Source organism: Delphinus delphis, chromosome 9 (assembly GCF_949987515.2).
Source record: "Delphinus delphis chromosome 9, mDelDel1.2, whole genome shotgun sequence".
Taxonomy (NCBI): Eukaryota; Metazoa; Chordata; class Mammalia; order Artiodactyla; family Delphinidae; genus Delphinus; species Delphinus delphis.
The window spans coordinates 80,432,745-80,504,833 of record NC_082691.1 but is presented as its reverse complement, the minus strand read 5'-3'; the positions used below and the strand labels follow the sequence as shown (position 1 = coordinate 80,504,833).

The 72,089-nt window shown below is 40.5% G+C and overlaps 2 protein-coding genes across 2 annotated transcripts; one reads left to right on the top strand and one right to left on the bottom strand.

Annotated features, from left to right (window-relative positions):
* The first annotated feature begins 1,725 nt into the window (after positions 1-1,725).
* TMEM229A (transmembrane protein 229A) lies at positions 1,726-4,077 on the top strand. Its single transcript, XM_060019976.1, has one exon. It carries the CDS (start codon positions 1,746-1,748, stop codon positions 2,856-2,858), a length of 1,113 nt encoding a protein of 370 aa, XP_059875959.1. The 5' UTR covers positions 1,726-1,745; the 3' UTR covers positions 2,859-4,077.
* Positions 4,078-57,442: 53,365 nt separating this feature from the next.
* SPAM1 (sperm adhesion molecule 1) lies at positions 57,443-64,228 on the bottom strand. Its single transcript, XM_060019975.1, has 3 exons — positions 63,272-64,228; positions 62,486-62,575; positions 57,443-58,060 (listed from the first exon to the last, which is right to left on the bottom strand). Exons 1-3 carry the CDS (start codon positions 64,226-64,228, stop codon positions 57,443-57,445), a joined length of 1,665 nt encoding a protein of 554 aa, XP_059875958.1.
* Between the last annotated feature and the right edge of the window lie 7,861 nt (positions 64,229-72,089).

The window sequence follows — 72,089 nt, the reverse complement described above, 5'->3', positions numbered from 1 at the left end:
ATGAAGGGGAGAGAGTAGAGAGAAAGTTACTTTAAAAATGGAGAACTGAGGCTTCCCTGGTGGCGCAGTGGTTGAGAGTCCCCCTGCCGATGCAGGGGACACGCGTTCGTGCCCCGGTCCGGGAAGATCCCACATGTCATGGAGCGGCTGGGCCCGTGAGCCATGGCCGCTGAGCCTGCGCGTCCGGGGCCTGTGCTCCGCAACGGGAGAGGCCACAAGATTGAGTGGCCCGCGTACCGAAAAAAACAAACAAAAAAAAAATGGAGGACTGCCTCAGAATATTTATTTTCCCGAGGAAAAAAAAATCCCCAGAAAGCTTTCCACCCAGGAAACATCTGAACTTACAAATTAGATCTGTTATCTAGTTTGTGCCTAGACATGATCTATGGGTTTTGGGGTTTTTTTTTTTTTGGTTTGTTTGTTTTGGCGGGGTGGGGGGAGCTGTCAGTATAATTTATCTCTAAGGTTGTCTCCAATTCTAAGCCTGATTCAAAATTGGAGAAAAACAGTGGAGCAAACACCAAAATTCTGGAGTCCCTCACCCTCTCCACCTAAAAAAAAAAAAAAAAAAAAAAAAAAAAAAAAAAATCCCCGCTCTCTTTTTCACTCTCCATTTTTGGGATGACCTAGTTCTTCTGCAAGGAGAAAAAGTGGCCACTGGGGTGTGCCAGTGTGAGCAAAGGTACTACTCTTGATTTAAGATAAAGCAATGCCCGACCCAGCTGGCCTCCAATCATTTCATAACTTCTGGCGGACTCTGAATCTCGGTCCCCGGCCCGGAGCAAACAAGCCGCCGCAAGCCGACTGGCCAGGCAGAAAGATTGACAAAGAGGACCAGGCCCCGCGGCAATACTTCCCAAGCAGGGAAACTCAGGGGCGCGCCGGCCTGCAGTCTCCGGTTTATTCTCTGTGACTGGGACACAGCTGGCTTTGAATAAGGACATTAAGTATACAGCACCATAGTTCGGTCTCAGGCCCAGCCTCTGGTCGGTGGCACTCGGCCATTCGTCTCCGCCAGCCAGGCCCTCGCCCTGGTTCCTCGATAAAAGGGATGCCCACCAGCTCGCAGTCACACCTGTTGGGTGTTTCTCCACTCGGAGCCTCCGCCCCAGCAAACGCCTCCGGCCCGGGCGGGGAGCGGGTGCGGAGCGTGGTACGCGGTCGGAGAGGCAGGGCCGGGCCTTCCCCAGCGGACCCCCGCGGGACTCAGCGCGGAGGGCTGGGGCGTGGAGGGGGGACTGCGAAGGCGGGAGAGGTCGACACGGGCTGAGAGGGGCATGGGGAGGGCCGGGGGAAGGGGCGTCGCTGCTCGCGTTACGCTTCTAGAGCCTGCAGCAGAGGCGGCGGGGCTGCGCCGCGGAGGAGATGGGGTTTGCACCAGCCTCTGCATTTCTCCCCTCGGCCCCGGCGCCACTGCACCTCGCCGGGCCTCGGCGCCCGATAGGCCGCGCAGGGTGAGCGCGGGCGCTGGCCGGCGGCACCTCGCCCGGGACTGGAGACGAGGGCGCGGCGGGGCCGCGGCGGGGGGACTCCGCGAGCCGGGCGGCCCGCGCATCCCCCAATCGCAGCAGCTCCGGCCGCCGCCCGGCTGCGGCCGGGACGGAGCTCCCCGCGCGCCCCCCGGGGGCCGGCAGCGTCCGGGAGGCGGCGCGGGGCTCGGCCTCTCGGCCCCGCAGCTCCGCGCACCCGGCAGCGGCGGCGGCAGCGGTGGCGCGGGCTCGGGCGCCCCGGCAGCCTCTGAGTCGATGGCCGGCAGGGACGCGGACGACGAGGGTCGCACGCGGAGGGGCGGCGCGGCGAGGCTTTCGGGGGCCCCCGGCGGACGGCCAGGCGAGGCAGCCGTCAGCCGCCCCGAGCCGCTGTCCACTGCTGAAGCGCCGGCCGAGGGCGCCGCGCTGCCCGCCTGGATGCGCCTCTACTTCTACGGGATGCACGGGATCACCCTGGACGTGCTCCTGTCTGCGGCGCGGCGCTTCGTTCGCAGCCCCGACCTCCGGATGCTGGGCTTCTCCTCGCCCTACCACTGCCTCCTGCACTCGCTCACCCACTTTGCCCTGGAGAAGGTCTACCTGCAGCAGCGGCGCTGCCCCAGCGCCTTCGTCTTCAATTTCCTCCTCTACCCCTCGGCCCACGTGGGGCTGCAGACCCTGGCGGGCGCGTTGCTCAACCAGGGCGGCGGGCCGGGGGGCGCAGCGGCGCCGGGGGCGCTGGACCTGGCGCTGCAGTACGTGCTGGCGCTCTACCACTGCCAAGTGTTCCTGAAGCGTTTCCTGCGCTTACGGTACCAGCCGCGGCAGCAGCAGCAGCAACAGCTGCTGCGGGGCGCGCCCCCCGCCCCTGCAGGCGCCCGGGTCCCTGCGGCAGCCGGCGGCCGGCGGCGGAGACCTCGCGGCCCCAGGGGCGCCGGGGGAGCCCCCAGCCAGGGGCTGCCGGACCTGCTCCGCTTTCTTTTCTTCGGAATGCACGGCTTTTTGGATGAGATTTTCTTCACATTCTTCTTTAACCTGCTGGGCCAGGGGGACGGGACAAGCAGCGGCCACACGTCTCTCTGGTCCTTCTTTATGTACGGCAGCTGCAGTTTCGTGGTGGAAAAGCTCTACTTCCACCTCCACTACAGTCGGGGCTGGGGCACCTGGAAGCGAGTGCCCTTCTACGTGATCTTCATCTACGCGTGGGAGTTGTCCTGGGGTCTGGGACTCCGCACTTGGGGCGCTTGTTCCTGGGACTATTCTCACTATCCGCTCAATTTCATGGGCCTTATCACCCTGATGTATTTACCTGGTTGGATATTCCTTAGTGTGTACCAGGACCTACTTTCCAACGTGTTGTGGCAGGTGCAGTACGTACCAACTAACTAAGACCAAAAAAAAAAAAAAAAAAACGATCACTGGATTTCCATGAATGAATGTGATTTATTTTTACACACTTAAAACGCGGTGAGGTTTTTTTGGTTTTGTTTTTGTTTTTTAGCCTTTTAATTTTTATACATTTTACTAAACTTTTTCAACCTGTTTTATTCGATATTTTAGTTTTTCTATTTGGAATTTCTGCATAATACTACAATACTTTGAAATATTGCTGGAAACATAACTCAAAGTACTTAACTCGTCAATATTTTAAAACCCTCACTAGCCCAAACAGCAAAACCATCATACCTTAACATCGAAAAGCTGTAGTATTCACTTATTTGGGTGGGGGGATAGCCACTGATTTTTCTTTTTTCTTTTTTTTTTTAAGTGAGGAAGTTCTTCAACTCAGAGACCAGTGATTTTTACAAGATTTGGTGAAATTTTCTGATTTAATGATTTGTTTACTTTCTTTTTAATCCAATGTCATTTTAATTCCTTGCCATATTTACCAATGACTGCTGAAAACCAGTCTTGTACTCCTGAGACTACAGTTAATAGCTCTTAAAGTGCCTCTGTCTAGCACACAAATGAAAAGAGACTGACAAATTTGAAAACATATGCTATGGATCAATCTTTAGATAAGAAATCTTTTCTAGCAACTCAGACAGGTAACACTGTGTTAAGATATTTGATCTCCATCCTGGGAATGATTGCTTTCCTATGTGGGTTAGCCTTAAACGCCAAGTGTGTTAACTTTAATCGGATCCTGTGTCATCTCTGGCTGTAAATTTTTGTCCCTGTGCAATAATGTAAAATGTTTACTTTACGTGTACAAGGGCCAAGCAAAATTATACCACCCCCAGTAGTGTTCTAACCATAAAGACTCTTTCCTACATGGGGCTTCAAGAGTGAAACAGTTCCATGGAATAAAATGAACCGGAATATTCACTTTAATTACATTAGCCCTAATTGTTTTTGGAGAATACAGATATGTGTTTTCAGCCTATTTCTGCCATGGCTCAGTTGTAAACATTTTTCTGTTTCCTTTGGGGCCCATACAGATTTCTTGGGCCAAGTCCGATGTAGTAATGTGCATTATAAATCAATGATAGCTTTTTGGTGACTCATTATTAATGTCTGGAAGCTTGGAAGAATGGAAGTTAAAAGAGATGATGTAAACCATTTTAAGAAATCATATCTAATCAATTAATAATGTACTTTAAATTTATTTGCTGTGTTTTCATTATATTTAGAAAAGTCAAGTAGAACTGAGTATGGCTCATCCAAGGATGACTAATACCTTCTCAGTTTTCATTACAAAGAAAATTAGGAAAACTTATGGTGTGCATAAATGAACATATATTCCTATTCAAATTATTAGTTTGCCTATGCTATAAAAAGGGACTTCTTTCTGTTTTCAAAAACATGTTTGCTATGACAGTAAAAATGAACATGCATTCAGATTTAAGTCAGGCATAGCTCTAAGAATGTTATATTATTTTAATCTACAGTCCGAGGTCGTGAGGTAAACTATAAGTAATGCTATAGGATAAACCCCACCTGTGAAATAAATCCTGTCACACTGATAGTGTTAGCCAGTCAAAGGTTGAGTAGAAAGCTAAAGTAAGCTAAATGTTTGCAGAGAGTAAAAGTATCACTTTGTGAAAAAGGTTTCTGAAAACCTGGGGAGAGAAAAAGTATAAGTATAGACACTAAAGTTAGCTGCTGGACAAAATACTTGTGATTCAAATGTGTCACATGTGCATGAATCAGAGTTGAGTGCGGCACCTCTCCACACCACACATTCCTGTGAAGCCTTAAGCAAATCCGTGGCTTCTGGAATACTTGCTAAATGTACGTATTCACACTGCTGTCATTCACATGCTCCTCCTCAACCCTGCTTAATCTGCTTACCAGCATTCTTGGGGTCAGAAATCCATCAGGAAGTAGGAAAGCCTGCTATTTTGTTTGTTTTGCTTTTCCTGTTAATCCTATTTAAAGGAAAGGTCAAGATTTTTCATTCATTCAAGAAATAGTTATTGTGAACCTGCTGTTTGTCAGGCACTTGCCTGGACCCTGTGGAGACAGCAGTGACTCAACATAGACAAAATCTCTGTCCTGATAGAGCTCACGGTCTAGTGTTTTGATTTATATGTGATTATACTTATTTGCAAGGCTACTGTTTCAGTAATAGGCAAGGAGGGAGGCAGATGTTGTAAGGGCTCTCATCAGGCCTCTCCCTCAATCCATCCTCTCTAAAACAAAAGCCCATTAACAGTCCCCCTGCTAGTTCTACAAAGAGCTCGTTCATCTGTATTCAGGAAGTGATTATCCTATTAACTCAGCACCTTGCTTTAGGGCTTCTCATTCTGTGTTTACTCAATCTCTTAAAAGTAACATTTTGCTGCAACTTTGAACCTTTAAAGAAAAAGCAGGGAAAGGAAAGAACCATCAGGTCAATCAACTTTGTTACTCATTAGTAGTTCAGATATAGAACTGATAAGGCAATAAAATAATAGTTAATAGTTAAGTAGTGCTTACCACCTGCCAAGAACTGTTCTATTATCGTATAATTGTAAGTGAATATATGTACATAGCCATGTATATCCTAAATGAATATATTATTTATATATCTATCTCAAGTATATATGTATTTAATTCTAAGTAATGTATATCTTATGGTTCATATATGATATATATTAAAGATACATACATATCATATATGTATATACCTTAAGTGTATATATATATATACACGTATATATGTATACAAACACACACACATATTTACTTAAACCTCTAACAACTTTCCTTTTACATGAGGACAAAGAAACTGAAGCCCAAAGAGGTTAAGTAACTATCCAAGTCATACAGCTATTTATCAATAGATAGAATCCAAGTACACTGGACTCCAGTGTCTTCTTAACAGCATGGCTGTCATGCCTCTATCTACTGACCACAGTGATTTTGAATCTTCTATGGATTTCACCTTACAATCTGTATTTCTCTTCTCTTGCGCTATGACAAATGCCAAGGGCAGCTGTATAAAAGCTAGATACTAGTAGCAAAGACTCTCTTTCATGTTGCCTTTTTATTCCGTGGAAAATAACAAGGGCACTAATACCAGGTTGCATAACTGACAATCAGCTTAGTTCTAATCCCCAGGTGGGTGATAGTCTATATTCAAGCGGTGCTCTGAAATAGAGTTCTTCATTTGAAGTCAGATGATCTTGAGTGTAAGAATAATATATTGAAATGCAAGATTCCTCATATCACGACCTAGGAAAATACATATAATTATTGCTATACATTTAATATAGCACTCAGATTTGGCTTCACTGTAAGAGCTAAACAGCCCAAAAATTCAAATTAAATTTTTGCAGATATTTGTTGAGTTCAATTAAACACCTCAGAGTCTAAGAAAGTTCTTAACAGAAAAACATGAGAAAAAAAGTAATAAATATGGTTTTCACTCCATGTTTAACTTACACAGTGCTGAAATTTCTTACTAGAAGTGCTTTAAATTTTAAATCGATTCTATTTGGGCTTTCAATCTAAAGAGAAATGTTAAGTTTTTCATGTTATCAATGAATATAGACATTCCTATGCTATACAAGGACTCCAACAAGGTTGATAATCCTTTCAATATTTCATACATTTCACTGTACTTAACTTTAATATTTTATTATAAATATTTGACATTTTGTGTCAAACACAGCTTAGAAAAAATATGACATTCTTTGTTGTTTAAGAAACATCTAATTGGTTAATCCTATCCCTTTAAAAAATAATAATTTCTACTGTTTTGAAATAGTCTCTGTTGGCATGATAGACCTGGTTCTATTCAAGAAGGATGGTGAGGAAGAATTTTGGTAGACTGCTTTGGTTCTCTCTCCACTTCCAAAATACACAGAATCAGTATACTTGGAAAGGAAGTTATACACATGATACAGACCTGGAGTGATAAATAAGTCATTGTATTGTAATATCTGAAGGCATTTTAATAAAATCAATGTTTGCTTATATTAAAAGGCATTAAAAACCCTTTACCTTTTAAATTAATTTTAAATATACTATCTCCAATATACTTTCCAACAGTGCTTAATGGAACTAATATCCTTTACTGAGCGAGAGTTTGAGGAAGCACACTTCCTTCCCTCTATCAAACACATGCCTCGGTTTATGCTGAAGGGAAAGATGGCAGTAAAAGATGGTTCTCTTCTGTTGCCAGTTGTTTTTTTTTTTTCCTTTCTATTCTTAGACTTGGTACGAGAGGAACCTACAGAAACAACATTTGTCTGTGTGGACCTCTATTCATTAGAACTGACCTCTTTTCTAATTTTTAACACAGAGACATGAAGCTATCACACAGGCAATGAATTCCAGTTGCTAGCAACCCAAATTGTAAATTAACCTGTGATGTGTATAGAGAAATTTTTCCTTAGAGATTTTTTTTCTTAATATAAAGAGAATGTAAAATACGGAGACTTTTTTCTTTAATTTTTAAATTCTTTTTTCAGAAATGGTCAAACAAATGACCAGACAACTCCTAGAGAGAGAGAGGGAGAGAGAGGGAGAGAGAGGGGGAGAGCGAGAGAGACAGAGAGGCTGGTCTTTGATATACAGAAAAGTTTGATGTTTATCTTAACCTCTTAAAAATTCTGTTAGAATCCACTGTTAGAATGCAAGTCACATGGATCAACTTTCCCATTTAGAAGAAAATATATCTTTACCATAATTAAGAAGAATTAAGGGTTGAAAGAAACCATGAAGATTAATAACACCCAACCTTCCATCCAAGGCTGGAATTTCTTACATCTCTGACAGATGGTTTCTCAACTCAAGACAGCATTAATTGTGTTTTTCATGCAAAGACTAAATGAGGGGAAAAGTGTTAAACCTGAGATGATAAACCCCACTGTCTATTTGTGAAGGAAGAAGGCTTCTCAAAGTTTCCAGGAGCTAATATATACTGGTCAGCCTGCTTGCGTATTGCAATGAAACACTTTTTAAGACACTCCTTTCTCTTTATTTAAAAGAAAAAAATCAGTATTTCATTCTTTTACCATGATACTTATGGTCTACTTATCATATCTTTTCAAATGATGCTCCATTCACTGAGTCTAAGCAATAGGACTTTGAGAGCTTTGAGTATAATTTAAATTACTTCAGAAAAACAAACAAACAAGTAAACCAACATTGGCTGCAGGCATAGGAGTAAAAGATTAAATAGTAGGAACCCTGTTTGCGTCATTGGAATCTCAACCTAGTTCAACCCAGGAAAAGCCTTTGGTGGTTGCTCAGGTCCACCTATGGAATATTAGCTGGGGGAGTTTCATGGTAGCTTCCCGGCCAGACCTAAACAGCTTCATCAGGAAAGGAAGTGAGAAGACACAGGTACGACAGAAGCAATTAGCTAACCAGAAACGATGAAGGATGCCATGGATCAACCCTCCCATTCAAAAAAAAATTATACTTACGATATTAAGGAGAGAACTAGACCAACTTTTGATGCGTTTCCAACAAATATTTATATTACATACAAGATATTTTATTAACATATTATTTATAATCCATGCATGATGAAAATAAAAGTAGTCTCAAAGGATCTCAGATTTGAAACTTTAAATATTTGAAAATAATATGGAGAGGAACATGCAGAAAGTTTATATAATTTTGATTACGCACTAACTTCTAGGAACAAAAACTAAATTAAATATACGCCCTTGTACATTTCTGAAGGGGAACTATTTCCGTCTTAACCTTTTATTAGAAACAATGAAGGGAAGGAAGAAAAAATAAATAGAAGAGTTCCCCGGAGTACATCAGAACAAGGATTCAGATTCCAAGTACTTAAAAGCAAGAGTTTAACAAAATTTATCATTGTACTTACTTGTAGTGATATTTTCAGCAAATAAAACAGAAACAAAAGAATAATAAAGGCAGAAATAAAAGATACATTGAAAGGGAGAGTGTTCAATAGCCTTAGAGAGACCTTGTGTTATTTTTCTTTGGCTAAAATAATTCACATTTATAAATATTATTCTAGGTCTTTATACCATGTAAGATTTGAATTACAAAGAAAACTTTATGTTCATGAAATACTGCACAGGCTAAGTTTGGTTGGGTACCAAAATGTACACTCTATTGTATCGATATTTATTTAATGAGATTTCTGAGTTTATTTTTTGTGAAATGATGTTATTGAACATGCTATAAAAGTTTTAATAATGTGTCATTGATGTGTCTACCCAATGCACGGGTAAACAGTCTACAACTTATTGAAATCTAAAATCATGGAACTTTAGAGCTTGAGGAGGTAACGAATGTCATGATTCAACTCCCAGCCAAAAGAATAAGTTCTTCTAGATTATCTTTGACAGGTGTCCGTCCATCCTTTCCTTGATCACTTCTGATAGAAATCTTTGTACTTATTCAGATCCCCAGGCCAACTCATTCCTTTGTTATATACCTTGATAGCTAGAAAAGACCCCCATCTGTAACTTTCACTCATTGTCCCAAGTTTTTCATCCATAGATAAACAGAAGACCAAAGGTTTGAAGAAAGTTTCCAAGTGTGTCTTAATTGACTTACTCCAGGCTAAATATCCAAGATCATTCAGCAATATATAATAAAATATACAGTGGTAAAACTATTGCCTACTTTGATCTAGATGCTTTATTTCTACAAATGTAGAACAAAAGTAAGCATTATGAGCTTTTTTAGCAGCTCTGTCACATCACTGTTTCAGTTGAATTTTCTACATCCCCTAAGTCTGTCTCCTATAGACTCCCATTAAGCCGGTGGTCCTCTTCATGGACCTGTACATTCTGATATAAGTAATTGGCCACGATCTGCTCTTCACATACTCATTACCGAGGCTGAAAGTGAATTAGAGGGAAATGAAGGCAAATAGAGTGAAGAACAGAAAAGTTGCCATTGAATTCACTCTTCACTTCTTTCGTTCCTACTATTTTCTAATTTCATCTGTTGGGAGCAGGCATATGTCATTCTCTGTGTCTTCTCAACACTTAGCAATGAACTTAGCACAGAGCAGATGCTCAAATAATTTTTTTTGGTGAACTCATCTGAATTCTCATGCCAGATATAATTCAATAGTGGAAGCAGGAATTAGGAACGCTGCCAGGTGACAACATGTGACTTCAACAGGACCTTTATTTATGGAACATAAATAAGACCCACCATGTATGTAGAAAAAAGGTAGGAATTGCTTAATCTTCTCATAGTCTTTCATTCTCTGCTGAGCAACTTCTTTTAACAGAACTCAGGTCGTTCTCTAAGAGAGTTTAGCCACATTATAGGTTTGATTTTTGTTTGAATTTGTAGGCTATTTAAACTTAACTACCCTTTAAAACATTATTTCTGAAATATGAATTTTTAAATATGAACTGGTTGGTAGTGCCTGTTTTACTGGGTGACACTCCTCTAAAGAAGGAGTTACTCAGTTTTCAGCTTACTGATGCGTCTTGATTTTCATTACTGTTTTTGCTGACCTTCCGGATTGGGGCAATTTTTGAACAGAGAAATGAAAATAAAATTCAAACTTGGTTAAATTTAGAAAACTGCTGCTCATGGCAGTTTTATTGTCCAGCAGTAAATATTTTTGTTTTATTATCTATGAATCTGATTCACTTCATGCTGTATTTCCAACCTCATATATTATTGGCAGATTGTGTTAGCATTCTCCTGAGAAACGGAACCAACAGGCTGTAGATAGATAGATAGACAGACAGACTTATTGTAAGAATTGGGCTCACACAATTATAGAAGCTGGCAAGTCCTAAGATCTTTAGGGTGGGTCTGCGAGCTGAAGACCCAGAGAGCCAATGATGTAGTTACAATCCAAAGACCAGTGGGCTCAAGACCCAGGAAGAGCCGACGTCTCAGTTCAAGTCTGAAGACAGGTAAAAACCAACATCCCAGCTCGAACAGGAGGAATTCCCTGTTATTCAGAGAAGGTCAGTCTTTTTATTCTATTCAGGCCTTCAATTGATTGGATGAGGCCTACACACACTAGGAAGAACACTCTGCATTATCTATTGATTTAAAGACTAAACTCATCCAAAAACACCCTCACCGAAGTACTAAGAATAATGATTGACCCGGTATCTGGGCATCCCGTGGCCCAGCCAAGTCGATGCATAAAATTAACCATCATACAGATGAAAGCATTAAAGGAGTAAAAATGAGCATAAGGAAAATTGAGAAGAGTTCATTCATTCATCCAGCCAACAACTATTTACATGTGTACTGTGTGTTAAAAAGTAAATAAGACATAAGCAATTCTTCTTTCATCAAGCAGAGGATGAGGAGTTTAAAACAAAAGTGTGTTACAGAAAGATGCCGCTGGAGGAGACCATGGGGCAGCCACCAAGACTGGAGAGCATATTGGGAAGGTTTTAGATGGGGGGCCCAATGTGCTCAAAGACCTGTCAAGAGTGAGTGTCAGAGCGCCGAGTAACTCAAAGCCTGTTGTGTCTGGTTGAGGACAGCAACGGAGGGATGAGTGAGACCTGAAGCCAGAGGGGTAGGCAAAAGGCAGGTCTTGAAGTTTATGGGCACATTAAAGTTTGGAGGACCATTTCCTAAGGGTGTTGACAAGTTAATTAGGGCTTTTAAGCAGACAAAGTACTAATCCAACTTGCATTTTTAAAAACAAAACTGAGGGCTTCTCTGGTGGTGCAGTGGTTGAGAATCCACCTGCCAGTGCAGGGGACATGGGTTCGAGCCCTGGTCTGGGAAGATCCCACGTGCCGCGGCGCAGCAAAGCCCATGCGTCACAACTACTGAGCCTGCGCTCTGGAGCCCGCGAGCCACAACTACTGAAGCCTGTGCGCCTAGAGCCCGTGCTCCACAACAAGAGAAGCCACCGCGATGAGAAGACTGCGCCCCACAACAAAGAGTAACCCCTGTTCACCACAAGTAGAGAAAGCCCGCACGCAGCAACAAAGACCCAACGCAGCCAAAAATAAACAAATAAATTAATTTAAAAAACAGAAAAACAAAACTGAGATCGGAGAGGACAAGATTAGATGTAGTGAAAGACCAGTTATGAGGCTGTTATACAAAAGGTGAAAGATGATGGAGAGCTGGACCAGGATTGTGACAGTGGAGATGGCCTGACATATAGATTTGAGAGATATTTAAGAGTCAGAATAGAGAGTGTGTAGTGATAGGATGGTTGTACAAGTTGAGAGAGAGAAGCAGATGCAACTGGCCAAGTGAATGTAGACTCAGAGCCTTGAGGACTTCCAAAAGAAAGTAGAAAGAGGAAGCCTGCAAGAGATATGGGAATAAATGGTCAGATAGGTGGGAGATCCTGAGAACGTGATAGCACCAACAACAGAAGAGAGGAAGGAGAGGGCGTGTTTGGTATCATCTGTAAAATTAACGAACAGAAACTACAATTAAATAGAGATGGGAACTTCCACACCCCGCAACGAGAGCAGAGCTCAGTGGGAAGAAGAAAGACTCCACTTCTTTCCGGGCAAGGACTCAGCCAATGAAAAGCCATGGACTCTTTGTTTACTCTGGCCTTCCCAACTTCCTTTTCCCCTCTATGAAATCTCCTCCTTCCCTTGCCTTGTGGGAACTTGCATGTGACTTGCCATGGTTGCAGACCCTGAATTGTGATTCTGTGCTGATCCTGAAAAAAATCCATCTTTGCTGGAGAAATATCTGGCAGTCTATTTGTTTTAGGTCAACACATCAAGTTCGTCCTAAAATTAAGGTAAATTTAAGAACAGAGTTAATGACCACTGTATTTCAAGATATTCAGGAAGGGGGAGTATAGGCACAGAAGGGAGGATGCTGTCAATAGATTAAGCTATTTGTTTTCTAAGCATGACAAGTGTCTGTTCATTTAATTCTCACAGCAACCTGATGAAGTAGGTTATTATTATCTCTGTTTTTACATATGCTATTACTGCCACCATCTTGCCCAAGGCTACAAGTGATAGAGCCAAGATTTGGACTCAGGCAGTCTGGATCCCAAGCTGCATTCTCTAAACACCTACACAGACAGGTGGAGGAAAAGGGAAAGTATAGAGAGGGAGAAATTCCTGGGATTGGCACTGTACTGGATTTTCATGCTGTCTAACATATGCAATCCAATAAAGAACTCAGAGAAAGTCTGAAGTCAGCTCTGCTCAAAGAGAATTTAAATTTGTATGTAATGACTAACTTTTAGTTTTTGATTCAATCATTTATTCATTCAGTAAAGATTTATTGAGTACCTACTAGATAATAGGCACTGAGAATGCTGTGGGATTAAATATCAGCAAGCCTGACATGGACCCTACCCTTGATATCCTACCTTATTGTATCAGTCAGCTCAGGCTGCCATACAAAATACCATAGACTGGGTGCCTGAAGCAACAGAAATTTACTCTCTCAGTTCTGGAGGCTAGAAGTCCGAGATCAAAGTTTGGCAGGATTCTCTTTTGGTGAGAGCTGTCTTCCCGGTTTGCGGATGGCTGCCTTCTCACTGTGTCCTCGAATGGTAGACAGAGAACAAGCTCTCCACTGTCTCTTCTTAAAAGGACACTAATTCTATCAGATTAGGGCCCTACCCTTATGACCTCATTTAACCTTAAGTAACTCTGTAAAGGCTGCATCTCCAAATACGTTGAGGGTTAGGGTTTCAACATATGAATCTGGTGGGGAAACACAATTCAGTTCATACCACTTCTTCTTTTTTAATTCCCACAATGACCCTGTATGGTATTATAGTTACTATTGTTATTATTATTATTTATAGCTTATAGATGAAGTCACTGAAATTTATCTGCCACACAGCTAAGAGACAGGAATGAGACTCCATTTCAGTATTCTTTTTTCTTTTTTTTTTTAAATTTTTTGGCCACGCGTGGCATGCAGGATCTTAGTGCCCCGACCAAGAATAGAACCCGCACCCCCTGCAGTGGAAGCATAGAGTCTTAACCACTGGACCACCAGGGAAGTCCCTCAGTATTCTTTTTAAGCAACATTATGTGTCTCTCAGAAAGTTCAGGGCTATATCATTAGACAGGCGAGAAGAATATCTGAAAAAAGAAAGAAGGAGCTTCCTCTTAGTTTTATCCTTCCAATGTTACATAATAAATTCATCATTGTTTTTTTTTTAATTCTCTCTAGGGACAAGTTCTATTTCATCCACCCCTAATTTTAACCTTTATTGGTATTTGTACACAGATTTTTTAAGTGAGCCCCTCCCCATTTTTATTTTTTTCTTCAAAGTCTATTTGTTACTTTGAAAATTAGCTCTCTGGAAACATCTGAACACAGACACTGTGTCTCCAAGACTTTCTGACAGCTGAGACAGAGGGCTTAAAGGGCAACTCTACTGAGAGCCAATTCACTTAATTTCATAGAATGTATTTTTAGATTAGCATTTAAAATACTTGACCAGGGTATTCAAGTGTACAAAATCAATTTTCAAGGTATTGTAACTATTATTACATAACCACATTTCCATTAATGTATAGGGTATTCATTTCAGAAACATAAATTCCTACTATTATTTCTAGATGATCTATAAATAACTCCAGATATGCTTATCTACGTGATGTTTTGCTTTTGGTGACATAAAATAGAAAACACAGATAACAAGGTATTGAGCTTTCTTTGCCTGCATTGGCAGGTGGATTCTTAACCACTGCGCCACCAGGGAAGTCCTGGAAGGCTCTTCTTAACACGACTGCACTTCTGATTCTCCTTATGAAATTAGGAGGAAATTGGAAAAATGGAGAATAAAGAAACATAAACTAACTGTACATCTTTGAAATTAAAGCAGAGTCCTCTGTATCAGTGTATAGCAAAGCTCTTAGGAGGACAAAACTTTGAAATTCAAACATAAGATTTTGTGTTATTTGAAGGAAATGAGTGTTAGTGCAAGTTTCACGTATCCGTGTGAATAAATATATGGGAATGAAGTGAAAGGGAAGGTTGTAAAGAAAGCCTGTCATTGTTCAGAAACAATAGGATGTGCCTTCCCAGCATCTGATGGTGCTTCTTAGAGCCCTTTAATCTCTTTCACCCCTTTCTTTTTAGAGACTTCAGACTTTCCTCTGGGTTGGCCTTCTGCTCTCTCTGCTCCCCCTTGGGGCTCTTTGCGGAATTCACTCACCTGGATACGGCCCCAAACCCTTGGGCCCCACCGTGATCAGTTACTCTTTGATTAATGGACGACCCGCTCCTGTGGGATCGGTCCCAGTTGGCATTTAAGATTTAAATTAATCTTATCCTTCTGTGTTCGGTCCTCCTTCGATTCTCCCTTTACTGACCAAATAAATGACATAAAATTTTCACATGAAGATTGAGTAGGTAAATATAAAGTTGAGTATGTAAATGTGTGAACTGACTCTTCACTTCCTGTTAAAAATTGGCTTCAAATTAGGGAGGAAGACTTAGCTATGAGTTTTCAGGGATGAAAAACTATTCCATAGCTAGCATTAGCCTTTGCTGTGTGTTTTCTCTATCGTGTATGAAACTGAACTTCCTCTCATAGGCCAGATCTAACTTCATGTAAGTACCAGGAGGCATTTCTCAATAGAAACTTTTAAGTACATTTTTACCTATGGGGGTTAGGTTTTTTAAAAAACCTTCATAAATAATACATTTATTTAACTCAAAATTCCAGACTTTCAAGATTTCTTTAAAAGTCTGATTGGAATTATGCTGTTTAGTGATGAGAGTGTGTATTACGTGCCCTTTTTCTGTAACCACAAGGGAATAGGTAACTGCATTTTTCACAAATTCTGTCCTTAATCAAGCATAAGGACAAAAACTTCACTGCGATGGTGATGGAGAGCAGAGGGTGTATTTCTGTTAGAGTCAGGGAGGAAGGGAGTCAAGGGAGGAGTGGCTGCCAGGTAAAACTGGAATAGGGATCAGGCGACGAGAGATGTGTATTCCATGCCAAGTTTGGGTTTATCCTGTGGATATTGGGTGTTAATTGAAACAGGAGAGCGAACTATCTGTAAGCAGATATGGGTTTTAGAAGGATTACTCTGATTAGCAGGGAGAGAATAGTGAATGACAGAGAAACCAGGAAGTCGATGTGATAATTTAGATAAGAAACGCTGAAGGTCTGAGTTAAGGCTGTAGCAGAGTGGATAGGAGAAAGTTATTTGGAAAGTAGGTTCCGGGAGAATTAATAGATACAGCAAAAGAGGGATAGGAGGGACTGTGATGGCAAGATTTTGGTCTTAAATATGTGAGAGTTGAAACACTGCATCATCCTCATCCTTTTCTTTCTTTTTTTCTTTATCTCTTCCTTCATGTATGTATTTTTTTATTGAGGTAAGATTAACATACAATATTATATTAGTTTCAGGTGTAAACATAATGATTCAATATTTATATATATTGCAAAGAGATCACCACAATAAGTCCAGTTAATATCTGTCCCCATAGATAGTTACAATTTTTTTTCTTGTGATAAGGACTTAAGATTTACTCTCTTAGTAATTTTAAAATATGCAATCCAGTGTTATTAACTATGATCAGCATGCTGTACATTACATCCCCAGGACTTTATATTTTTATCAAACATTTGTGGGGTTTTTTTTTTAATTTATTTTTGGCTATATTGGGCCATCGTTGCTGCACGCGGGCTTTCTCTAGTTGTGGCGAGCGGGGCTACTCTTCATTGCAGTGCGCGGGCTACTCATTGTGATGACTTCTCTTGTTGCAGAGCATGGGCTCTAGGCATGCGGGCTTCAGTAGTTGCAGCACTCGGGCTCAGTAGTTGTGGCTCGTGGGCTCTAGAGCTCAGGCTCAGTAGTGGTGGCACACGGGCTTAGTTGCTCTGCCGCATGTGAGATCTTCCTGGACCAGGGCTCGAGCCCATGTCCCCTGCATTGGCAGGCGGATTCTTAACCACTGAGCCACCAGGGAAGTCTCTAATATTTTTGTCTTAAAACATAGTCCTGTCAAGACTGACAGAATTGGCCACATGTAAAAACTTCCCATGACTTTGCTGTATTCTATGTAAAACAGATAGCTTGCATAATTTATTTGTCCTTTTTTTTATTTTAATAAACATTCACTTTGCCATTTTCTGGTTTGCTTCCTCTTTTAAAACGCTTTGTATATATCGTGTGATATTTAAAGATCAAAAGTGCCTAACAATCTTGTAAGGTAATGGTTCAGGGTGTGGTGTGGTTGAAAAAGCACCTCAAGGTACCTGTGAATGGAAACTGACTAACCTTGGGCCACCTGAGATCACAAACCTGCTCCCTGGAGGGGACACTAGGGTGCCCAGGGGCCTTTCCTTGGCCCACTCCCCAGAAAGTGCAGCTGTCAAAAGATATTCTAATTAGCGTGACAATCCGAATATTTTCACACCCATTGAGAGGCACAAGGCAAATACTGCCAATTGCAAATTAAGTGTTGTTAGGAGTAATCTCAACACCAGGCAGGTCTGAGCAAGTTCAATCTGTTCCCAGGAAGAAATAACAGAATTTGAAGATTGGTGCTGGCCAGTTCCAGGACCTGGGCTCAGCAAATAAGCAGATGCAGCACTTCCAAGCAAGGCACACAGACCGTTGGTTTCCCACCCTCTACTACCCTCCCTCAGGCTGCTACAAGCTGGGTTTCAGAATGTGTTTTTTTAGCAGCAGAGGTAAGACATCCCTTCTAATTGCAGCTTGCAGGGAAGCACTATGATCAGAACTATGTCAAGGACACTTCTCTAGGAGGGCACAGATGTGCTGGTTGAAATCCCAGCTCTAACGGCTGTGTGAATCCTCCAGTAAATCCCTATTTTTCTACTCCAGAGAGTTGGTATATGATCTGACTCTGAGCCTGTTGCAGACCAACCTGTGCTACAATTTTCTGACCTACCAGCCTAACTGGGGTGAGTCATGGTACCTGACCTATTTTCACATTGTCTAAAAAAGAGTAAAAAATGCACTTAGCCGCTGTAGGCTACAGAAGTGCAAATAAGAAAGAGGGAAGGATTTAGTAGTAGAATAGACTAGATTTACAGTTGTATATAAACACTTTATTTTTCTACTTGTCTATCTTATTATCTCTTATCTTAGGGTTAAAAGATATCCATATTAAAACAAAAACACTATCATAGAAAAATAACATTTTTGTACTATTACCTCTTAACTGATAAACATAAACATGACACATGTAAATATATATTAATAATTTTCTTGTATTAGTCTGAGGGTTCTTTTGATTACTTTGCATGGTATATTAAATGATTTATACAGCTGAACCCTTTTACAGTTTTTAACAGACAAGCATGTCTTAAGATAATTTGCTTAACATTTTCAAACAGAAATTTGCAAGTGACCTTGTTTTCTTCTAGAATTTATTTATTATTTAGTGGTCCCTAAGGAATGGTTACATTAGCATGTTATAGTAGCATATTTTTAAAATGTGCCTTTTATAAGTTTTAAATTATGGATATGGTTTAACTCTAGGAGTATTAATTAGGCATAAAATTGAATTGTGTTTTTCTTTTTTTTTTTTTTGCGGTACGCGGGCCTCTCACTGTTGTGGCCTCTCCCGTTGCGGAGCACAGGCTCCGGACGCGCAGGCTCAGTGGTCATGGCTCACGGGCCCAGCCGCTCCGCGGCATGTGGGATCTTCCCAGACCGGGGCACGAACCCGTGTCCCCTGTATCGGCAGGCGGACTCTCAACCACTGCGCCACCAGGGAAGCCCCAAATTGTGTATTTTTATCATTCAAATATTTAGTCTAAGAGCAAGATACTTTAATGTTCTGCTTTAAGGTTCAAATAAGTTAGTTAAATTTTATTTATTTACTTAAATTTTATTTATTTATTTATTTGGCTGCATTGGGTCTTTGTTGCTGCGTGCTGGCTTTCTCTAGTTGTGGCAAGCTGGGGCTACTCTTCATTGAGGTGCATGGGCTTCTCATTGCGGTGGCTTCTCTTGTTGCGGAGAACGGACTCTAGGCGCGAGGGCTTCAGTAGTTGCGTTCCGTGGGCTCAGTAGTTGTGGCACATGGGCTTAGTTGCTTCGTGGCATGTGGGATCTTCCCGGACCAGGAATCGAACCCGTGTTTCCTGCATTGGCAGGCGGATGCTTCTTTGGCAGAAGGATTATTTTAAGCTGGCTATTTTTTTTTAATTAATTAATTTATTTTTGGCTGCATTGGGTCTTCGTTGCTGCGTGTGGGCTTTCTTTTTAGTTGAGGTGAGTGGGGGCTACTCTTCATTGCGGTGCGCCGGCTTCTCATGGTGGTGGCTTCTCTTGCTGCGGAGTACAGGCTCTAGGCGCGCGGGCCTCAGTAGCTGTGGCTCGCGGGCTCTAGAGCGCAGGCTCGGTAGCTGTGGCGCATGGGCCTAGCTGCTGTGCAGCATGTGGGATCTTCCCGGACCAGGGCTCGAACCCGTGTCCCCAGCATCGGCAGGCGGATTCTTAACCACTGCGCTACCAGGGAAGCCCTACGCTGGTTATTTTTAAGAAACTGCAGGCACAGGAGAAGCTCTGAAAACCGAGTAGAAGCTACCCTTTTGTAAGAGACATTTACCTGTATAAGAGCTATCTATATGATGTCACTTATATGTGGAATCTAAAAAATAATACAAATGAATTTACTGACAAAACAGAAATGGACACACAGACATAGAAAACAAACTTATGGTTACCAAAGGGCAAGGGAGAAAGGGTTAAATTAGGAGTGTGTAATTAAAAGTTACACACCACTATATAAAAAATAAACAAGTATTTACTGTATAGAATGGGGAACTATATTCAATATCTTATAATAATCTATGATGGAAAAGAATCTAAAAAAAATACATATGTATAAGTGAATCACTTTGCTGTACACCTGAAACTAACACAATTTGTAAATCAACCATACTTCAATTAAAAAAAAGAGCGAAATCTCCCCTTGTAAGGGTGTCTCCTTCACTGTATCAGGAAGAGTGTGATAACTTCATCTCTAGAAACTCTTATCAATGCGGAAGGGAATGACTTAAATTTGCATAACAATCTTACCCTTATTTACTGTACTTTTCTCGGTAACCTCCCATAACTGACTCCCCCCTCTCCCATCTTCTTCTTTTTTTTTTTTTTTTTCCCATCTTCTTTTGTCTTTAGCTGAAGATGGTATTTAAGGTGGTGGCTTTGGTGATTTTGGTGAGCTACTCAGTTTTCCTGAGTCTCCCCAATGTATACAGGAGTTATACATGTTATTAAGCTTTCTTTTTCTCCTTTTAACCTGCTTTTGTCAATTTGATTATTAGACCAGCCAAGAAAGATAGAAGGAATATTTTTCTTCTCTAAAACAACAATTGTGCTACATCCAAATTGAAAAGTAAGAGTGACAAGAACTTCGTGGCACTCTATTTACATTTACCCTGAGGCTTCTCAACTTCATCACTTTTGACATTTGGGGCCACGGAAGTCTTTGCTGTGGGAAGCTATCCTGTGCGTTGTAAGATGTTTAGGGGCATCCCTAGTCTCTACCTATTAGAAGCCTGTCGCACCCTCCCCAGCTGAAAATCACCGATCTGCCCTAATGAGAGAGTGGTATTGTAATGTCTAAAACTGTTGAGGTTTTTAGGATGTAAAAGTGTGTTTCAATTTCTGATTTTGCACCATCTATTCCTCATTTGGGAAGTCCATTTTTTCTGAATAATGCATTCTCCTGAAGCCTGGAGCACAAGAGATGCCCATGTTCAACTAAGCTTTGCAATAAAATTTAGACTAACAATCCTCACGTTAATAAGAATACGATGGCATTTGTTTCCTAGGGCTACTGTAATAAATTACCATAAACGTGGTGGCTTAAAACAGCAGAAATGTATTTTTTCACAGAAGCGACCAGAGCAGGAAGCTTTTACACCTTAAAGACAAAGAAACAATAAATTTGTGAAGAACTGACAAGACAAAGGTTTGGGCTTGGGGTAGTAAATGGTAAAGAAGTAACTAAAAAGATAAGTGTTTGTTTAACATAGTTTGTTTGCAGATTCCTTTGGTCACTGTGCTGATAAGAATCTGTCTCTAGTAAAAGGAGAATTTATTTCCTGCCTTAAGGCAGAAAAGGGGGAGCTTTTTCTTCATTTATTACTTCTTAATTGCCTTCAGCCTAAAATAATTTTTGTGTTAAAGAGGCATATTTTGGGGTGATTTTCTAGCTCCTTCACTTACATACAACGTCCCCTTCCTTGCGTGTTTCTCCCTCTTGTCCATCTTTTCTAAAATCCAAACCTGGAAATATACACTCTCAGCCTATTCCATCCATGCCTTCACTCAAGTAGCTAATGATGGCTGGAAAGGAGCTAAGAGAACTTATATTAAGTTTAGAACTCAGAACTCATGTGGACCACAATGCTGGCAGGCAGTATAAATACTCTTCCCTAGTCAAATAGTTCTTTTACTGTTTCATAGTCTTTTGTGTTTCTGGACCCAATTCCGAAGTGTGTGTGTGTGTGTGTGCACACGCATGCGTGTGTGTGTGTGTGTGTGTGTTGCCAACTACAAATTGGCACTTGCCATCTACCTCTACAAGAATTGAATCATGAGCTGCTGCAGCTACTGACCTTCAACACCCCCTGAAAGGAGTTCAGGGTGGAGATCAGGAATGAGGCACTCTGTGCTCTGGAAAAAACTGGCAGAACAGGTCTTTAGATAAATGTTTTCAGAAGATTCTATGAGCCCAATTTTTGCATCTCCTGGTATCTGGAAAAGCACTAAACTCATTAACAGATACATCTGCTCCTCGCGACTGGCAGCAAGCCTGTGTCAAATGTGTGCCTGACTTCTCGTACACCCGCTTCACTAAAATCACATATAACGTTGACCTCCCCCCACTACCTGTCTGGAGCAGTTTCTCAGAGGTCTCTGAAATGCTGTGTCTAGTCTCTAGTCCTCATTTTGCCCCAAATAAAACTCAACTCACAACTCTCACGTTGTGCATTTTTTTTCCAGTCGACAGTGTGTGTGTGGGGGGGTGGGGGGCTGGGGGGAGGCTTCCCCACTCAATAAGCAATTCTCAGATCCAGCACAGTGTCCAAGAATTCAATTTAATTTAATTCTGACACTATCTACCTGGAAACAGCATCAGATTCTACATGTTGAGGACTCAGTCCTATAAGATTGCCTCTTCAGCAGCCTCCCCGCATTTCAGTTGCCAGTTGAAAGACAAGGTGGTCATCTGTACTTCTGACCAACTAGCTACAAATTAGATGTTCCTATAACCCTCCTCCCTGTTTGATTAATTTGCTACAGCACCACGAAGAACTCCAAGAAACACTTTACTTACTAGATCCCCAGTGTATTATAAAAGGATGGAACTCAGCAACAGCAAGACTGAAGAGATGCATAGGGCATGCCACTGTCCCAGCACCTCCAGGCGTTCACCAACCCAGAAGCTCTCCAAACCCTGTCCTTTTGAGGTTTTATGGAGGCTTCATTACATAGTCAAGATTGATAAAATCATTGGCCCTTGGTGATCCATTCAGCCTCCAGGCCCTCTCCCCTTCCTGGAGGTGAGGGGGTTGGGATGGGGTGAGACTGGAAGTGTCAACCCTCTAATCAGCTGTTTGGCTCTCCTGGCAACCAGACCCCATCCTTAGACTTGGACCAAAAGTCACCTCATTAACATAACAAGATACACCTTTGTTGCTTTCATCACTTAGGAAATTCCAAGGGTTTTAGGAGCTCTGTACCAGAAACAGGACAGAAGACCAAATTTATATCCCTTGTTTTAAATCACACTATCACACATAGCTTCTCCTTTTCCCTCAAATCTCTGATTCTCTTCTTCCCTTCTCACGTCAGATGATGACTTTACTTCTTATGCACTGAGAAAATAAGGCAATCAGAAGAGTGTATCCTCATCTTTCTACATCCAGCTATCAACCTCCCTGCATGTACAAATCCATATATTCTGTTTTTTCTTTTGTTCTTTTCCCCCCCCAAACATTGACAGACTTTATTGTGGGAGGGTTCCCACCTGGTCTTTTGTTCTTAAGAATAAACAACTGTGTTCCAGTATAAGACCAACTCCTCTGCTTGCGCACTGCCTCTAATCACTTCTTACCTAATCAAGGATTTTGCTCTTACAAGGTAATCACATTACCTCCTATATCATCAAATTCTCTCTTTCCGTTAGATCAGTCTCATCAGCTGACAAACATAAGATAAATAAATAAAACAAAACAAAATAAAACCTGCCCTGCCCTTACAACTCTCTCTACCTACTGCCCACTTCTCTCCTTCACAACAAAACTCCACGAAAGAGATTTCCACCCTATGTTGGGGAAGGGCGAAACTTTCCTCTCATACTCCTCTTGAGTTCTTGTGGCTGGACTATTAATAAAATGGACATATTAACAGGAGAAAGAGAAAAAATTTAATTCATACACACAGAGGTCTCATAGAAATAGGACCTAAGAAGTGGCTAATGCAGGTAGCTTTTATACTTTTAAGACAAATGATACATTTGAGAGGAATTGACAGGACAACGACTTAGGTGTGAGTGCTTCATTTCTTATTAATTAACACATTTAAGCAAAGTTTGGGTTTGGGTGGTAAATTAATAATGAAGTAACGAGCTTTGTTTATACAGGCTTATTGGCCCTGAACTCCCTGTCTTTGATGATAAGGACCTTTTTCTACCTCTGGCTACTGGAAGAGCACCTTTCACATGGGAGATTTATTTCCTGGTTTCATGGAGACAGAGGGGAGGGTCAAAGTGTCCCTCTTACATGGGCCATTTCTTAAGTAACTTTAAAATAATCAACATGCCACTGAGGCATATTTTGGGGTGGCCTGTCTTGGGCCCCAACAACTTGCAGTCTCTACTTTCTTACTGCTCATTCCCTCTTGAACCCACTCTAACTAGGCTTTGTCTCCACCACTCATGGAAATCGCTCTTGTCAAAGTCACCAATGAGCTCCAAGTTGCCAAACTGGTGGCCCTCCAGCCTCGTCTCCCCTGCCCTCCCTGCAGCTGGGGTGGTGGTACCCACCACCCACCACGCTCTCCCCACTCCTCCTCTGTGCAGGTTTACAACAGCACGTACTTGACTCTACAAGAGTCCCTCCAATAGAGCCTCAACAAAGCTCCAGGGTTTTTTTCCTTTTAAAGCACACATATTACTTTTTCACTTAGAAATTTCCAACATCTCCCCGTGTCTTGTGGTTCACCTAAAAAGTCCTTGTTCAAGGCCTTGTTTCCACACAGAGAGTCTGACCATTACAACCCACATCCAAGAGCTAATGTCTGAACCTCTGCCTCCCTAAAAGTCTAGTCTGAAGAGAAAAATACCAGGTGTGGGCACAGGAATTCCTTCTTCAGCCTTTCTAAGGCCAGCCTTCCTCGTCCCAGCTTCCTGCCTAAACCCGTCTCTTCTTCAGGGATTGACACGAAGAATATTCATCTCTTCGTAAAAAATTAATAAACAGAATCCTCAATTCAATAGAGTCGGGAGACCAGAATGGGGAGCTCTCTCTCCCTGTGACACGGCAGAGCCCAGCAGGAAGAAGAAAGACTCCACTTTTCTCCTGGCAAGAGCTCAGCCAATGAGAGACAGTCACCACTCAACCAATGAGCTTTGGTGGTACATTCGTGAGCATAGCTACCTTCCACAACTCAGCCAATGAAAAGCCACGGACTTTTTGTTTACCAGAGCCCTCTTAACTTCCTTTTCCCCTCTATAAAAGAGTTCACCTTTCCATTTTTGCTGGGGTCTTGCACATGGCTCACCATGGTTGCAGACCTTGCATTGCAGTTCTTAGCTGATCCCAAATAAACCCATTTTAACTGGAGAAATAAGTGGCAGTCAATTTGTTTTATTTTACTTTATTTTTTAATTAATTTTTTGGCTGCGTCGGGTCTTCGTTGCTGCGCGTGGGCTTTCTCTAGCTGGCGGCGAGCAGGGTCTACTCTTCTTTGCCGTGCGCGGGCTTCTCATTGAGGTGGCTTCTCTTGTTGTGGTGCACGGGCTCTAGGCGTGCAGGCTTCAGTAGTTGCTGCGTGTGGGCTCAGTAGTTGTGGCTTGTGGGCTTAGTTGCTCCGCCACATGTGGGAATCTTCCCACACCAGGGATCGAACCCGTGTCCCCTGCGCTGGCAGGCGGATTCTTAACCACTGCGCCACCAGGGAGGTCCCAGCCAATTTGTCTTAGATCAACACCTTCAAGGAAGACTCTGCCTCCTAAGTATAGATGTGTGACTATAAGAGAGCAGGACGTTATGGGGCCTTCCCGGGACAGACCCCTCCCCCACATCCTCGGCTTTATCCCCTCTCTGAAGTGCCTAGATAATAGTATCTGATGCATATTTCCTGAGCTATTTTACAGATACCAAAATCACCACCAAATGGTAGAAATTAACTACTTGATGACCATGGGCACGTAGCCCCAGATCTACTGGCACCTAAGGATTGATAATGTTAACCCCTGTTGCCTCACCATCAACAAGAGAACTGTGCATGAGCTGACCTCATACCCTGGGACTCCCCCTCCCCTACCTTGCCTTATTTAAAAAAATGCTTTCCAAAAACCCATCAGGAAGTTTTGAGCACTCGCTGCCCTGGACTCCTTACTTGGCCCCTTGCAATAAGCATTGCACTTTCCTTCACCACAACTTGGTGTCAGATTGACTTTACTGCACACAGGTGAGCAGATCCAAGTTTTGTTTGGTAACATGACTTTTACACTGTGCCTTCAGCTGGGTGTCCAGGTCAGAATAGAGGCAGAGTTGGGCAGTGATTAAAAAACAGGCGCTGGGGGCTTCCCTGGTGGCGCAGTGGTTGAGAGTTCGCCTGCCGATGCAGGGGACGCGGGTTCGTGCCCCGGTCTGGGAAGATCCCGCATGCCGCGGAGCGGCTGGGCCTGTGAGCCATGGCCGCTGAGCCTGCACGTCCGGAGCCTGTGCTCCGCAATGGGAGAGGCCACAGCAGTGAGAGACCCATGTACCGCAAAAAAAACAAAAACAAAAACAAAAAAACCAAACAGGCACTGGAATCAAATCCTGAGTTCAAATCCCCACTCTGCCTATTATCAGCCATGTGATTTTGAGCAGGTTACTAAACCTCTCTGTGCTTCCGTGCCCTCCTTTGTAAAACAGGGATAATAACAGTACTTACCTCATGGGGTAAATGTAAGGATGAAGTGAGATGATAGATGTCAAATACTGGAAACAGTGCTCAGGACATACACAGGTGTCAGGAGCAATGTCTTCTTACAAGGACATGGATTATGGAAGACCTACCCAGAATACATTTGTTAAGACAAAAAGGAACATGAAACCAGAGCGCAGCAGAACCTTGACCACCAGGTGAAGCAATCCCTACATTGCTCTACCAGGGCTCATTTAAGAATGCTGGTTTCCAGTTCCCTCACCCTAAGTTCCCTTGCCTCCTCTGCATTTAGAAATCAAAGCTATCAACGTTTCCTGCTTCACCGGGATCCTTTGAAGTACACATTTAACTCTAATCTTTAGTGGAGCCTCAAGGCCTCAGTAATTCATCAGCTCCTTTTATTGTGCCAGTGTTTCTGATCAAACAGAATTTGAGAAGGCAGAATCCATCCAGTCAAAGAGTAAACAAAGAAACTCTCATAATAGCCCAGCGTTCTCACACGGCCTCGAGCCTTAGGTGTCCTGGAACGCTCTTGATCTGTAGAAAGGCACTAAAATATCTTGAATATAGAAAAGGGACAATATAGTGAAAGGACAAGTTTGGCTGTTAAATGTATCTGTGCCTTATAAAGTCATGATTGTAATGATTACATTTCATATGGGCTGGTAGAGGGGTCAGCACATTTTTTCTGTGGAAGGCTAGATAGTAAGTATTTTAGGTTTGTTGGACTATATATTCTTTGTCTCAACTGCTCAACTCTGCCAGTGTAGGGGAGAGCAGCCACAGGCAATACTAAACGAATGGGTGTGACTCTGTTCCAATAATATGTTATTTACAAAAGCACTGGAGAGCCGGATTTGGCCCAAGAACCATAACTTGCCAAACACTGGCCTAGTAGAGTGTTTCTCAAACTTGAGTCATGTCCGTACCACCTTCATAGTTTTTTTCTAAATCTCTGCACATCTATAATCTTGTTGATTATAAAATTATTAAAGCTCATCCTATTTTTAAATAAGTAGATTGTAAAATAAAAATATTACTACTGTAAAAGGAAAACTAGTATTGCATATACTAAAAAGGTAACCTTAAAAAATAAATACAATTAAAACTAAACATCACGGGGCTTCCCTGGTGGCGCAGTGGTTGGGAGTCCGCCTGCCGATGCAGGGGACACGGGTTCGTGCCCCGGTCTGGGAAGATCCCACATACCGCAGAGCGGCTGGGCCCGTGAGCCATGGCCGCTGAGCCTTCGCGTCCAGAGCCTGTGCTCCGCAACGGGAGAGGCCACAACAGTGAGAGGGCCGCGTACCCGCAAAAAAAAAAAAAAAAAAAAAAAACCCTAAACATCACAATTAAAATGCTAATTGAGGAAATGACAACAGGGCGGAGTAGAAGGACATGATCTCAACCTCTTCTTACAAACTAACTGCTGAACAATCATCAGCTGAAAAATGCTGGAACCTACCAAAAAAGATACCCTACATCCAAAGACAAAGAAGAAGCCACAGCGAGAGGTAGGAGGGGCACAAATGTGATAAAATGCTAACTGACATTTGCAGAAGAAATGAGGTTTACCTATAAGGACAAAGCTCCCTAACAGAGCTAGTCTCACATTGTATCCCGCTCGTCCTCACTGTTCTCCCCACCTTAACCACCATGTCTTTTTTTTTTAAATTTTTTTTTATTTATTCATTTGTCTGCTCCGGGTCTCAGTTGCGGCATCTTCATTGCAGCATGCGGGCTCTAAGAATTCCCTGACCAGGGATCGAACCGGGGCTCCCGGCATTGGGAGCATGGAGTCTTAAACAATGGACCACCAGGGAAGTCCCATCACCATGGCCTTAAAGTCCCTCCTTGGTTTATCCCCACCACCATAACGCATGTGCATGTGCTATTTTGCCCACTGAGATTGCTTGTCCCTGCTTTTCTACCTGGTTAACTCTGTCAAGGAGAAAGAAATTTTCTTCTACCCTTCCACGTTCTTCCGGCTGGTCTAAGAATTAAATTGACATGAGACAGATTAACAGGAGAAAATCAAACAAAAGTTTAATAACATGTATACAAGGGAGAGACCCAGGAGAATTGAGTAACTCACCAAAATGGCCGAAGCTCTCACCTTAAATAGCATCTTCAGCTAAAGACAAAAGAGGATGTTGGGTGTCGTGTTTGGAATTTCAAAGGAGAGGAAGACAATTCACGTTGTGACAGAAAAGCAAATGTTTGGTGAATAGATGTTTGGTGGCTGTGCAGAGACAAAGGGACACAGAGTAGACTCTAAACTCTGCCATGTTTTCCCCACCACACCTAATCCATAGTCTTTGCAGACATCGCTGATGATTGCTCTATTCCGGAAACAGGTCCTCTATCTAAATTATTTTCGGCCATTAGGGGGAAAGGTCAAAGATTCTTGAGTCTTTGGGCCTTGATTGTTTTCGGCTTGAAATAATTTGCACGCTAAGAGGACATTTTGAGTGGCAAATTTTGCTCCCCTGCGATTCCAACGCATCAGGGAAGCGTTACCCTTGAATAAGTTCGTAAGCCAGCAGGAAGTACACATTACAAACGCAGTTATATATTGGCTGGGAAATTATTACTCTAGATTACTTTCTGACTCCCCTGCTATACCATCTTCTTGAAGTCAAGGAATTAAAATCTAACATGGTTCCTCGCCACAATAGCTTTTCATAATTATTGCATGGAAAGAATAAATGAAGTAACTGAGATTTTAAAAAGTATAAATTACTCAGTTCTGGTTGGAACCTTTCTTTTTCATAATCCAAATCTACATTTTATCCCTGAGGCTCTGTAAATTTGTATTCTTATATCTACTTAAAAGTTAACACTTTCTTAAGGGAAATATTTAGCTGTTTCAGGCAAAGTCAGAGGTTGGAATTGCTCCCTCAAGATATGGAAGAGATGAGGTAGGTGGTTCTGGGCAATTTTGAGGTTTAGCTTTCTCCAAATCTTCCCAGATAGGATCATTCCAACTATTAAGATCCTTCCTTTCTTGATCAGTTCCCTCACATCTCAGGAGACCTAGTAAGAATGTAAATGTAATGCTTTAAAGTAAATACACAATTCTTTAAAATAAAAAATACTCATGCCTACGCCATCCAAAATGATCTTGCATTTTACAGTTCTGTTGTACATACTTGGGAAGAGTGGCAAGTTAAAAAGCAAAGTTTTAGATTGAAGCCAGTGCGGGTTAGAATCCTAGTTCTGTCATTTACTAACTTCTGTAATCTGGGTTTCCTTACCTGTGACACAGGGATAACAAGAGCTACCTCACAGGACTATTCCAAGAATTTTGTTAGGATAATAGAGTAAAAACTAAACTCGAGATCCTACTAGAATATGATAAGCAATAAATAAATATTATTATTTGTGTTTAGTGTTTTTTATATAAGTTACATGCTACTTTTTCTTAATGAAGTTGAAAACACATCAGGAACATTTTTTTCAATAGAGAAGAAAAGGATTATCTAATATATGTTTCCTAACTTAAAAAACCACATCATTTCTTCAGCATTTCCTTTTGCCTTCATTTAGCACAAAAATCTAAAAAAATTTCAGGAAATAATGATATAGTAACAAACTCAATTTCATACTTAAACAACATAAATGCAGATAAAAAGAATAGAAATGTAAAACTTGCCAATCCATGCATCCAGGGTTGATATCCGAGAAAGTTGGGTGCAGGGAAATGTGTAATGCTTTCTTAATTTTTTAAAAAACGTGTTGTTTTAATGAATAGTGTGTCATTGTTGTTAATAAAATCTCCTTCACCAGTTTCAGCCGTTACTCAAATATCTTTTCTCAGAAAAACACCCATTTTTCTTTCATTTCAACATGATTGGGAATATGGTATACTAATTTTGCTTCTTTCCTGTTCTCAGAGCAATTGAAAAAAATCCTTTTATAATTGGATTTAAGCAGATTGTAGGAAAGGCAGCTATATATTATCAATATGAATGAAAAATGGAAAATGCCCTCAATTCATGACAACTTTCATTTTGTTTACACATAAGAAACTTTCCCTTGCTCCATACAGAGGTATGTTTTCTCTTCCTTATGTGATCTTTATAATTAATATTCCAAATCAGTACCTCTTCATGCTTATGCTAAAAGGCAAGATGTCTTTGTTGCTTAATACCAGCCAACATCTCAACTGGGAACAATGTTCAGGGTTCGAAGAGCTGGTCTTCTGAGACCTTCCTTTTACGTAAATAGAGTCCCACCTTCCATGACAACTGTGGGATAACTAGTGATTCCAGAAATGCCATAAAATTGTTTAACTCTGTCAAACATATTCCTTTTAGGAATTCTATTAAAATGGTAGTGGGTATGTGTATAGTAAAAACAGACTCAGGGAACCATTCACTTGCTTAACAAATGTTTCAAGTTTCCACATTCATCAGGTTGAAAAATTGCTTATGATAATTGCTTATTAACCATTTGTTGAAATAATATTAATTTCCTGTGTTTAATTTGTCATCAAAAATTCCGGTTACCATTTTTTAGAATAAAAGGGGAACTGAGCTGGGAGATAAAAAATAACAACTGGGATCTCCTTCCAGCTCAGCTACAAGTTTGATGTGCAATCTTGGACATGTCATTTGACCTCTTTGAATCTCAGTTTCTTCTTCTATAAAACAAAGGAATTGTACTAGATTATACCTCAAGACCTTTCTCACTACACAAATCTTCCAAATAATAGTTATTTAAACTCATTTAAAAATTCCTGAAGAAGTGTTATTAACAATTATTCTAGAAATATTATTTTATCAAAAAAAAAAAAACATTGAGGGGCTTCCCTGGTGGCACAATGGTTAAGAATCCGCCTGCCAATGCAGGTGACACGGGTTCGAGCCCTAGTCTGGGAAGATCCCACATACCACGAAGCAACTAAGCCCGTGTGCCACAACTACTGAGCCCGCATGCCACAACTACTGAAGCCCGTGCACCTAGAGCCTGTGCTCCACAACAAGAGAGGGCATCGCAATGAGAAGCCCCCGCACCGCAACAAAGAGTAGCCCCTGCTCGCCACAACTAGAGAAAGCCCGCGCGCAGCAACGAAGACCCAATGCAGGAAAAATAAATAAATTTTAAAAAAAAATTACACTGTTCAGACAACTTTCAAGTGCTTCCTCATCTAAATGGAATACAGAGAGAGCTATCAAATCTTCCCGTTTTACTCTGTAAGCTTCACTTTTCCAGTTTTTTTCAACCTGGTTTCCTTCTTTGGGAAACACAAGTTTGTTAAAGTTTCTCTTGAGTTTTGATGGGCAGAATTGAATTTAACATTCAAGATTTAGTATACTGCAAAATCAGAGACATTATTTCTTAATTCAGGTAATAATATGGTTTGATGAAAAGGACACCCCCGCCCATATGTGTGTATCTTGTACTAATATTGGACTAGTGGGATATGACATAGTTGTCCTATTAAGGCCAAAGTGTACTGTCATTCCAATCACATGAGTAGACATTGGTGCCTCAGGTCATGAAATAGTCATTTCAGTGCCAGTTATCCATGGAAAAGAAGCATCCTGGGAATAGATTTATAACTTGGAAGAAAATCCACAATGAAAAAGAAATGGGCCATCTTCCTTGCTCCACTCTGGGTCTTTCCAAGTGTTCAGAGGGCTCTTGGTTGATGAGGCAAATGGGTGGTTAGCAAGGAGAAACAACCTTATGGCTGGACAGGAGGTCAAACCAGGGGACCCTGAGGAGAGACAGGGTTCTCTTTTCTGAGAAGAGCCAATCTTAGAAGCCAGTTGTTTATGGTAGTCTTTGGGTGGAAATTCCCTCCAGTTTCCTGGAGCCCTCAGTTAAAGTATGGCTTGTGCCAGAATAAGGATAGATGGGTACAGCTTGTTGGTGACAGTGGAATCTCTTAAAGGATAAGAGAAGAGCTGTGAAGTCCAGCAGCCCCTCCTTATCTGGAGCCTCTCTGTCCATTGCCAAGCCTGCAGAATTAGAAAGTGATTCTGTAAAAGCAGCTGGTGAGCTTCCCTGTAGCATGCTAATGTGTTTAGCTTTTCAACAGTTAGGTTACACCTTGTAAATATGATACACTTCAGATCAACTAAAATGCTCAGGACTTATTCGATTGCTCCACTGTACGTATACCATATCTTTTCGAATTATATTTTTTTAACCAAAAAAAAAGACCTCACAGTTTTTCAATTAATTTTTTCCCTGAATGTTCCAGCATGTCAAGATCTTATAGCCAATGTTAGTTTGATTGATTACAGTGCTAGTGAGCTCTCCCGGCTTTGGTCACAATTCAAATTGCACAAACAAGTGTTATTAGATGTTCTTCAATCAAATCATTTATTAAAAAGATAAATAAGCTAGGGTCAAGAACAGAACCTTGCTTCATTTATTTGGCCAGCCTTGAAATGAATTCACTAATATTACGCTACATATTTCATCATCATGTCCTCAAGGATACCATAGGAGGCTTGTGAAATGCCTTGCTGCACTTAAGATACACTAACCTCATAATCTTACTTGAAAAAAAAAAAAGGTTAGAGTATCAAACCTATCCTATTGCTCTTGTGATTAATTTATTCCTTTCTAAAATACCAAACTCTCAGCTCAATACTTGTTTTAAACCTTTTGTCAAGAATCAATTTCATGGGGAGGGGGAAGGGTAAGCTGTGACAAAGTGAGAGAGTGGCATGGACATATATACACTACCAAACGCAAAATAGATAGCTAGGGGGAAGCAGCCGCATAGCACAGGGAGATCAACTCGGTGCTTTGTGACCACCTAGAGGGGTGGGATAGGGAGGATGGGAGGGAGGGAGACGCAAGAGGGAGGAGATATGGGGATATATGTATATGTATAGCTGATTCACTTTGTTATAAAGCAGAAACTAACACACCATTGTAAAGCAATTATACTCCAATAAAGATGTAAAAAAAAAAAAGAGAGAATCAATTTCAGAATGAATAGCATTGACACCCTCATTTTTTTTTTTTTTTTTTTTTTGCTGTACGCGGGTCTCTCACTGTTGTGGCCTCTCCCGTTGCGGAGCACAGGCTCCGGACGCGCAGGCTCAGCGGCCATGGCTCACGGGCCCAGCCGCTCCGCGGCATGTGGGATCTTCCCGGACCGGGGCACGAACCCGTGTCCCCTGCATCGGCAGGCGGACTCTCAACCACTGAGCCACCAGGGAAGCCCGACACCCTCATTTTTTGAAAATCTGAAAAGCGTTAGTCCATTAATCCATTTTCTTCTCACAGAAGAGGAAAAACACAAGCAACATATTGGGTATCTTCCACCGACATCCTCTTTTGCTGGTTCTATAGATTAGGCAACAACAACAGAGAGATAAAGATGACAAGCCAATTATCAGATAGGCTTTCTCTGTTCTGATAGCTCCCAAATCCGAAAGTCCAGCAGAGCCAAGTGGGGAGTGTTTCTTAACCTGTTGGCTGTTTATTTTAATATGCATTCCTTGGACCCGTCCTCCAGTGTTCTGATTCAGCTGGCCCGGGAAGGGATCCAGAAATCCCCAGGCTGTTCCAATGAACAGCTGAGTTTGGGAGCTATCATGCTCATACCTATATTTTTTTTCTTGTATATGATGCTGTAAATTATTTAGAGAACTAATAAGATTATCATATTTCATAGGTTCCAAGACATTTTTATGCATTTTAATATATTAAAAATTAGCATGTATCTTACAATTAATGTTTCATGGTTTCATTGAGAGCATTTTTTTCTTTCTTACTGGTGCTTAACAGGATGGTGCTTCCGATAATTGATGGTGCATTAGATTCAATGAATTACGGTTGTTACAAGTTGTAGATTAATTTTACTGCATTTCCTAGTCACAAACTTATCTTTAACCTTTAAGCACTTGGCAAATAAATACATTGTCACAAGGTGGAATTAGCTGAGAACAATGTAAGAGGAACTACACGTTTCCTTGGGCCTACTGGAAAAATCAACACTCTTTGTATAGCGAGAAAAGCTATACAAAAGTTTTTGGTAACAAAAACTGAGAAAAAGAAATGAGAGGGGTCTGAGAGGAATTAAAGGCTATTCCAAGCTCTCAGCTTAACTTGGCCACAGCGAGTTTTTAGTGATAATAGTTTGAAAGTTATATTTAATGAATTACAGAGGAAGAAAGTTCATTGCTATGTAGCAGCCTTTTATTTTCTTGCCCTCAGGAAAGTTTCCCAAATAGGAGGTAAAAAAAAAGAATAAAACTAATAAACAGAGGCCAGACTATGGCCCAGGCGTGCACCTGTGTGTAGGTTGTACAATGAAACATTTGTGACACAGTCACAACAGGAAAAAAATAAGTACTGGCCTGCATCACTTAATGGTAAAAGAAGGAAACGAAGAAGAGTTGATAAGTATCTGGTGGTAGAGCCCGAACACGGGAACATGACTCTTTTAGCTCTGTCACCCTGTCAGGGTATCTCTCTTGACACCTAAGCAAAGGATATGATTTTATTGAACCTCGGAAATCCAGGCTTTTTAAAACTGTTTACATCTTTTCAATAATCTAAGAAACTTAAGTGTCTTCCAGTTACATGATGCTAACTACATTTCTGTGACAAGTCTGCTCTTTGTTTCTTTTTGTGGAAGCACAGATTTTTTTCAGCAACAAATACATTTTAGCTTGGGAAGAAAGTTTGACCTTAAGCATTCTCCCTTTTACTTTCTGCCAATGATTCAAAAAGAAATAAAAGCAATGCAAAAACCAATTTAAGTTGCTTTCTCAAGTCCATGGCAAAAATCCAAGACCACAGTCAAATCTTGTGGTCGTCTTGGTTTAAGGATCATTAAAATGTATCTAAAAAAACAAGTCCAGCTTAGGAAAAAAAAATTTAGAGAAATCTTTTACCATAGATTCCAGGTACATAAACAAAAAGATGTATGGGTATTAGAAAAAACAACATTGTTCTTAGGTTTTATTCCATTTAGTTTTTGGTTTTGTTTTGTTTTGGGATGCACTACACTGCACAGCATGTGGGATCTTAGTTCCCCAACCAGGGATGGAACGTGGGCACCCTGCAGTGGAAGTGCAGAATCCTAATGACTGGACCACCAGGGAATTCCCGACTCCATTTCCTTAGTATTATTTAAAACCAGTAGAAAAAAGATGACACTGAAGAGTAATGGTCTTGTCACTAAATGGTTCATTTGGATATCTATAGAGGAAAACAATTAATCTTGACCCTACCTTTCACAATAGGAAAAATATTCTAGGTAGAGTGCAGGTCTAAATATGAGAGATAAAACAATAAAGCTTCTAGAGAATAACATAGAACTAATAGCCTTGGTCTAGGCAGAGATTTCTTGAGTAAGGCACAAAGCCACTACCCTTAGGAAAAAAGATTGATAAATAGGCCTACATGAAAATTAGGAGCTTCTGTTCTTCGAAAGAGAGCATTAAGAGAGGAAAAGGGAAAGCCACCAGACTGGAAGAGAATGTGCTGATGGACATTTAAGTTAGACCAGTGCTGCTATGGACATTCCTGAATCTGTCCTTTGGTGCACATTCCACACATTTCTCCCACATATAACATAGGAGTGTTTTATTACATAAATTAATATATATATATATTCATACGATAGAATATTTACAGCAATAAAAAATAAACTACTATTACAACAATGGAAATGCATATCAAAAAAATAATGTTGGAGGGAGAGGAAGGCAGGCACAAAAGAGTAAATACTGTATTATTTTATTTATATCAATGTATAAAACAAATAAAAAATCTATAATCGTAAAAGTCAGAAAGGAATTACCTTTGGTAAGGAGGAGAGTGACTGGGAAAAAACACAAAGGCCTTTCGATATGAAAATGCTCTGAACTGTAGCTGTATGATCTGTACACTTGTCTGTATATAAGTTATACTTCAATAAGACAATAATTATAAAGAAGAAAAAACTGTATAATAATAACATCAGTTGTGGAATTTATTATGAATTGTAGGCTGGCTGTGATCCAAAAGAATCACTGATTTTCAGCTAAAACAATTACCTAACATGACTCTACACATGTCTGATTAAGGAGGACAGTTATCAGTATATTAATCTTATTCTAGATAAAATTTGTTTTATTTTTTAAGTAATTTCCATTAGTTTATCAGGTGGTCTTTTGAATGTTTAATATACACTATTCTTAATCTTTTACTTACCTTGCTTCTATAATAGAAACTGATCCTGAGCAATTTGATGAATTGCAACTTTTCTTCAGAGTTGGTTTTTCCTGCTAAATTTTCTAATATTAAAATTTTCAGTAGGAATTATATTCTGTGGTGGGCTCTGACCATAAAATGAAAAATTTAGTAGGTCAGATGTTTAACAGACTGTAGAACTTAGTTTCTAAATCTCATCTCTGTAAGGAATACGTATTACTACACCCTCATTTGAGTTTGATGGAAAAGTAAAAGAGAAAACACAAAGCTTCATGATAGAAGTACATTGGCCACCAACAAAGGTAGTCCACGGTCAAACATCACTCTTCAGAGGCCCCTCAGTGGCATAAAAATGGACTATGGGGGCTTCCCTGGTGGCGCAGTGGTTGAGAGTCCGCCTGCCGATGCAGGGGACATGGGTTACTGCCCCGGTCCGGGAAGATCCCACATGCCGCGGAGCGGCTGGGCCCGTGAGCCATGGCCGCTGAGCCTGCACATCCGGAGCCTGTGCTCCGCAACGGGAGAGGCCACAACAGTGAGAGGCCCACGTACCGCAAAAAAAAAAAAGGACTATGGGACACCTACAAGGAACTAACACTCCCTGACCCACACTCATCCCTGCTCCTGTTTCTGCTTCCTGACCAACACCTGGTGCTCCTTATGTGTCCATGTGTGGTGAGCCAAACCTCCTGTTTCTAGAGAAACTGAGTAATATTAAACTTTCTTTTTTCAATGGCATTGACTTCTCCATGTCACACTCAGTCACCTTCATAAATTAAGACCCAGACACAAAACAAACCTCTCCCACCACTCCTTCTAGACCTGTTTCTGCCCTTTTTCCGACTCCACTCCTGCATCTCCAACACTTTACATTCAGTCCCTGCATCTCTCTACCTACCCCTTTACCCTGACACTTGACCTTTGATCCCTGCTTCCTTCCTGTCTCCTCACCAGCCCCTTCCTCATCCCAGCCCATGCTCGGATGCCTTTTCAGTCTGAGGAAAGGCACAGGGCCTACATTTACCATCGCGGTTCCCTGAAATGCGATATCATCGCTGTGGAGAACACCTACAGCCCGGCTGCATCCACCCGTCGTGCTCACTGCCTGACTTTGTCGAGCTAACAGTTCCACACCAGCCCTGTTCCTGTTTCCTGCCTGCCCTGGCTCTCTGTGACCTTAAACAAGTCAGACAAGTGTTTTACCTCCTGCTCGGAGGCAGATGAAAAATGTCCCACTTCACAGGGGATTTGTGAGGATTTATTAAAAGTTCCCGAAGGGTTTTGAGAACCTGCCCGGTCTCAGGCAAAGGAGGCAGCTTTGACAGCAGGGCTGCGTGGATGCGTGGTAAACATGGCAGCTCACTACAAGCGCTTATGCCTGGGCTTCAGAAACAACTTTCTCAAGGTAGGAAGGGACAGAGATGAGATTACGGTGTGGTCAGCTGTCCCTTCAAATGCCACCACCATGCAAGGCCCCTTAGCACTGCGCTCCTTCTTATGTCCAGAGTGGTTCCAATATAAAGATAGCATTTCTTTATCCTGACCTCCTCATTTAGAGGCTTTCGTGCAGGAGACCCGATGGTTAGGACATGCCACAGTGTGTATGAATATTTTTTATGGTAAAGAAAGCAGGTTATAAGAGGTTTCTCTAATATCATCATAGTTTCTCTTATCTATGAGAGATATCTAGCTGAGAGAAATCACTCACTAATTTATATCTGTAAATATGCCTTTGAAGTGACAACAGATCTAGCTCAAAATATATTGTATAGTCAAAATGTGGGTAAGGGACACTAAGAAAAGCAGATGGTGCCACCCGTGAGTCCCTCCGTATGACTTTCTGCATAACTGTCTCAAGCAGGAGGAAAGATTATATCCACTGTGGCAGGGAGCATGAGACATTATTATTTTTATTTTATTTTTTTAAAAGAAATTTTTTTAAATTAATTAATTAATTTACTTATTTATTTATTTTTGGCTGTGTTGGGTCTTCGCTTCTGTGTGAGGGCTTTCTCTACTTGTGGCAAGCAGGGGCTACTCTTCATCGCGGTGCACGGGCCTCTCACTATCGCGGCCTCTCTTGTTGCAGAGCACAGGCTCCAGACGCACAGGCTCAGTAGTTGTGGCTCACGGGCCTAGTTGCTCCGCGGCCTGTGGGGTCTTCCCGCACCAGGGCTCGAACCCGTGTCCCCTGCATTAGCAGGCAGACTCTCAACCACTGCGCCACCAGGGAAGCCCGAGACATTACTTTTGAATTAGGATCAGGAAGGAGTCCAGGGAGCTTGCAGGGCTGTGGATGATGGTAACTTTAGCCCAAATCTTTTCGAGCAGTGGGGTGAAAAGGAAGTTTATTCTTCTGCTTCTATTCCTTTTTCATCTTTACCATGTTACTTCACAGAATCAACCTCAATAAATAAAAATGGCAGAAATGAACTGCCATGGTTTGAATGTTTATGTGCCCCTCAAATTCATATGTTGAAATCCTAATTCCCACAGAGAATGGCATTAGGATGTGGGACCTTTGGGAGATACTTAGGTCATGAGGGTGGAGCCCTTGTGACTGGAATTAGTGTTCTTATAAAAGGGGCTGCATACTGCAAAAAAAAAAAAAGGGGGGGGCTGCAGAGAGCACCCTAGCTCCTTCCACCAGGTGAGGACACAGCAAGAAGGGGCCCGACTATGAATATGGAAGAGGACTCTCACCAAAAAATAACCATGGGGCTTCCCTGGTGGCGCAGTGGTTGAGAGTCCCTCTGCCAATGCAGGGGACACGGGTTCATGCTCTGGTCCGGGAAGATCCCACATGCCACGGGGCAGCTGGGCCCGTGAGCCATGGCCGCTGAGCCTGTGCGTCCGGAGCCTGTGCTCCGCAACGGGAGAGGCCACAACAGTGAGAGGCCCACGTACCGCAAAACAAACAAACAAACAAAAAACAACCATGCTGGTGCCTTGATCTTGGACTTTCCAGCCTCCGGAACTGTGAGCAATTTCTGTTGTTTATAAGCTACCTGTGGTATTTTGTTGTAACAGCCCCAATAGACTATGACACCAGCTAATATACTTTCCTCCTATAACCTTGAGCTAGATGGGTAAGATAATTTGGCAGGGAAAGAGAAGAGGGAGGAAATTCAGAAATGTAAACAGTTTATTCAAGCGAGACCCAGCTGGAGTCACTTCCTTCAGGCAGGACAGGCTCCTCCACTGGTGGTAGACAAAATTCCTAGGAAGGAATGGAAAGAAACCCAGCATGCATTTGTATACACCCAGAGAAGCACCTTGCGTCCACTCTGTGATCACCTTGAAAAACAAAATCTGTTTTAGTTTTTTTTTAATTGTAGTATAGTTGATTTACAATGTTGTGTTAATTTCTGCTGTACAGCAAAGTGACTCAGTTACACATATATATACATTCTTTTTTATATTCTTTTCCATTATGGTTTATCCCAGGATATTGAATATAGTTCTCTGTGCTATACAGTAGGACCTTGCTGTCCATCCATTTTATATGTAATAATTTGCAGCTACTAACCCCAAACTCCCAGCCCATCCCTCCCCCATGTTTCAGATTTTGAGGTTCCCTCTTCCTTCACTCTCTGTCCTCTCCGTGCTCAGTTTCCTGAACCTGACAGTGAGACCCAGAGCAGTCACAGCTTTGGGTTGACACAACTTCATGTCACTCATAGGGGCACTCATTTCTAGGACATTCCAGGAAAAAGTATTTTACTTGGGCCTGACAATAGCTGACTTTCCAGACTCCTGGAAAGAAGTCAATCTAATGTGAGCAGGCCAGCAAAGGAGGCTTCAATCTGAGGGGCTGGCTGGAGGGGGCGAATCCAGGTGTGGAGCTCACTGCATACGAGCGAAGAAGACCAGCCACCAGAGGAAATTTAAAACAGAGGAAAGAGCCTGATGTAAGTACTGGATCTGCAGCTGCTCCCTGAGAGATTTTGGCTGTGTCTCTTAACCTACTTCAGCCTCAGTTTCCTCCTCATGGGCACAATGACAGCTTCTACCTCAGGTTTTAATAAAGCAACATGTGATGATACGTGCAATAGACAATGTAATATTGGGTTGGCCAAAAAGCTCATTTGCGATTTTCCATAACATCTTATGGAAAACCACGAACGAACTTTTTGGCCGATCCAATACTTAGCACAGGGTAGAGGCATGTTATACTTCCTCTACTAGAATTATTACTACTATTATTATTTTTTAATACTTATTTATTTACTTATTTATTTTGGATGCACCGAGTCTTAGTTGCGGCACGCAGGGTCTTTTAGTTGTAGCATGCGAGCTCTTAGTTGCAGCATGCAGGATCTAGTTCCCTGACCAGGGATCGAACACAGGCCCCCTGCACTGGGAGCGCAGAGTCTTACCCACTGGACCACCAGGGAAGTCCCAGAACTATTACTACTATTATTGTTATTATTATTTACCCTAAACAAAGGGGAGGGTGACTGTATCCACTTTTATAGGACATTCATGTACTTGGTGTGGCAAACAGGCATTAAAGAAATCCCATTTGGACAAACACAAGATCCTGGCACAAGTTGACCCTCAGCTGCCTTCCTTATTTTAAAAATGAGAAAACTGAGGCAAAAAGAGATGAAGTAACTTGTCTGGGGTCACACAAAAAAGCAGAGGTAAAAATTCATACCTAGGTAGTTCGTGCTGTCTTCGTAGCTGAACGCTTCCAACAGAAGGCTTAGAGGAATCCACACTGCCCACATTTCCCCAATTATGGCATGTCCCTTTTTAGTTTCTGTCTGGAATGTCCTTTCTCCTCTTCTCAACCTAATAAGCTACTATCCAACCTTCGAGTTGCAGCACCAATGTTATCTCACTGAGTCCTTGTGAGGCCTTTTCTGAAGCCACCAAGAAAGTGGGTCTCTCCCACCACCACTGGGCTTAACTCCATCTTTGTCATCACATTGGATTTGGGCTTGGGCTGAAGCTACTGCCCACTCCTTTTTTTTATTTCCCCAATCTGTATGTATTTTATTTCTTTTTTTCCTGATTGCACTGTCTAGAACTTCAGTATAATGTTGAAAAGAAGTAGCTAGAGCTGCCCACTCCTTTCCATCAGGGCTCTTAACTTGATGTCCACGGGAGGGCATCAGAGGGAGGGCTGTGATTCAGGCATGCAGATACATGTGTGCATGCATACATACACGGACAGATATGCAAACACACGTACACAGGAATAAATTTTTATGTGATTTTTCCAAATTACCTTGGAACACACACTATTCTGCCTAGTGTAGCTGCTCCTGTAGACGTGCACTGTATACTCATCCGTGTTGTCATATGTCAGCACAGCTTTCCACTGGAAGGAATTTTAAAATATGTGCCCTGCCATTATGATGATGAGCATCTGTCTCTGTTTACTTGAGGACTGGCTTCAGTTAGAAAATGTCAATGCAAATAATAAAGGAGAAATAGCAAATACCCTGTGGCTTTGCCTTCCAAAGAGGGTGATAGGACACCAAAACACCAGTGCTTTTTGCATAACAACATCCTTGCTGATGAAAGGAGCATGAAGCCAAAAATGCTAAAGTAGCACCTCATACTTTGGGTTCCAAAAATATATTAGCTTAGATCTTTTTCAAGAAAAGGAGGCTGGTTGAAAAGGCAAGACTTCACCAAACTTTGGGTTGCCCTGATGAAACAGGCTAGTCTTAAAATAGCCACAAGGTAACTGGTAAAATCTGTATACCCCAGAAAAGGTCAGGTTCCTGTGTGGTTGGGAGTAGAGGAGGCGGGTTAAATTATTGCCTCTAGAAAAAAGAAATTACGCCATGATGGTTGACTTTTTAAAAATAATATTTTGAGGCATGTGATGGAAGGGTTAGAATCTTCTTCATGCAGCCACCTGACGCCTTTAGAAATGAATCCCTATTTAGCAAGTTCTTTTTGAAATTTCAAATCCGGCAATATTTTTGAAATGCTGCAATGTCTCTCCTGCAAATAAAACTCACAGGGGATTTTGTGAATAGATAGAACACCTGTGATGCTTGGTAACACATCTTAGAGGAAGGATCTTTATGCAGTAAACTCTACTACCCGTTGCTTTGTAGTATCCTGCTTACCTACAGCAAGGTGTCAACTTTGTTAATGCCAGGGCCTTGAATTGTTGCCTTTTCAAAATGTTTTCTCACGAGATAACTGTAGAATATGAACTTCTTTTCTTTTACAAATCTGTGATACAGAAGTATGTAAACAACTTGAAACTCCTCATGACTTTTTTTTTTCTTTTTTTTTGCGGTACGCGGGCCTCTCACTGTTGTGGCCTCTCCCGTTGCGGAGCACAGGCTCCGGACGCGCAGGCTCAGCGGCCATGGCTCACGGGCCCAGCCGCTCCGCGGCATGTGGGATCTTCCCGGACCGGGGCACGAACCCGTGTTCCCCGCATCGGTAGGCGGACTCTCAACCACTGCGCCACCAGGGAAGCCCTCCTCATGACTTTTTAAAGTACTTCTGCTCAGACAACCTGAAAATTGAAACGTGGGTTCCTAATCGTCCCTTTGCTGACATCAACAGTATCCCCTTGCTGAAGGTGAAACTCAATGATGTGAAGCCAATAGAAATGAAAGGACATAAATCCAATTCAGATAGTCTTGGAATACCTTGGTGCTCCCTTGTCACAAGCCCATTGTGTCATCTGGGAACATGAACTGATTGTGTTTGCAGCACATGCTGTTGCGAACCCAGCTTTTCAGTGTGTGTTACCATCAAAACAGAAAGATTACAGGAAAGAGCCTGTGCTGCCAGGCCAAAGACCACTCAGTAATTTTAACTTCTCGTTTAACCCAAGGTACAGATGCTTTCTCATTGAAATTTATTTTTTTAGCAAAACCAAAGTTTATTTGTGTATTTTTTTGTTTTGTTGTTTTTTTAATAAATTTTTTTATTTTTGGCTGTATTGGATCTTCTTTGCTGTGTGTGGACTTTTCTCTAGTTGCGGAGAGCGGGAGCTACTCTTCACTGTGGTGTGCAGGCTTCTCATTGCAGTGGCTTCTCTTGTTGCAGAGCACGGGCTCTAGGCACGTGGGCTTTAGTAGCTGTGGCACGTAGGCTCAGTAGTTGTGGTGCACAGGCTTAGTTGCTCCGCAGCATGTGGGAATCTTCCTGGACCAGGGATCAAAACCGTGTCCCCTGCATTGGCAGGTTGATTCTTAACCACTGTGCCACCAGGGAAGTCCTGCTTTATTGTTTTTTAATGATTTTTGTTTTATTGTTTTTTCTTTGTGCCTTTTTTTTTTTTTTTGGCCTTGCCACACCGGGGCTTGCAGGATCTCATTTCCCCCATCAGGGATTGAACCCAGGCCACAGCAATGAAAACACCAAATCCTAACCACTAGACCACCAGGGAACTCCCCCAAAGTTTATTTTTTAATTTTCTTTGCACACTTTGGATTTCTTTCTTTCCTTCTTCCTATTTTTGTTTTTTAATACTATTGCCAGAAATTCATTTTCCATGCAAATAAAAATGATGGAAGAGGCACAATTCTTTATAAAAAGCATTTTGATCCAATGCAATGCAATAAGTTGCATGCATAATTGTGCTTATACTCTTTTTTTTTTTTTTTTTTTTTTGCTTATACTCTTAATGTAAGTATCTCCAAGAAGAGAAGCTCTAGCTTTCACCAGATTCCCAAAGCCTCCATGATGCCAAAAAGATTAAGAACAATAGCATGAAATTATAAATATCTTGAGGTCAGGGTCATTTTTCTAACCTGCCTTTCCTGCAGAACCTAAGAAAGTGACTGTATTTAATACCCAGTGATGTTGGGGATTGGTAGTCATGGTTTTCCCTAAAGGATATTGACCACAGGAAACAGAGTTGGCTGAATGAACATGTTTACCTACGGATTATAACTTTAAAACAGACTGCAAATTTTTATTCCTTATCAAAAGAAGGAGGAAACCTTCTTTATTAAGTAACTTATTAATTGGAGAAGGAAGATCTAACTGGAAGGATATAAAAAGAAAATTTACTTCCTTTGGTTGATACCACAAGTGGTGGGATAGAGTATGTTTCTTTACTTGTACTGTATTTCTATACTGGATTCAACAAAGTCAAAGCCTTTAACCATTAAAGTAAACTTCATTAGGGTATTGATATAGTTATTGACTGAATTATGTCCTCTCAAAATTCATATGTTGAAGTCCCACCCCCAGACCTCAGAATGTGACCTTTTTTGGAGACAAGATTTTTACAGCAGTAATTATTTTAAAATGAGGTTATTAGGGTACACCTTAATCCAATATGATTGGTTTCTTTCTAAGAAGAGGAAATGTGGACACAGACAGGGACAGATGGGAGGCACAGAGAGAAGACAGCTGTCTACAAACCAAAGAGGGAGGCCTGGAACAGAGCCTTCCCTTATGGCACTCAGAAGAAACCAATCTTGGTTTCTTGGACTTCCAGCCTTCAGAACTGTAAGAAAAGAAGTTTCTATGTTTTTTTTAATATATAAATTTATTTATTTATTTATTTGTTTGTTTGTTTATTTTTGGCTGCGTTGGGTCTTCGTTGCCGCATGCGGGCTTTCTCTAGTTGCAGCGAGCAGGGGTTACTCTTTGCTGCGGTGCGTGGGCTTCTCATTGTGGTGCCTTCCCTTGTTGCGGAGCACGGACTCCAGGCACGCAGGCTTCAGTAGCTGTGGCACGTGGGCTCAGCAGCTATGGCTTGCAGGCTCCAGATCACAGGCTCAGTAGTTGTGGCACACGGGCTTAGTTGCTCATGGCATGTGGGATCTTCCCGGACCAGGGCTCAAACCCGTGTCCCCTGCATTGGCAGGTGGATTCTTAACCACTGCACTACTAGGGAAGCCCAAGTTTCTATGGTTTAAGCCACCCAGTCTGTTGTACTTTCTTAAAGCAGCCCTAGCAAACTAATACAGATCTACAGAATAAATCTCAGGGGGGCCCAGGCAAAGACAGAGAATCCAGGCTAGGGGATCCTGGAGGAACGCTAGGCTGGGGCACAGAAGCAGATAGGATTATTAATCCCTATGGCCACTGCCTAGAGGAAGGGGAAGCTCTTCGGACCTAACATAGAGGAGCAGCTCTGAAGTTCAAAGTTCAGAGTACCTTCATCATACATTAAATCTATTAGAGAATTTGATGCCTCTGGTGTAGGAAGCATGTGTCTATTTAGTTCCTTTTTTCACGCAGAGAAGTGTAAAATGTAAAACCTCAATGTTAGACGTAGAGAAAGAGGAGTAAGAGCAGACTGAAAATGAGGAAGGCTTTACCTCACTGGACTTGCCGAACTGCTTCTTCCCAGCCTCCCGCACTGCGTATTTTCAGTTGCTTTGCTCTACCCTCATCCCACCACGGAGGAACATCAGAGCTCCTGGGTTCCTCCCCCTTTACACACTCTCCCGTGGGGTGGTTTCACCCACTCTCGTGGTTTCAAATACCTAAATGGGCTTAGACTCCTGTTGTCCTTCTGACTGGAGTTTGCATCCTGGCTCTCCCTTTATTTCCCAGCAGGTTCCTTTGGGAAGATTGCTCAGCTTCCCTAAGGTCGGTGTTTCTTCAGATAATAACAGAATTACCGTCACAGGGTCTTATGGAGATTCTATGAGAAATTACCCATAAGCTCTTAGCACAGGCTTGGCCCAGAGCACGTGTCCCATAAATGAGGGCTAAAATAGAAGTCGCAACAATACAACAAACAAGCATCTGACGTTTACTATGAACCAGGTGCTGATCCAAAAGCTTTATATACATCAACTCATTTAATTCTCACCACAGACGAGGAAACTAAGGCACAGAGAGGTTACGTAACTTGCCTAAGCTCAGGTGGTCTGGCTCCAGAGACCATCTTCTCAAACTGTTAGGCAGGCTGTATTTGACTATTATTGTTATTCATTGTTAATAACACTGCTCTACTCTCTCCCATGAACTTCTAAATCATATGGCTTAAAAAAAAAGCACTTTATATATAAAGTAGATAACCAACAAGGACCTACTGTATAGCACAGGGAACTATACTTAATATTTTGTAATAAACTAAAAGGGAAAAGAATCTTTAAAAGAATATGTATATATATATATATATATATATATATATATATATATATATAAAACTGATTTACTGTGCTGTACTCCTCAAACTAACGAGACATTGTAAATCAAGTAAACTTCAATAAAAAATAAAAAAAAAACAGCTGTCTGGGTACCACAAGTCACCTCAGATACAACATACTCAAAAGAGATCCCCAAATCTCCTCTCCTCCCGTGCCCCTTTCTCAGGAGTGGATGACACTGTGAAAAACCTGGGATCACATTAGGTTCCTTGCCTTCCCTTAACCCTCCCACCTCCAAGCAATCAATTATTTTTTTTTAATTTTATTATTATTATTTTTTATACAGCCTGTTCTTATTAGTTATCCATTTTATACATATTAGTGTATATATGTCAATCCCAATCTCCCAGTTCATCCCAACCCCCCCACTTTCCCCGCTTGGTGTCCATATGTTTGTTCTCTACATCCGTGTCTCTACAGGCAATCAATTATTGATTTCTAATTCTATCCTCTTCTCTCCATCCCTAACACTTCCCTAGTTCAAAATGTCATCATCTCTGCTCTAGATAATAGAGCCTTCTAACTGGTTTTCCTGCCTGCAGGCTCCAAGAGTCTTCAGATCTAAAACACAAATCTGACCATTTCAATCCTGCTTAAAGGATTAATTATGTGTTCGTTAGCGTAGCCCAGAAGACCCCTCATATCTGACTCCTGTCTACCTTTCCAAGCTCAACTCCCACCTCCCACCAAGTTCTACTTCCCCCGGCACATCTACAATCCCCAGACTCACACTCTCTCTCTGTCTCCCTCTCTCTCTTTCTCTCTCCCACACACACTCACACCACACTGTTTTACAACTAGTATATTAGAGTCTACCTTAAAAAAAATTATTCAGCTTATCTACGAAGAATACATAAAACAATCACTCACAGGGAAGGTATGATCACTCACTTTCCCACCCACCATTTTCCTTCCTGCAAAAATACCCACAAAATTAACTTTCTTACTAGCAGGGGGGGAAAAATCACTTTTAAGTCAGTTTTATCAGTAAGCAAAATTGTTTAAAGTCATCTTTCAAAGACATAGAACCTACAGAACAATCACAAACCAGCAATATTATTTGTATATTCTGTTTTTATCATCTTAATCCACATTTTCTATCTGAAAGAAAAACTGACTGATTTTCTTCTAGTGACATAAAAGGCTAGCATGTGACTAGTTATTTCTGTTTGCTGGAACCAAAAGTCTTCAAGGACATAGAGACTTATTGTTGAAGAAGCCCAGGGGATTGACACTGTTATCCTACTGCCACCTGCTGCTGAAAATGCAAAGCTTTCCATTTTGTTGTGAATGAGGCCGGGACAGGTCAATGTGATGCAAACTTCTAGTAGCCTATCTAAGCTTTCTTTCTTTGAATGTCAGTTTCTCCTTTACTCCATCCAAGCTACACTTTGAAAGTATATATAAAAAATTAAGTGCCCCGTGATCACCTGTGCCCTATGGTCAGAAAAGTCTCAGCAGTTGGCAGATACACATGGTCAGATACTGTTGTAGAGTAAAAAGAAGGAATTGGAAGTGGTTCTAAGTTCTACGTGCCATGATGCTACTTCACCTCAGAACTTTATGGGAGGTCAGTGTTGTGTAATGGTGCGGTGCACAGGCCTGCAGTCAAACCACCCAGGTCTTCATCCCAGCTGTACCTATGGGACCTATTCTAAGGCTCAGTTTCCTCATCTGGAAGAAAAAATAAACGAACATTGTATATAAAGCACATAATTAGGTGCTGAATAATAATAATTGGAAGCTCTTCTTATTTTTGAAGGGTTATAAAGTAGTGGACTGACAATTTCATCCAGGCCAGTTCCACGGGGACCAGACATCACTAAAATGATTAGTCCCTAAAGTCAACTCTCACCTTTCAAGGATTAAACTTTTCTACGGGATACAAAAAGTGTCTCTTTTTTCTTTTTGGCTGCGCAATTTTTGAAAACATTTGTATACTGCATATGACAGTCATAATGGTTTTTTCCTTACTTTATAAAATGATTAATCTAGAAATTTCTTCTACCCATGGTCTTTTATTAAAACTTATTACAGAAAAATAAAATCATTCAGAATCATTTATTCCCTAAAAAGTATATAACTGTATGCTAACGCAAACCCATCCTGTCCCTACAGGTGGAATCTAAGATTAGTAAGTTGCTCTGGGGGAAGTACTATACTTCAACAAAACCATATGTGCTACCTTCTACTCTGAAGTTTGTTATTAAATATGTGCTGTAATTAAATGATTGGAAATCAAATAAGTAAACAAAGTTGTATTAACACGTGTTGAAATTCATTACCTATGTATCACCCCAGGCATCTGAAGGTATAAATTTTTTTCTGGTAATATTTGTGCATCCGTGTGACAGCACATTGTACTAGAAATAGACATTTTCTGGTTTTCAGTCAAATTAAACATATTTATGCCTTTTAAGTAAAGAACAATTATAAATACATTTTACTTACCCTATTCCTCAAACTGAAAATTTTAAAACCGATTTTAGGTTTCTGGAAAGTATATAAAGGCTTCAGATAAATAATGATCACTATCTGTCAAGTGCCTACCATTTTTATGACAAGCACTATGCTGATTTCTGTTTATTTTCTCTAATCTTCTCAACAGCTGGCCTTCCAAGGTAAGGGAACAAACTCAGAGAATGTAAATATCTAGCCCAAGGTCAACAACTTGCAGATGGCTAAACTGGGATTGGTTTGTTCTTTCCCTATATCTTATGACCAAGGATTGGGCTTCCCATGAAAAACTATTAGAATTTTCTTTAAAGGATATCTCTTATAAAATAATTATTTGCCAAAATTTTATGAGGCTTTATGGCTGCATGAAAACAATGAGACTCAGTAGATAGATGAATTGGTAGCTCCTAGTGACTGATGTACTTTAAAAATATAACCGTGATAATCAAAGCTGAATGCCACGTTAAGAAATAAGAAGCAGAAGAAATAAAATGTTCTTTTTAAACCTGGTCTTTGATTTCCTGTTTCATATTATAACCTGTTGATATCTGAAATGGTATATCCTAATTTTCAGAAATGGCAACAAGTTCCTAAAAATAGACTTTGAGCAGACATGAGAAACAAAACAAGGTTTACTCTTTAAAAAAAAAATGTCTTGGCAAGAAAAAAAGAATACCCTTTAACAAACTATGAAAAAATATATTCTTTACTACGTAAGAACCAAGTTCTTAAACCAGGATGGCATTTTCACTTATGGATGAACAATACAGAATTTGATAATGCCCAGTGTTGGTAAGGAAAATTGGCCCTCCCATTCACTGTTGGTACAATCATTAATAGGAACAAACTTTTAGAAGAAAATTTTGCAATATCTCTCTAAGCTGAAATGTATATATCCTTTGTGTTAGCCATTCCATTTCATCCTGGCAAAAGCATGCCAAGACATACATGTACGCAGGTGCTAACTACAACATTTTTGATAGAGCTGGGAAAAAAATCTCCAGAAAATGAAATGTCCATCAATAAGAACTTTCTAAAAAAATTGTCGTGTTGTGGTATAGTGGAGTACAATGTGGTCATTACAAAATGTCCTGATGTGGACAGACACTCAAAATATATTGTCACGTGGGAGAGCACGCTATAGATGATTATGAACCATAGCCCAATTTGTGTTAAATATACTGTTAAATTAATTAAACAAGGAGGCTGTTAGACTAAGGTGGTTCTTAATGTACATAAGCAAACCAAAAATCTAAGCCTGTAAGTGCCTCAGTGTTACAACATCAAGACACTAAGGACAACCAGTCACAAACAGCCAACTAGGTATTAAGCTCTAATCAATCAAATATTTCCTTTCTTTGCTTCCGCACTTTCTCTATGTAAGTCCCCTGATTCCTGTCGGCAGGGCGCCCCTAAACACTTCAAGGCTGGTGCTCTTGGATTCTCATTGATTTTGGCTCAAATAAACTCTCTAAATTGTTCATATGCCTCCGTTTGCCATTTAGCAACATACACACACGTTCGTTTCCTTACTTCCTGGAAATTTCTCGAATTATATAAAGAAACCATAACCAGGAGTTATCTCTGGTAAGGGAAGAGGACTTTTAATTTTCCACTGTGTAACTTTGTATTATTTTACCATGAGCAACAATAACTTTAAAAGAATAAAAAAGATTTTTAAACCAATATAAGACTATACATGTTTCCATTAAAAAAAATTATTAGAGCTTAAAAATGTAAAATAAGACTTTGAATCATCTTGGTTAGTTTTGCAGCTCTATCTCTACTCAAATATTAAACAAAGTTTAGACATAAAGAGACAAGTTCTGTAACAAACAAAACATGTTCCTTTTTCCTCACAGGAAATACAATGCCTCAAAGAGTTTGCTTTTTAAAAAAATTTTTACTGGAGTATAGTTGCTTTACAATGTTGTGTTAGTTTCTGCTGTACAGCAAAGTGAATCCATTATACGTATACATATATCCACTCTTTTTTAGATTTCCTTCCGATTTAGGTCACAGAGCACTGAGTAGAGCTCCCTGTGCCATACAGTAGGTTCTCATTAGTTATCTATCATAGTATCAATAGTGTGTATATGGCAATTTCAATCTCCAAATTCATCCTACCCCCCCTTCCCCCCTTGGTATCCGTAGGTTTGTTCTCTACGTCTGTCTCTATTTCTGCTTTTCAAATAAGTTCATCTATACCATTTTTCTAGATTCCACATATAAACGATATTATATGATATCTGTTTTTCTCTTTCTGACTGTATGACAGTCTCTAGGTCTATCCACGTCTCTGTAAATGACACTATTTTGTTCCTTTTTATGGCTGAGTAATATTCCATTGTATATATGGGCCACACCTTCTTTATCCATTCATCTGTTGATGGACACTTAGGTTGCTTCCATGTCCTGGCTATTGTAAATAGAGCTGCAATGAACACTGGGGTGCATGACTCTTTTTGAATTATGGTTTTCTCAGGGTATATGCCCAGTAGTGGGATTGCTGGGTCATATGGTAGTTCTATTATTACAAGGAACCTCCATACTGTTCTCCATAGTGGCTGTATCAATTTACATTCCCACCAACAGTGCAAGAGGGTTCCCTTTTCTCCACACCCTCTCCAGCATTTACTGTTTGTAGATTTTTTTGATGATGGCCATTCTGACCGGTGTGAGGTGATACCTCACTGTAGTTTTGATTTGCATTTCTCTGATGATTAGTGATGTTGCGCATCCTTTCATGTGTTTGTTGGCCATCTGTATGTCTTCTTTGGAGTACTTTTAAAATCTTAGTGACTTTGTACCACAACCTGTAAGTATATAGCTCCCTGCGGATTTGGCACATTCCAAAGAGAGCCACCACTTTGTAGCTTCATCACTGTTGCTTCTTAAAGGAAGTCTGAGGCAAGGGGAGGAGGCGGCAGTGACATTTGTTCAGGTGAGCCCGAGTAGGGCATTCAAGGACAACCACTCTTGGCTTTTACAGGGAGTTGAAGGCTAATTGTGTCTGCATCAGATATTCTTTTCAATCCTGTGCAAATGAGAATCCTCAGTGGAATCACAGAAAGCAAAGAATTCTAGTTCTTTTTCCTTATCGTTCTCTCCTTTTATTTTCTTCTCTCCCACCCACTACCCCCACCTCCTTCCTTCCCTCTCTCTCTGATGGCAAGCAGAGGAGAAAAGAGAAATATCCAAGTTCTCAATTTTACTGATGGGTTTTCACATTCCAGTGATTAACCACTCCATATCAAATTTCAGTGTCATCAAAATGTCAGTATCTTTTGCAGGAGGATTGTGTTGAAACAATCCTGGCAGTTTTGCATGTGAAACAGATCACGTGAGTCTTACTGCTCTAAGCTGGGGTCACTGACGAGCAAGCTGCTGAGTCCTGAAATATCAATCCTAGACCCATGGCCTAGATTGCACTGTTTTTTCAAGTTCAAAGGAAACTGCCGTTCACTAGGTAGAGTAATTCAAAAAGTTCCCTCCAAAACGACCTCTCCATGAGAGGTGCTCCTTTCAAAGTTAACTGGTCTAGAAAACACACTTAAAAATGGGCATATTGTTCATTTCAGCTAACAAGGAGATGTATGAACTTATTACAGAAGAACAAAGTATTAACATAGGGAAAAGCAGTTTTGCTTTTTCGTTTGTTCTGTGAGTCTTAATTTATAAAGGTGACTGAATGGCTACACAGAGGATCGCATGAGGAACACCAGGTTTTGGACAGGATGCAGAAGCAGCAGCACGGGAGAACCTACGCCAGCCAGCACCCTTTAATGGCGTTTCCTTGGGGAAGGCAAGGCAGGGGAGGGTGAACAGTTTAAGACTGGCTCATTTGAATAATTTCAGCAGGCTTTGTGCTGCAGGGAGGAAAACATTCTCTTTGACCCTCTTAGGGTCCTTAGTTGGGTCTGAAAATTAAACTGACAAAGGCAGATTAACAGAAGAAAAGCATACAAATTTATTTAATATAAGTTTTATGGGACACCAGAGCCTTCATTAAAAATATGAAGAGCCAAAGAAAACAGTTCGACCTGTGTATTTTTATTCTAGATTGGATGAAGAGGGGCAGTAGGGGAGAAAGATGATGGGTTAAGGAGTATGACGTAATTGTAGGGAACTGGGGAAACTTAGCAAGCCCTGTTGGTTTGATTCTTCTTGGCATCCCTTTGTCTTCAGAGAAAAGTCTGCTTCTTTCCTCCAGATCCACAGAGGACACCTTTCACATGAGGGTCTTATGGTCTGTTTTGGGGAAGAAGAGTGAGGTGGGGAGGGGGTTAAAGTGACCTTCTGGCTCCTGCCGTTTTCTCAAAACCCCTTCAACTTAAAATATTCAATAACCAAGGTGCCATATTTGGGGTAGTGTGTCCAGAAGCCCATCAGGGCTATAGAGGTGCTCTCTAGTTGCCTGGGACCTGGTCCTGGGATGCTTAAGGCAGAGGAGTATTGCCTCCTGGTGTGTAGAGGCCAGATAGAGGAGGTAGGACTCTGGATTGGTTAGTTTCCATATCAAATAGCATATCTTTTGTTATCTCTGAGAATCAGCTAACCCTGGAAGGGGCAGTCCCTCCCTGCCAGAAAGGTGTTTTAAGATGTCAAGACATCCAAATCTAGAAAATAAATGATTATTACTATTATTATTAAACAGGAATTTAGGAGTAAGACCATTTTCAACATGTACCCAAAGAAACAGAGAAGAGTGGTGGGGAGCATTTCCAAAGTCAAAAATAATTTTAAATGAAGTGCTTTCAAAATAGATACCCTTTGGGCTTCCCTGGGGGCGCAGTGGTTGAGAGTCCATCTGCCGATGCTAGGGGACACGGGTTCGTGCGCCGGTCCGGGAAGATCCCACATGCCGTGGAGCGGCTGGGCCCGTGAGCCATGGCCGCTGAGCCTGCGCGTCCAGAGCCTGTGCTCCGCTACGGGAGAGGCCACAACAACGAGAGGCCCGCGTACCGCAAAAAAAAAAAAAAAAAAAAAAAAAGATACCCTTCCAACAAAGAAAAAAAATGGTAGCTAACCAACTGGATTAGAAATGTATCAAATTCACTTTCAGTCCATAGTAATTATATTCAGTAATCATTGCAAAATTTTTTCAACTCTTTCTTGAGCACCTATTCTGTGCCAGGAATTGTGCCATGTCTAGGATCCCAAGCACGTGGTTGTGTGTTTCCTAAGGTTATCTGGAAGCGGGATGGGAAGAATACAGGCCAGAAATCGCTCTAACATTGCAGCGTGAAATCACATGGCAAGTAAATACCCTCACAGTCCTCCAATATCTAGTCACACATCAGTAGTATGTGCCTAACTGTTCTCTTCCTCAATAGTAGGTTAGACACCTTCTAAAGATCAATTAACTTGACAGCAACCAATTTATTAAAAAACTTGAGAAGTGAATTTTTTAAATTACTACTACATTACCAAATAAAGGTCAGCATTTTGGAAAGATTTCTCTTTTCGTGCCTTCTGCTTTTCATTTTGTCCTATATATTCCTGTGGGCTGTCATTTTCCTGTTAGTCATTTTTGTGTTTGCATAATGTTTGCATAGATTAAGAATCCAACAGTTAATTTTCCTAAATGGATATATTTATCCAAAGTTCACTGCCAAGAGCTTTTTTTTAACACCACTTCTCATGTCTTCATTACTACTTAGCAAATGTCCTTAAATCATTTTTCAGCATCTCTTAGTGAATGTCTGTTTACTTCCCACAATATTGAACATATCTATACAATAAATCCAATGGCCTATTTTATATCTATTCTCCATTCAAATTCACTTTCAAAAATAAAAGCATATATTCTCTCTAATAACTTTGGAACTGAGCCCTCTGCTGGGAGGGAGACAGGTTTTGTATACTTGAGAGTTTAGAGATGCCATCTGCATCTAACAAACTAGTTTCATATCTTTTGAAACTAAATTACTCAATTCCTTTAGTACTCTGTTAGATGAACCTGTGTTCTTACAGTGCTTCAGTTTTTATACTTTATGTATATGCTGCGTCTATAGACAGCTTCTGTTTACATACCTAGCAGCCCATCGGTGTGCAAGTTCATGAAGAGCAGGGATACTGTACTAGTCTCTTTGTATTTCAGATACAAGCATGATCCCTGGCAAAAATACTTGATCTAAATGGAAACACAACTTTGCCCCTGCAAACCTAACCATACACAAAGTTGTGTATTACACAAAATATTCCTGCCAAGTCTCTTTTTCTATTTAGTGGCCTCTTTTCTTACGGGGTTCATGGCCAAGTCTGCCATGACAGATGTCTACTGTTTTGGCTTTCCATCCAACAACAGTAATACAGGCACCTTCCATACCCAGTCAAAACATATCCATCCCTTTCCCACAGACATTTACTGTGTTATTTCTAAGGCTAACTCTTTCCATGTATTATATGAGTCAATCTTCTCAAGAACCCTAAAAGATATAATTATCGCCATTTTATTAGAATAGAAGCTGAACCAAGTTACCTTTCTCGGGCTCATAGAGCTAGTAAATGTTGGAAGTTCCCCTTATAACTGTCCAACTCCAAAATCCATGCCTTTTGCAATTCACCTGCTGTCTCCATTCTTTCTAACTCCCAATCACCTGACAGCCATTTATGTATACTAAGGAAACTAGTCCATATGTAGCATCCTTCCCAGATCATTACCAAATTGGCTCATTTTGTGGCTTACTTATGAAAACACGGCTTTGACAGTAGAATCATAATTGGAGCAGAGAATGAAGGGCAGAGCTAAGGAAAAGGGCAGAGCTGAGGAAAAGGGTAGCATTAGTTTGAGAGGATCCAAGTGGTCATGACAACTTCCACACTTAAAATTCTTTAGTGGTTCCCCACTGGCTTTTATTTGTTCAGCAAATATTTAGTGGGCACCTACTAAGTCTCAAATGCTATTCATTACACCGTGGATACAGCAGCAAGAGAAACAGACCAAACACCTGTCCTTATGATGTTTACATTATAAGAAGGTGATGGGAAGTAAAAATAGAGAAATATATCGTGCTGTGATATATGTGCCTGGGAAAAAAAATGGATCAGGTCAGCAAGTTTGAGAGCATCTTCCTTGTAAAGTCCAAACTTCTTACTATGGTTTACAAAAGGCTTCAGTACATCATTTGGCCATCATCTACTGAATACCATTCTAAAACCACACTCAGTGTTCTGTCCTACCGAAGTTCCTTTTGTCTCGTGTCTCCATGTGAGCTAACTGCTATTCAGCCTTCAAGGCAATAGACACATCATCTCTTTCTTGACATCTTTGGAATCCTTCTCTGACACCCTCAGATTCTTGTCTGTATGCCAGAGCGTACTGAACCATATTATAGCACTTCTCACACATTATGTTGTAAGTTTCCACTTTCGATGTCTGTCTTCTTCAAATATGCAACAAACTCACTGATGGCAAGAAGCGTGCTACTTCACCTTGAATCTGTGACACAATATTGAGTCTGGCAAAGAATAAACACTCAATAAATGCTATATGAAGGATGTGAATGCTTAGATAAAATAAGGAGTTTTAGGTACACAAGACTGTCAAATTTGACAATCAAGAATGAAAAGAAAATTAGAATTTTCATATATGAATTCTGAAGACATATTAAATCATGTACAAAAGTTGATGGGTTAATCCCTTTTTTTTTTTTTTTTTTTTGGTTAATCACTTTTTAAAGGTTACCTTTTTATAAAACACAACTTGAACAAATTATCAAGATGAAATAGCTAAAAACCATAGTTACATGCTTGAGACAGACTAGTATGCTTAGAATATTACATTTTAAAAGATATTGTGTTTAATATTTTCTTGACACTTTTATTACATATTAAAAACTACTTATAAAGACATTCATTCACAATAAATTGGCATTATTCAAATCTTCACTTTTATCAGAAGAACACTAGGCCTCTAAGTATTATAGGCCTTACAATCAGTCTTTGGTAGAACCAAGAATATAATAGGTACCTCTTAGTGTATACACATCCACAGTTTGTGAAATATCTGCTATACACATGGCAATTAGAAAATACAAAATTGGATATCATCTTACAAAACAAATTCTATGCTATCTTATTTATCAAGAGTTTACTTTGAATTTCAAAAGTGAAATATAGTATCAATGGATTTAGTAATAACACTGCCCTCACTATGATTTTGAAAATTAAAGGCATTGGTCACAATTCCTTATTTACCAGTCAATAATAATTCCAAGTTCAATTTGATCATGGAAGAGCAATCTTTGCTCAAAAAATTAAAATACTATCTTGGCCATGAGTTTTGATTCACATTTCAAATATAAAACTTTAAATATATAGGTATCATCACTTGCCTAAAAAAATAAGCTAGTGAAACTATTAAATATAAAAATGTAAGGGACTTCCCTGGTGGTGCAGGGGTTGGGAGTCTGCCTGCCAATTTACGGAACACGGGTTCAAGCCCTGGTCCAGGAAGATCCCACGTGGCGCAAAGCAACTGGGCCTGTGCGCCACAACTACTGAGCCCACGTGCCACAACTACTGAAGCCCGTGCGCCTAGAGCCCATGCTCTGCAACAAGGGAAGCCACCGCAATAAGAAGCCTGCGCACCTCAACGAAGGGTAGCCCCCACTCGCCGCAACTAGAGAAAGCCCGTGCGCAGCAACGAAGACCCAACACAGCCAAAAAATAATTAATTAATTTAAAAATAGAATGTAAAAAATATAAAAACACAAAGAATGTAGACAGGAAGCTTAATAAGCACTGAATTTGTACTTTAATAGGTTGTTTCATTTTTCTTGTTTTGAATATGTAACTGACTGGAAGTGTTTTTCCAGTTAACACTATGACAGCCCCCTTGGGTGTTGTTGAAGAGGGCTTCCACTGAACAGGTGACTTTGAGGCACCCACGGAGATCTTTCCCAGGAACACATGGAGATACTGTGACCGTTGGTGTAGAGAATGAGATATTGCTGAGAGTGGTAGAAGATATCTCTTTCCAGCGAGAAGAATGATTCCTGGGTTCAAAGTTTAGAAAGCCATCTATGCAAACATCTTCAGCAATACATACATTAATAGTATGAATGTTTCTTATATCAACTCTCTTCTTACAGTGGATGTTGGCATAACAACTGCAGTAAAATTTTTTGGAAAATTGTTGCAGGTCTTTGAGTGTGGGTTTCCCATGCACTGTGTATTTTCCACCTTTCCCAGTTTGAATAGCAAAATTCTGTGGGTTCAGGTGAAGATAGTTGCTTGAATTCCAGTATTTCCTTGTACACACTCCTTGCTCTTGGCAAAGTGCTTGGCTACACATTTTGGCTGCTAAGGTGACATTGATTACGTAAGGATTCAGTGTAGTCTTCATGTAATTGTCTAGGTTCATGCAAGATTCCTGTAAAATTATATGAAGATCAGATTATTAACATCCAAGTTGGTTCATATGTGAATTAATTCACTACATTAAGCAATTTCTAAGGAAGCACATACACACACACACACAAAACCGAGAACCAGTAAGGGCAGGAAATGTTTTATCTTTTTTTACTTGAACAAGCAAGACTATTCCAACAGTTTTTTGTAACATTTGTAAGTTTCACATGCCATTTCATGTCACTAAATAATTGACCAGTTGAGGTTTAGTATACTCTAGCCTCGGTCTTCCTCAATAATTCATAAACTAATGGGGGTGGAAGGGGCAGAATGGTACAGTACGGGTGGAGGAATTAGAGCATGGGCTCTGGAGTCCATCTGTCCGGATTGGAGTCACAGTTCCATTAATGGCTAGCTGTGTGAGCTTGGGAATCTCTTAAGCGTTCTAAGTCTTAGTTTCCTATCTGGGAGACCTTGGACAAGTTAATTCATCTGGCAGTGTTTCAGCTTCATCATCATACAATAAGGGTAATTATAGCACCTACTTCATAGGGTTGTTGTGAAGATGACAAGATAGAAAGTACATAAAAGGGCTAACACAGGGCCCCATATCATTGGTTAGCCCTCAATGTATAAATTATATAAAGTACAAATAAATGTAATAAGTATCACATTTGTCAGACAAGTTTAGGCATTGGAAAGAGTGGTTTCTAAATTGCTAGCTCAAAACAACTAAACGGGGTCAACCGAGTATATATTAAATGTTAATGTATAATTCAAGTATGGGCGAATTATGACAGCTCTTTTACAGATATACTTATTTGGCAGAGTATGAGTGATGAGTAACTAAAATGATTCATCTTGAAACTGATACTTTCTAAAACTGGGACTCCGTCCTTTTCAGAACGTAGAAGGTAGTTGCTTGCTTTCATGATCAGCAGTCCCATGGAGTGAGTTGGCCGTGCTAGTCCTTCAGTAAAAGATCAAAGGAAGTGGTGGGCGGGTGGGCAGGCAAGTTGAGGAACCTCACAGCTTCCACTTGGATCTACTTCCTGTTGCCTTCCTTGAGGTGGTGTCATCGGTGGTAGGCAGAACAAGGGCCTTCCAAGGATGTCCCTACCTCAGTCCCACGGAACCTGTGACTGTGTTACTTTACATGGCAAAAGGGACTTTCCAGATATGATTAAGGGTATGGATCTTGAGACGGGGAGGTTATCCTGAATTATCTGGATGGGCTCAATCACAAGTCCTTAAAAATGTAGCTTGGATTTTTAAAATGAGCTGGAAGAAGGAAGACAAATTCAAAGCTAAGGGAGACTCAACCCGGCATTGCTGGCTTTGAAGGTAGAGGAGAAGGCCAAAAGGGAAAGAATGCGGTGACCTCCTGAAGCTGGAAATCACCTTAGCCACAGCCAGTCAGAAAATAGAGATCTTGATGCTATAAACACAAGGAAATGAATTCTGCCAACAACCCAAATGAGCAAATGAGGGTCTTTCTGTAGAAAGGAATGCAACCCTGCCGACATCTTGATTTTACAGCATTAAGATCCATATGGGACTTCTGAACTACCGAACTGTAAGATAATAATTTTCTGCTGTTTAAACCACTGTTTGTTGTAATTTTTATGGTACCAATAGAAAACCTCTTCTTAACCCTCCAATAGCTTTACATGGTGTTTATTATACAATTCAACTTCTCTCAACTTGTATACAGCCTGATGGAATGTAACCTCTCCTTGCTCTTGTACAACTCTCCCTTACCCACTCGACCTTAGATATACTAATTGTTTCACAGGGGTGGCAGGTTCATTTCAAATTGCACTTACTGTTCCCTCTGCCCAGAATGTTCTTTCCTCTCATTTTTAACGTGGTTGACTCCATGTTGTTATTCAGATCACAGCTTTAATTAGCCTTCTCAGACACCTTTCCAGTCTACTTTCTTACAGCTCTCTATTTTAATTTTCTGCATAGAATTTATCACATCGAACATTTTTATTGTTTTATATTGTTTCTATCCCTCCAACTTTAACACCAGTGCCAGGGATATATGAGAATTTATACCAAGATCAGATGACATTGGAATTGTCTACAGAGACAAGAACTAGACAGGAAGAGGAGTAAAGGGATGAGAATGTTTTGACCATCCTGAGCCTATACAAGATGCAATATTTGGAAGGATCTAAAACTGTTTCTCTAAGAGATAAAGCCTAGTTTATAGCATTTGTCAATACCCATGGTGTAAATACTCCTACCATGGCCAATTTTAAGCTACCAACCTGGCATCCCTGAGTGCAGAATTGGAGACCAATTACCCCACCATTATGGTAGTATGGTGTGAAGTAGCACACCATTACACAATACCATTTCCACTTAGACAGATACAGTAGGTGTAAATAACCTCAAAAGTATGGATAATAGTAAAATAAAGTAAATAATTGATACATTTTAAGTATTTGTTATCAATACTTTCTGTTTTTACCATACTTAATTTTATTCTGAGTTTTATAATTTAATTTTTAATAATGGCTGTGTTTAACAGTTCACAAAATTTCTGAATATTTAACAATCAGGTCTCATGAGCTGGGACCAGTGGAAACTGGCTCTGTCACGCCATTTGATCTAATAAGATGGAAGGAAGGAAATGTTTTGCCTACATTTGATAACAATTGTTTTAAATCAATTCAGTCATCGCAAGTAAACTGCAATTACCATTGTCTCTAGTTGTCAGTGAATCAGGAAACACAAGTAATCCATGATTCTATTGATTTCAAATGACATAGAAAAAAGGGGAAGTAATGACAGAATTAACATTCAAAATCATCATAAATTGGGAAAGATAGCAGAAATATATAGAACAGAGTCCACAGGGAACAATTTCAAGGCAGTGTCATTAAGTAGAAAATCATCACATTAAAGTTGAAGGACTGTCCCTGTATGAATAATACTGAAAGTGATTTGAGAGTCATGGTAGAAGTACATGAATCTAAGATTAAAGTGCAATTAAAAAAAATGTGACAAGTAGTATGCCATGCCATCCTACTAATTGGAGAATGCCTGATTCATTCCTCATCAGAGTGAGGGTAGAGTTCTCAATTCTGAAAATTTTAAAAAAAGGAAATAGTATGGGGAATTTATAAATTGTTCTATCGTAGAATTAACAGGATCCTTGAGAAAGGAGTTTGTAGGTTTGAGAAAACAACTAATAAAAACTAGGAATACTCTTATATTTAAGAATTATAATTCTTAAATAACTTTCTGCCGTATAGAAGATTTTGCAAAAGGGACATATACCTTTCCCTGAACTTATATGTTTTATTAGTTCTCTTTACTGTTGATCAAACCAGATACAACAGAGTCTACCAAATAGGTAGGAGGGCCCAGATTACCTTAAAAGAATTTCACAAAGTTAAGTACCTTTATAAATGAAGGAAAAATATGGCTAGTCTATCTGAAGGACAAGATGTCAAAAGATCTGTTCTTAGAGTATAAAGTCTAGTATAAAGTCTTAGAGTATAAAGTTCTCTGTAGATCCTAGGATAAGACATCTGGGCTAAGAGCTTCATTAGACATTCTCCATGGCACCTATGTCACTAATATTTCCACATCCATCAGAGAAGGAAAAGTTCAGCTCCAACTCAGCAGTGTCCATGTGACAGTTTTACTTATGCTTTGAGTCAAGAAGATTGAAGAGGTGAAGGATAAAGACCTCATATGGAGAATTAAAAAAGGATGAAAATAAAGGAAGAGAGAAAAGGTTTAGGTCATGATAGTTAAAGGCTTTTTGAACTGAAGAAAATGCATTAGCAGAAAGTGAATACAGAACAAAACCAAAATTTTTCCTAACAAAACAAGTTTTACTTAAAATTTTACTTAAAATAGACACTGTTAAATATAACCTGTGGAAAATAAAGAAGGATTCCTTTTCCTCTCCCTTAAGGAAACTTTGAACAATTTAGTAATATTTTCAAAAAGTAACTAAATCCCAACTGCCCACACCCTGCCCCCAGTTGTTGGCCTCCATGGTAAACTGTCATTAAATGACTAACTAAATAAAAGTGCTTAATAAACAGTAATTGGGTGAATGGAAGAATGAGTGAATACATATTGACTAGTTGAGCTCTTTTGAGAAGTGACACAGCACGGTATAGTAGAAAAAAACACCAAACACCACATAAGGAAACCAAGGTTGTAGTCCTGTTTTTGCTACTTCTTAGCCACGCAGCCTAGGGAATTTCAATTAATCTCACCAAATTTCTGTTTCCTCACTAGAAAACAGCCTTACCACACAACCACATGAATGAAAGATAGTTTGACTTAGCCACTATCAATTGAGCCCCTACTACTTTGTGCCCAACATAGTGCTTATTTTATTATTCAATCCCACAACAATCCTCAAAAACATTAAAAGTAGAAATTATTTCATCTATTTCCTATCAATTCAACTTACCCTAGTTAGACTTAAATTGAGACTTCCCCACATTATAATTCCAGAGGCACCTAGAGCAACGCTCTCACCAATTGTATTCACAAGGTCACCCTGGTAAATGTGTAGAAAGAGTTAACAGGGAGGAATAAAATGAAAGTGTTATACATAGGACAATAACACCAAAGCCAAGAATGCTGACCCAACAATAATTATTTAAATATTTCACCACTATTTATTTCTATCTTTTATGTCACCACTGCCCTACTATAAGAAAAACACAAATTTTCTGCTATTATTTTAATTACTTCTATTGACAAGAGACCGGGCCCATAAAAGAAAAAATGAAAGGAACTGAGATAATACATTGTCTATACTACCGAGTTCTCCATGACTGCTAAGATATTATATGATTACGTTAAAAATGAAACATGTTTGGGGCTTCCCTGGTGGCGCAGTGGTTGAGAGTCTGCCTGTTGATTCAGGGGACACAGGTTCGTGCCCCGGTCCGGGAAGATCCCACATGCCGCGGAGCGGCTGGGCCCGTGAGCCATGGCAACTGAGCCTGCGCGTCCGTAGCCTGTGCTCTGGCCACAAGAGTGAGAGGCCCACGTACTGCCAAAAAAAAAAAGAAAGAAAAAAAGAAACATGTTCTTATTTTACATTCATATAATAATGGAGAACTACCTGGGTGCATATTCCTAAAGGTTATTAAAAGTTAAATTTCACTCCCTTCAAAAATTATGTTCAGTCCCACTAAACACCATTTATGAACAATATTCCATAGCCTTCTTACCTTGATTTTCTTACCTGAGAAAGGAATTGCAAAGTCACATCAGTAAAAACTGGACGGGCGTACACAAAAACTGGAAGTGGGCTTTTAGGACTGGCCACTTTAGACATCCGGATGGCTTCCTGGACACGATTACGAACAAAGAGGGCAGCTTGTGGAGAAGATTTTAACCTGCTATTCAAATAAATGGATGGGAAAAGAGCAGTGCTTTCCTTCCACAACCAGTCGAGTGCATCGTTTCTTCTTTTCTCTAAATCCCGGCAACTTCCATTGTAACTAGGTTGGTTATAATTATGATTGTAACAGTCAGGAAAAAGATAATAACCCCATAAGTGATTTGGCCGAAGTAATTTTCCCAATTTTAAAGTCTCCTGCATGAAACTCTTTGCTGCCTTTTCAAATTCCACTTTCGCTATCTTGGCAGCCTCTGGGAAAGTAAGTTGTACATTTTGTTGCAGAACCAACTCGATAGACTGATCCCTGTAAATGTCTTTAGGTTTCCAGTTTCTAGCCCAGGTAGGCCTCCATTCTTCCCAGTCAATGACAGCCAAGCCCACGTTGTCGATTGGCATGTAATAGGAAATGTCTTTTTTAGCTTTGTCCAAATGCTCTTTTAAGGATCCCATCTGGGGGATTCCTCCATGCACACTTCTGCCTGTTCTTTCATCTATGTGAGGATAGTAGCCAAGTCTATCAGCATAAAATAATGTAATAAAATTTCCTGTCGCACCTTTTTGGGGGTATCCTACTAAAGGGAAGAAGCTCAGATCTGGAGACGTGTCAAATCTTCTAGCACAACGGTCAGTTGGGGCATTCCAGGCCCAAAGGAAAGACATATTTGCAATAAGAGGAGATGCTGTGAAATCCATAGTCAAACAACATGGAGCCAGAAGGAAGGTGAACACTGCCTGGGGTACTCCATTGGACACAACAAAGCTCCCAAAGGAGGTATGTTGAAGCCTTAGTACTCCCATCACAAAGAGGAATGACTATGAAAAGCACTTATTTCTTCTACACACTTTGCTTTATCTAATATTTGATGCAAGATATAAACACAGAAGAGAGAGAGTGGAATGAAGCCACTTTGATGGCTAAAGAGGTATAATGATGATTTACATTTAAATATTCTTCTTCATGTTTTAGGAACGTTTTGCAAGTTGCTTCATCTATAACTGGGAAAAAAAAAAGAAATGTAGAATATATTGTTACACTACATTTCTGTAACAGAGATTATAAGCTTTACCAAGTTCTCAACTTTAAGTGCAAGGAGTCTTATTCAGTGTTTGAAGATGGAGGACTCCAGTGCTTGAATCAATCAAATTATTTTCTCTTATGTATGATACAAATCCTATAATAGGTGGCCTTTGTCTCGTCTCTCCAAATCACTATTGAACCTGCAGAGAAATGAATGCAGCTAGTTTTCCTTGTGCCTTTCTACTTGTGCAGAATGCCGTACCAAGCAATGCCTTAGCCAAAGACTGGTAAATACAAATAAATTCCAACTTGAACCTCTCAAGTTCGTTATTTCATGAAAGACCACTTTTTAGTGGTCTGCCAAAAAGTGAAAACACCTCTCATAGAACTGTGACGTTTCAACTTTTTTTTCTTTTTTAAGGGAGGCATGTACAGGAGGAAGCAAAAGTCACTTCTGCCAGAGGTAATAAGTCAAAAGTTTGCTTGAAACTATTGAATCAAACAAAATCTCCTATTGAGGGGTAAGCTGAAGTGCTATTTATAACAGTGCTCCATGATATCTCAAAGGAATGTACACTCATGTTTAAAGTTAATAAAATATTTTATGACTTTATATCTTTCACTAAAAGGATTGGTTCTGGCCTAGCTTGATAAAAGCAATAGATGCACTTTATTCTTTTATAATCTTTGATAATTGAGATTGTATTGTCATTCTGATGGTCACAATGTGAAGCGTTATGGTGCATTTTGTGGTACAATAAAAATAGTCTGAGGCAAGGATAAGAAATTAAGCTACATATTTTTTTTTTTTTTTGATGTGGACCATTTTTAAGATCTTTATTGAATTCGTTACAATAATGCTTCTGTTTTCTGTTTTGGTTTTCTGGCCAGGAGGCATGTGGGATCCTAGCTCCCTAACCAGGGATCGAACCCACACCTCCTGCAGTGGAAGGCAAAGTCTTAACCACTGGATTGCCAGGGAGGTCCCAAGCTATGTATTATTTAACATTTGGTAGTTGCAAAAATTACCTACAAGAAAACATATTTAAATGTTCTGTGATTCTAGGAGGAAACTAGAACATTTATTTTAATTAGATTAGTAGCATACTGCTATATGAGGGTACAATGAGAATTGTACCACTTTTCCCATGAACATGTGGCCTTACCATAGCAAATTAGCCATTTATTCCCATTGCTGAAAGAGCAATTACTCTAAAGAGAACACCATAGACAGAATAAAATAAAATCTTAAGAACCATTACAGTCTCATGCTTTGAAGACAATGGATTTTTTCCCCCTAATGTTTAGAACATGTAAAGGAGCTAAAAATTTTCACAGTTTAAGCCCTTATAAACTTCCTTACTTAGGACCTAGAAAATCTTCACCTAAAGTAACATTGGAGGAAAAACGAATTCCTTTCAACCACCAACTAACAGCACAAATGCCTGCACGGCAGGGAGTGGGACAAGTACATGGAATAAAGAAATGATTAGATGTCCCCATATCTCAAGGAAGGAGTAGGTTAAGCTTATTGAAATAATTAACATTCAAACCTGATATCCACACGATCATTTTATATGAGGAAACCTCAGGGCAGAATGAGCCTATTGGGAAGATCTCTACCCACAGAAACCTTCAAAACAGAATGGACACTTCTATCCTTGAAAATTGTGAATTTAAAATTTAAAAAGTAATAAAGCTGATGACATTTAAAGGAGGATAGGTACTCTAATGGGTTTCAGTGTCCCCCTCCAAGTGCACTTCTACCCCAAACCTCAGAATATGACCTTATTTGGAAACAGAGTCTTTGAAGATATAAATAGTTAAAGATATTAAGATGATATCATCTTGGGTTTAGCTTGGGTCCTAACTCCAGTGACTGGTACCCAAATAAGAAGAGGAGAGGACACAGAGATACAGTGAAGAAGTCCTTGTGACTATGGAGACAGAAACTGAAATAATGCAGCTACAGGCCAAGGAATGTCAAGGATTGCCAGGAGCCAAGAGAAGCTAGGAAAAGACAAGGAAAGGTACTTTTCTAGAGTCTCGAGAGGGAACACGGCCCTGCTGACACCTTGATTTAGAACTTCTAGGCTTCAGAACTGTGAGATAATACGTTTCTGTTGTTTTAAGCCACCAAGTTAATGGCAAGTTTTTACAGCAGCCCTAGGAAACTTGTGGTCATCACCAAAGGTAAAAAAAAGGATTGTAGTTTCTACAGGTCTCTTTTCTTTTCTCAAACCAGTTTCATCTTTAAGAGAAAGATCGGTATATTTATATGTATCATAATGTAACTCTTTCACCCAAACTGACGTAAAAACAACAAACCAGTGACACAGACAGAGCCAGAACCTGCGTCTTTCAGACTCATTCTGTGGAATAAAACCTTCTTGAAGTCTTCGGAGTTTAAGGAGAAAAGAAAAACTCTTACAGCCTTTGGGCCACCTGATGCTTATCAACATAATCTCCTCAAATATCACTGTTTCATACAAAGCAAGACAGTTGCTATCTGTGTGAGCCAAGACAATGAACAGAGTCAAAAGCACAGGAGGCCAGGAAGGCTCACTTGAACTTGAAATTGATCGCAGGTCTGAGTCCCAGTGGTAAGAGCTCTAGAGGAATTTAATTTCTACAGGCAAGTAGACAGACAGTTGAGAGACTGATGTGTTAATATATAAGTGAGAGAAAAGAAAGGAGGCAGAAAGAAACATTTTTAGGTCTAAAGTACAAAGGCAAGATCCAGAAATCACAGATCAGAGGTTTCTGACTATAGTCAAAAAATTAAATGAATTCTATTTAGACAGCAGACACTTAGGAGTTCTCAACATTCACTTCTGAGACCCAGTTAGAGGAACTAGTATAAGCCCAGCGCGTTGTGAGTAGCAAAGAGCATATTTGGACTGGCTGTGATCTTAATTGTCCTGAGCAATTCTTATTAATAAGAATAAGCTATGATATTTTATGAGTAACTAATTTTTAAAATTTTAAGTTAATAGCATTTTTGGTGGTATTCCATGAACTCTTCTTCCTTCCCCTTTCCCTTTATTATTATTATCATTATCATTAGTATTCCTTATTATTGTTTCCTTCTCCTACTTTGTCTCACCTTTGTATCTTCCCCCGATAAATTTTGCACAGGCTGGAGACCCTCAAGGCTAAAGAAATTGCTAATTCTTAACCTGTGTATCCCTTACCAAGCACAAATAAATGCTAAACAATCTCCCAAAGCCAAAGTGTTGGCCTTAAAAACATGGCACATTACAGAACTTCTAATTTTTTTCACCGAAAGCCATATCTCATTTTTCCTATCAGGTTATGCAGTACAAAAGTTAAAAGACAAGTTACTTTTGAAGCACATTTAGAAGTTTTCCTCTAAGAAGTCTGTAGTTCAGAAACTGGTCCAGCTCTTCAATATTTAACCTGTTGGGTGAGAAAAGGCAGCTCTTTGCCCGGTCAATTAAAGACTTAATCTTTTGAGATATTATTGTGTGATGGGGGAAAAGGGTTTTGTGTGTGTGTGTGTGTGTGTGTGTGTGTGTGTGTGTGTGTGTGCATGCGTGTGTGTGTGTGTATGTGTGTGTGTGTGTTTGAATATCTGTGTTTGAATCCCAGCAAATTCAAGTGCCTACTAACAGAAAGGGTTAGCAAGGATGGTAAATTAACATAAGAATACTATAGGGCTTCCCTGGTGGCGCAGTGGTTGAGGGTCCACCTGCCGATGCAGGGCACGCGGGTTTGTGCCCCTGTCCGGGAGGATCCCACATGCCGCGGAGCGGCTGGGCCCGTGAGCCATGGCCGCTGAGCCTGCGCGTCCGGAGCCTGTGCTCCGCAACGGGAGAGGCCACAACAGTGAGAGGCCCGCGTACCGCAAAAAAAAAAACAAACAAAAAAAACCTGAGCACATTTACCCTTGTGGATGAGCAGAGCAGGCAGTTGTGTCTGTCTCCTCACCAAGAACAGAGGTGAACAGGAGTGTCCTAGGATTCTCACCTAAAACCAGAGAATTAGGAATGCTGAGCTATTGTGACAGGCGACTAAGAATCTGGCCAGTTTGTGACAGGGATGTGAGTGTCCTTGAGATTCACCAACTGGGAGAAGGCACAGGAAAGAAGGAACTCTGAGAGGATGGGGAAATCAGCTATGGAAATATCCAGGAATATTCACTAAGATTGTAGGCTGTTCCGCTTCAGAATTTTTGAAGAGCTTGAACCTAGTATGAGCTTAGGGGATGGACCAAGGATGAGTTTGAGGGATAGGGACAAGATCTTTAAAAGCCCTACTTTTTTTGCTACAATAAATAAATAAAAGCCAAAAAAGCCAGAACAGACAGATAACATGATAACTTCAAAGAGTTAAAAAGAAATTTCAAAGGCACACGTTCCCTTGTCAACAAAATTATAAAGCAGTGTTGCATCTAATTAGTACTTTAGCTACTTAATGAATGTTCATAGTTTGGACAAAGAATATTGTTTTTTATTCAATTGCGTATGGCTTATTTGCTTTTAATGCTTAACATGTAATAGCTATAGTTAAAAAATTCCAAGGTATAAGTAATATTTATGGATGGCCTAAACTGCCTTAACCAAATGTTCAGTATTTATTATATTTCAAATGTTAACGTGAGTACAGCAAGAGTTTCATTAAAATGTCATTAAGAGACAGTGTTTACAGGAAAGCAATTTCAACCAAATCTCTAAAATCAGGCAATCAACAACTGATTATGAAATCATCTAAGGACTTGCAGTAAACAATTAATTTTGGCATTTAAATGTTTCAGTAATACCCTGGGGTAAGAATTATCCTCATTTTCCAAATGAAGAAATAAGCATTAGAAAAAAATTAAATGACTTGCCCACCATCCCCAAACTGGAAAACTCAGTTCTAGCTAATTCAGATTCTCTAGCTCTGCCCAATGCCCTCTTTGGAAAAGTCACTATCATAGAGATGAAACAAACACAGGACATTTTCTTGAGAGGGAGCCTGAATATTTTAATTATCTAGTACAGTATGTAGATGATGGACATCTTTCTGCTTCTATAATTAACCATCCTACTTGCCTATTAGAGTCAACCTCACTTGAAAGAAAGGAACTAAAACTCAGTCTAAATATTTTCAAAAGTATGCATTTAGTTAGACCTCAATGCAGTTCTCTTGCCCCTAAACCATCTGCCTGTTTGGGTTTAGATAACTTTTACAGAATGGTTACTTCTTCTATTAATTTTTTTCACTCAAGTATTTGTGTGTGCGTGCATTTACTCCAAATGATTAGAGGTGTTAGTGTGGCAGTTATGCCTTATGTTTTAACTTAGTTTACTCAGTTTTGATCAGGAAAATGGAAATGCTGTATTCAAATTTACTAACTTTCCACATCGTGGCACCTAAGAAGTTGGAATGAGAAGTCCTTTAAACTAAGAGACTAACACTTAACCTAGAGTTATATTTGAATAATTTGTGGAGGTCTCATCTCCTGGTTAATGTTTGTGACCTTGTAACTTTGCCAACAGTGATTAATTAAAGCCCTTATCATCAGTACTCATCAGTACTGAGCCTACACATCTTTGTGGTATAAAGCACAATGAAGAAACAGGACAAAGGGCACTAGCTTGAGTCTAGCCTCAGCCCCAAATCTGAGACAAGTTGAATAGTCACTAATATTTTCATTTTTCTTCTTTTTCTTCCCTCCCTTTCCCTTCCTTCCTTCTCTCTCAGACACTCTACACATATTAACACATTTAATACTAATAACAACCCTATGAAGTTGGTACAAGTAGTGTCCCTATTTTACAGATATCACTCAACTTCTTTTTAGCTCAGGCCAAGCAAATTTCAGTTGAATCCCTTGGATTCAGATTTCAGAACCATTTCTAGTCCATTGGCAAATCCTGGAGTGCCTTAGTGCAGCAGGTCAGAAGAAGAAAATAAACCAGTTGCACTGAGACCTGTTGAGTACTTCAGCTCAAGAGATCCGTTTCATCAGAAGACTGGCTTGGGTGATGTCTGAGATGTTTCTGGCTATCTTCAAAGACGTAGAATAAAATTATTATTATTTTATTTTGGCAGCACCACACGGCTTGCAGGACCTCAGTTCCCTGACCAGGGACTGAACCCGGGCCATGGCAGTGAAAGCAGTGAATCCTAACCACTAGACCACCAGGGAACTCCCCTAGAATAAAATGTTTAAATCTAAGGAAAACAACTCTAGAAAGTTGTCTCCAGTCCAAAGAGGTGTGGCTGGAACCAAAGTCCCAAATCGAAGGTTTGGATGAAACTAGACTGTGTCTGGGAGCCCTCTGTCTCCTGTAGCGGGGGTATCTGCAGTCAAGTGTAGCCCTGGCAGCAGCTGGACCATGACACAGGGTCCTACAAGAAGGGCCAGAGACTACTCTACACCTCAACCCGGCCCCTTCCATATTCCTACAAGTGGAAAAATTGAGGAGTCTCCATTTTTGTCATATTTCAGCCTAAACTCACTGGCACCTCAAATGCCTCCCTTTACATCCGGAAATAATGCTGTGGATTCTACTCTAGGGCTTGCTGGTCTCTCTAGACTCTTGCTATGACCCACTGTTTCTTGCTGCTTGAACTGTTCTGATGCTTTCAGTTTTCCTCTGTGCCCTTGCTTTCACTTCCCCACTTGGAACTTTGTGACGGACACCGTAGTACTCTGCCTGCTTTGGTTTGGATTCTGGTTTCTCCTCTGTACTATCTTAAGACGTCTCTTGTCTTACTTGGGTTGGATAATCTCTACATCCCAAGTGAGGCTCCCCACACTACCTGCAAAGTCTGTCACCTACTTGTTTGCAATTAATTAAAATCTACTTCATGATTCTGATCTTACCTGGTCCACAACCTCAGTGAAAATTTACTTCTTTCTTGCTCTGGTTCCTTAGCTAATTTCCTTCTATTTTGATTATCATGAAATAATAGTTTCATAGGCTCCCTCACGGTCTTCACTGATTGCCTAAGTAAGAATTTCAGACATTGCAGAGGGCTATCAAGGAGATGTTCTGGAGTCACTGGGGTACCTCAAACCACACCGTAAGTACCGACTACTTGATTTATTGATTCAACTATATGTAGCATTTATTACATGCCAAGCGCAGGCATGGAGGATACTACATGCACCAGGCTGTGTTCTTATGGAGACTGTATTCTAGTAGGAGAAAACAGACAATAAGAAAATCAACGAACAAGTAACTTCCAATTGATAAATGCTGACTTAGTACATTTAGGTTGCTAACAGAATACCACAGGCTGGGTAGCTTATATACAACAGAAATTTATTTCTCACAGTTCTGCAGGCTGGGAAGCCTAAGATCAAGTTGCCAGCATGGTCCGGTGAGGGCCCTTTTCCAGGTCGCAGACTTCTCACTGTGTCTTCACATGGTGGAAGGGGGCTTGCAAGCTCTCCAGGCCTATTTTATAAAAGCACCAATCCCTCATGATCTAAACACCTCCCAGAGGCTCCACATCTTAATATCATCACAACAGGCATTAAGATTTCAACATATAAATTTTGAGGGGCACAGACATTCAGACTTCAGCAAATGCTATTACAGAATTTAAAGAGAAGAATGGGAAAGAGCAGTCAGAGTTGAAAAGGCAATTCTTGTCTATTTTAAAGATATAATATATAATGCT

Coding starts and splice junctions, on each gene's coding strand:
- TMEM229A (XM_060019976.1), top strand. CDS start 1,746: ATGGCCGGCAGGGACGCGGACGACGAGGGTCGCACGCGGAGGGGCGGC.
- SPAM1 (XM_060019975.1), bottom strand. CDS start 64,228: ATGGGAGTACTAAGGCTTCAACATACCTCCTTTGGGAGCTTTGTTGTG. Junction 62,576..63,271: donor CTTTGCAATTCCTTTCTCAG/GTAAGAAAATCA, acceptor CACATTTACCAG/GGTGACCTTGTGAATACAAT. Junction 58,061..62,485: donor TCAATTTAAGTCTAACTAGG/GTAAGTTGAATT, acceptor ATAATTTTACAG/GAATCTTGCATGAACCTAGA.